Source organism: Cervus canadensis, chromosome 28 (assembly GCF_019320065.1).
Source record: "Cervus canadensis isolate Bull #8, Minnesota chromosome 28, ASM1932006v1, whole genome shotgun sequence".
In the NCBI taxonomy this organism is placed as follows: Eukaryota; Metazoa; Chordata; class Mammalia; order Artiodactyla; family Cervidae; genus Cervus; species Cervus canadensis.
In genome coordinates, this window is record NC_057413.1 from 638,030 (window position 1) to 707,567 (window position 69,538).

General features: G+C 56.0%; 3 protein-coding genes across 3 annotated transcripts; 2 read left to right on the top strand and 1 right to left on the bottom strand.

Annotated features, from left to right (window-relative positions):
* Positions 1–3,689: 3,689 nt before the first annotated feature.
* Positions 3,690–6,194, top strand: FOXQ1 (forkhead box Q1). The gene has a single exon (XM_043450864.1). It carries the CDS (start codon positions 4,261–4,263, stop codon positions 5,395–5,397), a length of 1,137 nt encoding a protein of 378 aa, XP_043306799.1. The 5' UTR covers positions 3,690–4,260; the 3' UTR covers positions 5,398–6,194.
* Positions 6,195–12,248: 6,054 nt separating this feature from the next.
* LOC122429955 lies at positions 12,249–52,074 on the bottom strand. Its single transcript, XM_043450672.1, has 5 exons — positions 52,051–52,074; positions 51,683–51,949; positions 22,598–22,745; positions 21,325–21,416; positions 12,249–13,605 (listed from the first exon to the last, which is right to left on the bottom strand). The coding sequence occupies exons 1-5, from the start codon at positions 52,072–52,074 to the stop codon at positions 13,462–13,464; spliced, it is 675 nt and encodes a 224-aa protein (XP_043306607.1). The 3' UTR covers positions 12,249–13,461.
* Positions 51,862–57,369, top strand: FOXF2 (forkhead box F2). The gene is made up of 2 exons (XM_043450728.1): positions 51,862–53,766; positions 56,539–57,369. Exons 1-2 carry the CDS (start codon positions 52,614–52,616, stop codon positions 56,703–56,705), a joined length of 1,320 nt encoding a protein of 439 aa, XP_043306663.1. The 5' UTR covers positions 51,862–52,613; the 3' UTR covers positions 56,706–57,369.
* The last annotated feature ends 12,169 nt before the right edge of the window (positions 57,370–69,538 follow it).

Consider the following 69,538-nt stretch of genomic DNA (forward strand, 5'->3'; position numbering starts at 1 on the left):
GGCCAGCGAGGCGGGCTCTGTGTCAGGGACGTGTGCCCCACCCTGCAGGCTCCCCCTGAGGGCCCCGCGTCATCACGAGCCAGCCAGACCAGCGAGGAGGCCTAGCCAGAGCCAAGGCTCCCCGCTTCCCGCCCTTTCACCATGAGCAAGGCGTGCCCAGAGAGCTGGGCCTGGGCCCTGAAGAGGCCGTCAGGCCCCAGCTTTCAGTCCAACCCCGCCCCACAAGTGATGGAGCTTGGATCTGAGCCACGCCTGTGGACTGGGGCCCCAACACGGCCGCTCTCACAGAGTCAGAGGCCTGGGACCCCAGGGCAGGCAACCGAAGTTCACCTTCTCTTCAGACCCAGAGGCCAAAGGTGGCTCCTGCTGAGGGAACCCAGCAAGAAGCTCGGGTGTCCGGGGGGGCAGGGGACAGTGAGAGAGGCGATTCCCTGGCTCCTTTGGGGCCAGGAGGCCGTGTGCACCTGGGCCAGCTCCGACGTCTCCAATGGAGTCAGGTCCGCCGAGTCCCTTCCATTTCAGGAATTGCACACTGTGGTTTAGGCATGGAGCAGTGAACATCAGGTTACAGTGAGTTCAAACCCCACCGAGGTTTTCCAGCTAAGTTAGTCCTTGTCTGGAGATGGACGCACATCCGTCCTTTGCCTAAAACCACTTCCAGGAGCCCCAGAAGAAAGAAAGTGAAGAAAGGGTTAGTCGCCGAGTTGTATCCGACTCTTTGCAACCCCATGGACTACAGCCTGCCAGACTCCTCTGTCCGTGGAATTCTCCAGGCAAGAATCCTGGAGCGGGTTGCCGTGCCCTCTTCCAGGTTCAAGGAACCCTGGCGATCACTGAGACGTGAGGTCACACTTGGCCAGGTTTACTTCCTCATCTCCACACAAGTTCAAGGGCCAGGGAATAAATGAAAAAATAGATGGGTCTTTCAAACCTACAAGTGTTTGGTCAGGTTCCACGTCCGGGCATTTACCATTAACCCATCAGTGCTGATCCCCGAGGGGTTGAAAGTTAGGGAGCAGATGTCTCCAAGCCTTTGTAGGGAACCTTCAAACAGCACACCGTGAAATGCCTGCAGGGTCTGCACTGGCTTGGAGGGCGCCATGCGCACGATGCAGAGGGAAGGGCAACCTCCATCCATCACCGTCCTCCTGTACCTGCAGAAGGGGAGGACTTCTCGGAGTAAGAGGGCGGTAAAGGCAACAAGGGAGAATGAAGAGCAGCGCAGCACGGCCTCAGGGGTGGCACAGTGAGACAGTGCTTGCGGCAAGGACTGGGGGCGCAGCGGGATGGAGAAGGAACTTCTGGCTTCCTGGGGCCTGCATTCCAGCACCTGGGGGTCTTTCCAACCTTCCGAGTGGCCTTCTGTCCACCACAGTCAGCGGGGTCTTCCTTTAGAAAGCTCACTCCGCATCTCCCAAAGCTCTCACCCTGAAAATAAAAAAGGTTTTCTCGGTGAGGGTCCCCCCACTTCCGTGCCCTTCTCTCCTCCCTCCCTTCCTCCCAAACCTGCAGCCCGCCCAGCGGCCCAGCCCTGAGGCAGGGAGAGCCTGCCCCACAGGATGGCTGGTCCTTCCCCCGCAGAATGGCGATGGTGGAGGAGACCCTGCTGCAGGGGGCAGGGTGGGGGGCTGCATCCCTGGCAGAACCAACACTCCTCTGGCCTGAAGGGGGGAGCTGGGGCGGGGGAGAGCAGCCACATGTCAATACACCCCCTCCTACCAGGCCAGGTTGGAGCAGGGATGAGAGGCAGGATCTCAGGGCTCTGGGAGTTCACCCAAAGGCCCAAGCACCCAGAGGTGGAAATGCAACGCCGTATATTCACCCCAGGAAAGGAGCGGTGCCAAAGGCAATGGGCACAGCAGTCCAGCTGGGCATCATTTTACACGTGCAGTGGGGGGGGACAGAGCCCAAGATGGCTGCTGTGAGTGTTGTGAGTGGCAACAGGGCCCAGTGTGGGGATCTCTTCTCTCCCGTCTGAACAAACCTCCATCGACAGGCCCAGCTCACTAGCACTTCCCAGACTAACCTTCCGGCTGGAGAACCGCTGGGGGCTGAGGGGGAAGCAGAGACAGAGACAGGAGGGGTTGGGGGGGCGGTAGGTGGGGAGCCTAGGAGGGGAACTGCTGGGAATCCATGCTCTGGGTGGCTTGAGGGCAGGGCTGCGGTGGTGGTCAGGTGAATGGGCCCGCAGGACTGCCTCCTAGGCGTCTCCAAGGTGGAACTGGGTCCCCGCGCACCTGGCCCTGGAGTGTCTCTTAGACTCCAGGCCTCCCTTAGACTCTGCAGCAGACGACTGGCCCACACCTCAAGCTCTGGCTTACCTGCCCCATAAAACGCCTTCGTCCCACATGCAGAGTTCACACCAGGATGGCATTCGATGAGCGCGCTGTCACCTGCTGCTCTCCTGTTCCAGCCCATCCCACCTCCAGGTCCTGGGGACCACAGACTCCTGGCCTGGAGCCGGGACCCCTCGGGCAGCTGCCTTCAGAAAAAAAAGCCATTCCTGCCAGCTCCCAGCTCTCGGCAGGCACACAATCCAGTCTAATCTCCAAAGCAGATCTTTTCCCCAAACACCAAAAACAACAGAGCTCTCCATGGCCCGTCATTTTTCAGACCCCATGCTGAATGCCTTTAAAACTGCATGAAAAAAGATGAGAGGGTTGTGTACATTTTCTGCACAAATGGTGGAAAGTAATAAAATAAACATCGACGGGGGTCCCACCTACTCGCAGCTCCGTCGCTTATTTGCAACAAAGGCCGGAAAAGGACGAAGCCTCAGCTTGGAAGGGCAGCTGGTTAGACGTGCGCCCTCGGGGATCATCCACGCCGCCGGGCGTCCCGCCGAGGTGAGAGGGCCCCCTTTTCCGACCGTCAGACGCCGGTACCGCGGAAACCACAGCGAACGTCCTGGAGCAGGAGGGCTGCCGGGCCGCCCGGGGGCGGGAGCCGCGCAGAGCCGGCAGGAGCCCCGCGGCTCCTCGCAAGAGCCCCCGCCCAGGTGAGGGAAGAGGCCACGGAAGACAAAGAAAGTCAGGCCAGTATGAGAGCGAGTCAAGGTCATCTCAGGTGTAGTCAATCTCAGAGTCCAGACTTTTATTCATTAGAGAAGAGAGAGACGGTCCTCAAGATGAGGTCCCGAGAAGGACACGCCGCGCGGCCCCGGTGGGAGGCCACCGCAGTGTGTCCTGCGCGTGCTCCGCTGCTCGTCCCTCGGCCGGGACGACGGGGGTCTGCGTGGGGGAGCAGCGCCGTTTTCCCTCGCAGAGAACCGCACACCAAGTGTGGGTTAGGGAGGCCGCGGGCCCCAGACGCGCCAGGCGTCGCGACAGGTGCCCCTGCCGCGCTCTCGTAACGCTTCCTTGAGCTCCGGGGCGCAGGGGTCCCTCCCGAGCGACCGCGCGCGGCCCCCGAACCGAGGCGCTCAGGCACGCGCGCAGCCGCGCGGACCTCAGCCGCGCGCACGCCTCCCATTGGCGGGAGGAGGAGGGCGGGGCCGGGCGGACCCAAAACAAACAACCTGCGGCCGCGCCGCCGCGTGGCCTCCGCCTAGCGCGCGCCCGCTCCGGAGCCGCGGCCACCTGGGCCACCTCGCTCCCCACCCCTCGTCGGCGCCCAGGCCCCGCCCTCGCGGGGCGCCGCGGGGTTATATTGGGCCGGGTCGAAGGTGGAGACGAGACGGGGCCGCGGCGGCAAGCGTGGAGATGCTGCTCCGGATGCCGGGGGCGGGAAGGCGGTTGCGGGCGCCACGGCCTCGGGGACTCGGCTCCGTGGGCGCTCGAGGGTGAAGGCTGGACCCTCGCCCCGGGGCGGCAGGCACGGCAGCCGGCACTGACTCGACCCGCGAGGACGCCTGAACGGGACCTGCGACTGCGGGAGAAGAAACCCCATCTTTGGAACGGGAAGCAGATGCGCACGCTTCCTCCTCCGGCAGGAACTCCAAGCCCCGCGCGCCCCGGCACCCGAGGCTGGAACCGCGGCTCTGCACGCCTTCCCCCAAGTCTCCGCTCCGCATCCTGAAGCCAGTACGCCCCCAGCTCCTCCCTCTTCGCCCCTGTCGGTTCACCCAATAAGCACAAGCACTCCAAAGAAGAACTCCAGCGGAAGGGGACTCCAATCCGGAAAGCGACTGTCTCACCCAGAGGAAGGCGAGCTCCGGGAGAGGCCAGGACCCCGGCCCCGATCGCCACCCCGCCCCGGGCGCCCGCTGTCCAGGACTGCGCGGAGGCAAAGGGTACGCGCCGGGCGGGGACGGGCGCGGGCATGAAGCTGGAGGTGTTCGGGCCCCGCGCGGGTCTCGGAGACAAGCCGGGGAGTGATCTGGAGGGTGCGGGCGGCAGCGACGCGCCGTCTCCGCTGTCGGCCGCGGGCGACGACTCCCTGGGCTCGGATGGGGACTGCGCGGCCAACAGCCCGGCGGCAGGCGGCGGCGAGCGGAGCGCGGGCGGCGGGCCGGGCGCTGAGGCGGCGGGCGCGGCTGGCGCTGCGGGGGCGGCGGCGGCGGCGGGGCCCGGAGCCGGGGACGCAGGGTCGGGGGGCGCGGGCGGCGGCGAGGGCGCGCGCGGCAAGCCGTACACGCGGCGGCCCAAGCCCCCGTATTCGTACATCGCGCTCATCGCCATGGCCATCCGCGACTCGGCGGGCGGGCGCCTGACGCTGGCCGAGATCAACGAGTACCTCATGGGCAGGTTCCCGTTCTTCCGCGGCAGCTACACGGGCTGGCGCAACTCGGTGCGCCACAACCTCTCGCTCAACGACTGCTTCGTCAAGGTGCTGCGCGACCCCTCGCGGCCCTGGGGCAAGGACAACTACTGGACGCTGAACCCCAACAGCGAGTACACCTTCGCCGACGGCGTCTTCCGCCGCCGCCGCAAGCGCCTCGGCCACCGCGCAGCGGCCCCGCCGCCCGCGCCCGCCGCCCCGGCCCCGGCTTCGCCCCGCGCGCACTCGCCCGCCCGCCCGGAGGGGCGCGCCAGCCCGGCGGGCAGATTCTGCGGCCCCTTCGCCATCGACAGCATCCTCAGCAAACCCTTCCGCAGCCGCCGCGCCGGGGACGCGGGCCCCGGGGCGCGCCCTCCGTGGGGCGCGGCGCCTTGCCCGCCGCCGCCGCCGCCGCCGCCCGCCTACCCGCCGCTGCTCCAGGCCGCGCCCGCCGGGGCCCTGCTGCCGCTCTGCGCGTTTGGAGCGGCCGAGCCGCCGGGGCTGCTAGCGCGCGGGGCCGAGGCGCCGCCCCTCCTCCTAGCGCCCCTGGCCTCCCCGGCCCCGGCCAAGCCGCTCCGAGGCCCGGCCGCCGGTGCGCACCTGTACTGCCCCGTGCGGCTACCCGACGCCCTGCTCGCGGCCTCGGCCCGCGCGCCCGGCCCGCACCTGCCTGGTCGGCCTGAGACGCTCCTGGCATGAGCGCGGCGGGGGACGCGGGCTCGGGGCCGGGCGCTTTCCGCCCGAGGACAGAGACGGTCACAGAACCATCACCCGACGTGCCTTACAGCGAACACCGGACAGAAGGGTCTCAACTGCATCCCGAACGTTTCCCTTCGTCCTTAATAACTCACGTTGCAGAGGAGCAAAGCAGGGCCTCCGACAGTTTCCATTCCTGAACCAAGCCTGTGCCCGTCCCTTCACAGAAACTTCTCGCGGCCCAGGCTCTGCCTTCTTCCTGCTGTTTTCGTTGCACCTTCCGGTGCTTTGTCCCTTACAAAGCGAAACAAAGCCTAAACAGCACATCGGGGAACCATTCCAGGTGATCCATGACGCGACTACTGCGGGGGGGTCCCGGGCCCCCTCCCTTTGTGCCTGTGGTGTTTACAGGTGCGGCTGAGCGGGAGGGGCCAGAGGCGCTTCAGTCATCTCTGCTATTGACCAGTTCCACTGTGCCAAAAGATGAAAAATATATATATTGTTGGGTTTTGTAATTAAATTATTTATATATTTTTGAAACCCGAATGGAAAATGTTGCAGGCAACGGTTGTGGCTTTACTGTCTGTTGGGTCATTTCTTAAGTGTGGTCTCTTTAGGCCAGGTGGCTTCTTCCAAGGAAAAGCTAACCGTTATGTTTGTGGGGTGCCAGGGTCACTGCCACTTGAAAGCAAGTGTGATTTTTATTTTTAATATTATTTGTCTATGTACATATTCATGTATAAATTTTATGAAACCCAGGCATAGTGCTTATTTTTTAATAAAACTGACAATTGACTTTAGCACTTCGTGGTGATGGGTTGAAGACAGAGTTTTGTACCCCCTTCCCAAATGATCTCAGGTTTGACTCTTAAGAAACTCCTTGTGTTGTTCAAACTGTTTTCCTGAATAATTCACCTTGTGGAGTTCAAACCGTTTTCCTGAATAATTCAGTAAAGGTAGATGCTGTGGATTTCATTACCTGACACATCGCTGTGAGATTCTGCAGGATCCAACTTCCATCAGTGGGGTTTCTTAAACGTCAAAGCAATGACCTCTAAGAATTCACTTAAGTTACCAGAACATGTGGGCCCGGCTTCCCCAAGAACCTCTGGGGACAAGTTCAGCTGTTAACCATCAGACATTATCAGGTAAACTGGTTCTGATCACACTCAAAAATGTGATCTTGGCAAGGGACGGTCTTAACACTGAAGATTTCCGCAGGGAAATTTTTTTCTTAATTATTTGATTGTGTCTTAGTTGTGGCATGTAGCATCTAGTCCCCTGACCAGGGGTTGAACCTGGGCCCCCTGCATTGGGAGCTTGAAGTCCTAGCCATGGACCCCCCCAGGGAAGTGCTTCAGGGCAGTTTTAAGAACATTTTGAAAGTCAGTGTTTTCTGTATCTAAACAAAACCACGCACCTATTTAGGAATGCAGAGGAGGTTTTGTCTGCTGGAGTCCCGGTGGCCTGGCTCCTTCTGACCTGCAGGGAAGAGCCACTGGTGACGTAGGAGGGAGGGTCCATCAGAGGACGAACCGGAAGTCAGCGTTCACGTCGGCTTCTTCAAAATCTCAGAGGCAGCCGAGCTCTAACAGTCCCTGGGCTGCAGTCTTGGAAAAGGAATGTAAAGAGTGAAGACTCAGAGGCTGTAAATTCAGGCCCCGATGCTGTTCCGGGGGTTGGGCAGGTGTCATCGTAACCAAGACAAGAGGGTGACGTGGGGGCTGGGTACGGTGAGTGGGGTTTACTTCAGGATGCTGTGTTTTGGCAAAAATAGGAGGGAAAAGCCCATCCCTAAGTCTAGTTAACGGGAAGCAAGTCCTGACTGATTCTGATTTGATCTACTTAGTGGTCATGAGGAAGGATAATAACAGGGTTGAATTAGGACAAAAGGCACCCATTTACATGGAGATTGCACCCACATGGCCAATAATTAGATGAGAAAATAAAACTGAAATGGGGGAGCCCAGGTTCACGGGGTAGAAGAGGGGACCATCGCTCAGTTCCTTGAGACCCTAAAGGCACCCGGGAAGCCAGGGGAGCGCCCTCCCGACCCCATCGCTGACTGCAGCCGACCAAGCCCTCCTCTCCGACTCTGCCGCCTTCAGAGGCCGGGTCCTAATACCGCCCCCTCGGGTTGGTAAAGCCAGTGTTTTCATGTCCAGTGGATACTCGAGGACGACTCTGCGAGTGGACAGAAACAGCGAGGGGAAAGGAGATGTCTTCTCAGTCTCAGCGCTTCCCGCTCCCCTCCAAGGTCAGTCCTCCCCGAGACACACTCCGGACGGACCCCGGTGAGTGAGGGGCCACCTTCGCCTCGCCGCCAGCGACCACCAGGTTCTCTACAGAAAGGCCAGAGTCAGGGGACCTGACAGACTCCCGCTGGCGCGAACCCTGCGCATCGCCCCGCTGGGCCGGACTGGAGGCGGCGGAGGGCGGAGGTCCCGCCGCGGCTGCAACCCACTCAGCCCTGGGAGCTTGGCATCCGTACGGCAGTTTCCCTGGGAGACTCCACCGAGGTCCAACCTTCCCGAGTCCGCCCAGAAAACCCCGTTCCTCCTGCGCTCCAGCGGGCAAAGGGCCGGGCCCGAGGGAGCCCCGCCCCGCCACTCCCTGCCCCTCCCTGCCCGTGACCCTCCCCAGCCCACCCCGGGGACCGACCCCAGCCCTAACCTGCCTCAGCCCTCCCCCAGCCCAAGCCACGGGGCCAAGGCCCACCTGTGCAAACAGCAGGCGAGGGCAGCTGACCCTTGCCCGATGCCGGAGCTCAGGACGGTGGGGTGGGGTTGGGGGTCTGTTTGGTTTGGGAAACGCCCTTTGATACCTGAGCGCCAGGGACTTGGGCTCGCTCCGCGTGCTTTGTGGTCCCCTCACCTGCCCACCCCCACCCAGAAGAACCCCCCAGGCCCAGGGCGCTGGATAGGGGGAGAGAAACCCATGACCCACGCCCTGTGCCTGGTCTCAGCCTGCAAGGCCAGCACTGCCCCAGTGCCCCAGGCCAGGCCCCTACAACCTGAGGTCAATCTGCTGATTTTGGTGGCAGAAAACCTGAACAGCCCAGCTGCTTCCTAAGACAGAGGATTCTCCCAAACACCAGAGGCTGAAGCAGGGCACTGTGCCCTGCCCCAACCCCACCAACCCCTGGCACGACCACCCCACGCCCTGGGCTCCCTCCAGAACTGACTCAACTTCTTAGTCCCTTGGACTCTCAAGAAAAGACGAAACAAAACGTTCCCCCCACCCCACGGGGGAAGAGGGGCTCATGGGGGCCCCCCAGGCCCACTCTGTCCCTGCCACTGTGTTACAAAGCAACATTGCCCTTTCTCAGGAAAATCACACACAAATAAAAGATAACTCCTTGACTCTCTTGGACAGACCCTAATCTTATGTCACCCTGCTTATTTAACTTATATGCAGAGTATCTCACGCAAAATGCTGGGCTGGATGAAGCACAAGCTGGAATCAAGATTGCTGGGAGAAATATCAATATACTCAGATACACAGATGACACCACTCTTATGGCAGAAAATGGAGAATTAAAGAGCCTTTTGATGAAAGTGAAAGAGGAGAGTGAAAATGTTGGATTAAAACCCAACATTCAACAAACAAAGATTGTGGCATCCAGTCCCATCACTTCATGACAAATAGATGGGGAAACAATGGAAACAGTGACACTTTATTTTGGGAGACTCCAAAATCACTGCAGATGGTGACTGCAGTCATGAAATTAAAAGGCAGGTGGGCTCCCTCCCACAGGCTCCTCCTTGCTCCTTGGAAGAAAAGCTATGACCAAAGTAGACAGCATATTGAAAAGCAGAGACATTACTTTGCCAAAAAAGGTCCGTCTAGTCAAAGCTATGGTTTTTCCAGTAGTCATGTATGGATGTGAGTGTTGGACTATAAAGAAAACTGAAAGCCGAACAATTGATGCTTTTAAACTGTGGTGTTGGAGAAGACTGTTGAGAGTCCTTGGACTGCAAGGAGATCCAACCAGTCCATCCTAAAGGAAATCAGTCCTGAATATTCATTGGAAGGACTGATGCTGAAGCTGAAACTCCAATACTTTGGCCACCTGATGCCAAGAGCTGACTCATTCGAAAAGACCCTGATGCTGGGAAAGATTGAGGGCAGAAGGAGAAGGGGATGACAGAGGATGAAATGGTTGGATGGCATCACCAACTCGATGGACATGAGTTTGAGCAAACTCTGGGAGTTGATGATGGACAGGGAAACCTGGCGTGCTGCAGTCCATGGGGTTGCAAAGATCCGGACTCGACTGAGCGACTGAACTGAACTGGATCTTATAGATGAGAAAACAGGCCAGAGGGTAGCTGAAACACTCCTCCCTGACCCAAGAGGAAACCAAGATTCACCTCTAGTTCAGAATTCTTCCCATTGTAACACAATTATTGGGATAATTCAGACCAAAACATACTGTGGCCTACACTTAGTTGAACTATTCAGACAACTGTCTCAGTTCACTCATTCACTGGTAGGCGAGCCTCCCAAACTGGGACGTGGTTTCTTTCCTTAGTGAGAGCTGGTGTCTGCCCAGGGGCAGCCTGGGCGTGGGGGTCGCAGCCTCACCGTCGAGGTTAGGTGGTGCCCCTGATGCTCTTTCTGTGCCTGCAGAGCCCCCTCCCTCCTGAGGGTGCAGCGGGATTCCGTGCCCAGAGGACCCCAGAAACCCTCTCCAGCCCTGCTCTCTGGTGACAGGGATGGGTGGACGCCCTCCCACAGGCCTCTCCTGCTCCCCCAAAACAACGGAAATGGCCTCTCGCCAGAAAGAAAGAACTTCCAGTAACCCACCTTCCATTTCCACCTCTAAAAAATGCCAACACAATGCAGTCACATGATCCACAACTTTCTTAGGTGTCAAGAGCTTTGTTGGCATCACATGTCCAAAAACATTGCCCCTCTGTTTTACTGTTCTTTCTTTCTCTACTCTGGGCTTCCCGGGAGGCTCAGCAGTGAAAGATCTGCCTGCAGTGTGAGAGATGTGGGTTTGATCCCTGGGTCAGGAAGATCCCCTGGAGGAGGGCATGGCAGCCTACTCCAGTATTCTTGCCTGGGGAATTCCATGGACAGAGGAACCTGGTGGGCTACAGTCCACAGGGTCGCAAAGAGTCAGACACAACTTAGCAACTAAACAACCACAAATTCTTTATATCATAACAGCTAAGTTTTGCCCGGTTCTAGAAGTTAGACCCCAAAGAGTCCAGTAAATATTTCCTGCTTTCTAACACCACAATAGTTCTAAGTAATAGACTTTACAGTTCCCTCATGAAACCATTAAAATCTTGTTATGCTTTGATGACATAACTTGTTAATTCTTAATGTTGTCAGCAAACGGCTCTAATAAGTGTCTTCTAAGATTGTGATCAAAAACATGAAAATACATCTTCCCCCTATTCCAGGTCCTTTTCAAACTGGCAGAGGCTCTGACGTCACACAGCGCTAGTGCAGACCTCTGTGTTCGGCTTTCAGACGGACGGCAGGTTAGAAGCAAGCGCCGTCCTGCCCTTCTCCAGCTTGCACACGGGCCTTACAGCTCCCTCCCGGGGCACTGCGGGCAAACACAGACGCTGCTACAGCGACACCGCCCTCAGCACCCCCGGAGCCTCTCTGCCACTCTTCTCAGGGAAAGTTTAGCCCAGAGGGTTTGCCACAACTTGGCCTTTCTATCACACCTGGAATCTGAGACAGCAAACGTATTCAACAGCCTTGACACGGATTTGCTGTTTCTGATCACCAAGGTCTAATGGTTAAGGGAAAAGGCAGAAAGGTTTGGCAACGTCTGGCTAGCTGTGCTCACTGCCATCAGAAGTCTGTAAGGCTCAGAACCACGGAGCCGGCCCATCCACAGGAGCGCTCAGGATGGGGCTCCAGGAAGATGAGCCAGAGCGACCCGGGCTCCAGGGCCCCTCAGAGGCCTGCCCTGTCAGCGGGGGCACCTCCGACCTCCTCAGGCTCTGCTCCCATGGTGGGGGCGCGGTGGGGCCCGTCCGTCTCCCCAGGGCTCCGGAGCTGGGGTGGGAGGGACTCCGTCCCAGACAGAGGGAGCTGACTTGTCCCTGGGCCCGGGAGGTGGCCCCTCAGTCTCGGCTGCGGGAGGCCTGGCTGCCTCCTCGAGGGAGGCCTCCCGAGCAGCCCTGTCTTGATCCCGTTGGTTCACCCACGTGTCGGTTGCCAGCGCCTCTGGTGCCAGGCTGTGGGCCAGCCCGGCACAGAGCCAGGCCTCTCCTGGGTGACCACTCACGCTGGCCGGCTGGGGACCCCACGGGGCCTGGCGGGAGGACGTGGGGACACGGGGCCGCGCCTCGCATGGTGGGCCTCAGGCCGGCAGTGCGGGCAGCTCTGCCTTCTCCTGCCCCGGCCCCGGAGACGAGAATGGGCACCGGGGGCCTGGCCCAGCCGACAGCCACCCAGCAAGAGGGCTGACCTCTGGCCAAGTCCACGCACAGCACGGGCTGACTGTTCCCTTGGTCTGGCCACCTGGCCGAGGATGGACAAGGACCAAGTGCCCAAGTGGAAGAGAAACAGCCCTGCTGCGGTCCCACCTGACGCCCGGGCAGCCCCAGAGCAGCTCCGGGGCTGCCGTCTGTCCAGCGTCCACAGCAAGACCCAGCACCCCTACAAGGAAAGGACGCCCCAAGGACCGGTGACAGAGCCGCATCCTGTCCACCACGCTCAGACCCGGCGGGAGGGACATCCTGTTCCCTGACCCCTGACCTCAGCCTGCACCCTGGCTCCGTAACCACAGGTGTCGAGGTGCCGGGGAGGTTGAGCAAACGGACATTCTTGACCCCGATGACAGTTACACAAGTCAGCACTCTGAACCGAGGTAATTATTAGTTATGTATTTATTAGCTGAACCCCTTTTGAGTAATAGCCTCTGGGGACATTTATAAATGCAATAAAAGGTGCATCATTGTTTACTGCAAAATGACGGGGCTCTTTCTGGATTCTGGCTGAAGCAAGCCCTCAGGCGGGCAGCCTGTCTGCCCAGATCCAGGAAAGGTTGAGGGCAGCCTCCGCCTCTGCTTCCTAGGACATCGAGTCACTCTAAGTCACGCGGCAGACACAGGACATTCTCCAGGGGGAAGATAGAGAAGATGGGCACAGGAAGACCACGCTGCGTCACAGACACCCCCTCCTCGTGCCATGACCGCGGGGCTGTGGACGGGCTCGCCGGCCTCAAGCGCTCACCGTCCACACCCAGAGACACCCGTCCACAGACCAACACGAACAGCAGAGTCTTCGGGAATATTCCTCAAGCTTTTATCTGTCACACGGCACTAGTGGAGATGCTCGGTATGAAAGAAACACCTCTGGAAAGTGGCTGCCAGTCCAGGGAACCCCCAGCCAGGTCCAGCAACCGGCAGCAAGTCCAGTCTGCAGATGAAGACGTCCCGCTGCCCGCAGGACACAGGGCTTTCCCCACGGGGCTGCCGCCTCCTTCGTGCAGGGATGTGAGTGATATGCTCAGCTGCATTATTCAAGCACACTGGAATAAATATGCTCTTGAATTCCTTCCACTATGAACTGTCCAAGTTAGAAAGCAAATGCAGGACCTAAAGCACATGCCCACAGTCAGCAGCCAGGCTCTGGGGGAGTGACTGGGCACCAGGGCCCGCTAGGAGCCCACGGCCCTGCTATCCCTCCGACCTGGCCCTCAGTCCAGATGCTGCCCGGAGGCCGTGGCCCCCCAACGGCCCCCTGAGCAGCGCCACTTTGCCCTTTGGGAGGAGGAGGCTGTGTTGAAGGCTCTGAGCATGCCCAGGGCAGAGGCTCTGGTCCTGGGGAGACAATTGCCTGAAGGATGTGCGGGTCACGTGACCACACATGGCCACCCCACCAGACCAGGGGACACACTAGTTCCAAGAGACCACTTGCCCACACGTCCTGCCCATGGTGTCTTATGCTGTCTCCCTGGGCAGCTGGTGAAGTGCTGAATTCCTCCTGGACCAAAAGCCAGGCTGCATGCACTCTGAGCCTGGCAGGCACATCTCTCTGCTCACCCATGAGGTAACAGCAAGCCACATCACTCCTTCCATCGAGGGGAAGTCAGCTGGACGTCTCTCGTCCTCCTGGAGAGGCAGACACTTCCTGGGCAGCGGGGGGGCAGGCAGGCAGCCGTGCACCCTCAGCCCCAGGGCCCCAGCGGAAGGGGGGCCACCGGGAAGCCGGCAACCAGCAGCAACAAAGTCTCTGAAACACAGGACAAAGGGCCGTGTGACTGTGGTTGTCCCCTCCCTAATACAGGTGAAGGGTGCCATTCTCAGCAGTCTTGGTAATTCCAACAACTTTTGCCCAATGGAAGTAAGTGTTTTGAGGAAAGAACACTTTTCGAATGTGCTCAAAGGCACCATCTGAGCCACTCCAACTGCACAGGGGCGGGGCAGACTCAGTAGGCAGCGGAGTCTGGTTCCCTGAGGGGCACCCCTTGTCTGAAATCCACGACAGACGGGGCTCGGGCGTGGTTGGGAACGGGCCACACAATTCCCACCACCGGAGGCATGAAGGCCTCATCCAGGGCATGCGAGATGACTTGGGTGGAAATCAGTTGAAAGACACAAAGTCAGCAAATTAAGCTCAAGTTAAAGATGGGGTGAGTGTCCTGAGCTGAGGGAGGGCCAGGGGAGCTGAGGTATGAGACGCACAAGGAGAAGCTGACGCAGGAGCCTAAGAAGGAGGGAAGGGGGAGAGAACGACTCACAAAAACCAGAAAAGCCGCGTTTCAGGAGGGGACGGGGCAGGCGCAGCAGAGGCGGCTTGGTGGACCAGGACCAACAGCAGTGATACTCCTTAGCCCCGAACGATGAACCCAAATCCTCATCAATCACCTTAGATCATCGTACAAATTACACAGTTTACTGTGAGGTGGGTACTTGGGGCGGCGGGGGGGAGAAGGAGTGCTTCAGTACCTTTTAACTAAATCACCTGGAGTCTGATCTACAGGATTATATGAATTATGCTGCAAATCAGAGTATGTAGGTCTTTGCCAACATGCATATCACATCACTCATGCCAACAAGTTGAAATTGCTGATGCTACTGATTGTGCAATTAACTTATTTGGTCTTTAAAGAGAAAATACCCCACCTACTTAGGAACTATGGGAGGAATCCTGAAAACCCAGGCTATAAATGTGACCTCTTGAACTTCCCACAAGATTTTTGATCTGTTCAACTAAGAAAACTCACTGCAGAGATACTGTTAAAATGAGAGTTGTATATCCCTTCTCTCTTTCTTGAGCAGAGTTGGGCAAACAAACGGCAAACAGAATTCATCTGCTTAGCTGTTTTTTTAGCCCAGGGATTCTGTTTATTGCTGTTGTTGTTCAGTCATTAAGTCACGTCCAACTCTTTGTGACCCCATGCACTGCAGCACGCCAGGCTCCTCTGTCCTCTACTATCTCCTGCAGTTTGCTCAAACTCATGTCCATCAAGTTGGTGATGCCATCCTACCATCTCTGTCATCCCCTTCTCCTCCTGCCCTCAATCTTTCTCATCATCAGGGTCTTTTCCAACGAGCTGGCTCTTCACATCAGGTGACCAAAGTACTGGCACTTCAGCTTCAGCATCAGCTCTGCCAATGAATATTCCGGGTTGATTTCCTTTAGGACTGACTGGTTTGATCTCCTTGCTGTCCAAGGGACTCTGCACTTGGTTAAAGTGAAATCTTAAGTGGCTTACGCACATAAGTGATTTAACCCTGTTAAGTTGGTGTTTTTCTTTTCCTACCAGAAGCCTCCATTTTCTGCTTTCCTCTCAATCATTCTTTTTTGCATTTACTCCTTGACGCTTCCTTCAAAAAAGGCCAGGGTTCCGGGAAGGGGCCAGATCTATCTAAGAAGAAGGGAAGGAGGCGCGTTCCTGTCTGGATCCACTGACTTCACAGGGAGCAGAAAGCCCCCTCCAGCCAGCAAGCTGATGAGCAAACTCCAAATAACTGACTGAATCCCTACCTCACCCCGCACACCAGAACACAGGCCAGAGTGTGCGGAAAGCAAGCCCAGGGCAGAGCGACAGGGGAGAGGGAGAGGTTAAGTCTTCTCTGTGCAGGCAGGGCTCCCTTGAGCCCGGCGGAAACTCTCAGTGCAGATCAATTCTCTCTGTAAATATTGTAAACTCCTCTGTGCCTAAATAGCAGGCACACGGGAAGATATTTGTGACCTAGCTGGCTAATGATAAATGAAAGCTGTTAGAAAGCCATTTTTAAAACAACTAAAAATAGAAATGAACCGTGGTCAAGGCTAGCATATTTCCACCCCAAACAGCAAAGGCAAATAGTCCATAAACACTCTTCATAATACAAATGCAAATTTAAGAAAAGAAACACTTGCTGCTTTCTGTCTATAGCAGAGACCTGCAAGTCTGACAGTATGCGGCTTGGCGAGGCTGTGAGGAGATGGCTGTGCACACAGTGTTATAATGGGGCTGTAAACTGGTGCACCTTTTCTGCGGGGCAGTTGAGCAATGCCTATTAAAATGTAAAATGCACGTAACTTTTGACCCAGCAAAACCACTGCTAGGAACTTATCCCAAGGGTGCACTATTTCAGCTGAGCACAAGGGCCCATGTTGGGGTGTGTAGGGCAGCCCTGCCTGTGGTCCCCCAAACTGGGGAGGATGTACATACACCAGCTCATGGGTCCAGTTTAAGTCGGCCGGGGCATAGCCTCACAGCGGACCGCCGGGCAGTCAGGACGGGAGTGTGGTGGAAAGCCGTGTGTTCCGCACGCTGACCGTGGTCCTGTGCTCAGGACAGGACTTCGTGTGCATCTTCGTCCACAGACGTGCTCACAGAGGAAATGGTCAGGAGGATTTTACCAAACACTCACGCTGTAGAGTTACCTGGGGGTAGCTGACGGGGCTGCAGAGATGCGGGCGTGGGGAAAGCCATTTATCTTTCATCTGATGCACTTTTATTCTGATTGGAAGAACTATTTTTTTTTTTTTTTTACTATTATTGTTCATTGCTTCACAATTTAAACAAGCCCAGTTCACTGAGAGGGAAGGAAAGCAAAGGAGGGAGGAAGGTGAGGTGGCAGGTGAGCCGGGGCAGGGACCTCATTCTTCTGAGAGGAGCCCTGGGCCGGTGAGGACAGAAGCCAGTGCATCGCAAACCTGAGCGATGTCCCCAGACTGCGCAGACGGACAACTTCGGGTTCTTCCACGAGTGAGGCAGGGAGTGCCGGATGCTGGCCTGGGCCCTGTCCCTGGTCCCGGCAAAGCCCCTGGGATGAAGTCCTTGGGGACTGAGACCCACAAGTCCTTCCAGGATGCAAAAACGGGAGGGTGTCCTGACGTCCGGCGCCAAGGCCCTGGAGCACAGAGTGGGGAGCTCGCGGGCTTCTGCAGAGAGGAGTCCACAGACAGGGGGGTCTCCAGGCCGGCTTGCTTTCTAAGGCCACGCCCTCCTGGAGGCAGAGGGGGCGGCTCCCTGGCAGCAGCGTCTCTGCCACACGTGCCCTCAAGCTTTCACCAGGTGAAATAGCTCTCTGTCTCCCCCCCGAGATTCTGGTAGCAGACAGGAAGCTAGACTAGTTTTTTTTTCACTTATTTCTCAAGGTTAAAGTTATACTTGAGGTCTATTTTTAGAAGATAATGGATTGGTGGAGAAAATTATTTATTTTTAAAGAACTTTTTTAAAAAACTCAAAGATTTTTAGAGAGCTTTAAAAATGACTTTTCTATGGAAAAGGGGGGGGCAGGAGGAACAGCATGTGGGCCCCCCCACCCCCGCCCCAGCCCCGCGCTGAGCCCTCTGCGGTGACGAAACAGCCTCCCACACCCGGAGGTTTAAACATTAATGAGCCTGTCGGGTGCTGGGCCCGGGAGCCCGGCCTGACGAGGAGCCAGCAAGCCTCGGCTGGACCCCTAATTACTTCTTGCGCAACTGCGGGCCGGGTGCCCAGATCACAGGCTCCGGGTCGGGGCGAGGGCCCAGCTCTGCCAGGTTGCATAAGCCTCCGCATAGCAGCATCGTTAGTCACAGTCTCAGAACAAAGGGCCATTCTGACCAGGGCGGGGTCTGCTCTCCTGGCTCTGGAACCGAGACCCACCTTCTCACTGTCAGGGGTCCCCTGCTTCCGGAGCAGGGGGGCTGGAGGGCTCTGTGGGGAGGGTCTGGTTCTTGCAGCTGTTGCCGCTGTTTAATCTCTCACCAGATCAAGACGCTTTGGTCCTGGGCCCTCCGCCTTGCTCACCAGCTGGGGCCGCACCCCCGAGGGGCTCCGAGCCTCCCCGGGTCCCAGCTCCTCCTGGCAGGCACCAGGCTGTCCTCAGGCCCCAGGGCCTTCATCCATCAGGACCAGCTCCTGTGAAACCAGGTTCCAAAGCGTAGCTGCCCTGGTGGCCACTCAGAGCACACACACAGAACCTGAAGCTCAGGGGCAGAGCACTGGCTTCAGCAACGACCCGGTCCAGTCCACTGGCGTCACAGACGGAGCGGCCGGGGCCAGGGCAGCCGGCAGACAGCCGGCTCTGCGCACGGCCGGGCTGATGAGGCCCCGCTGTTACCTGGGTTCCTGGGCTGCACGGGAACCTCACGAGCTCCCTCCTCCCTGTGACTTCAGTGTCTGCCTGCACCTCCTCCGCCCTCTGCTCACCTGGAAAGCCCGCCCCAGAGCTGAGGATAGTCATGGCAACACTGCAGCCTGCAGGTGAGTCTGAAGAAGACAGCCCTTCACTGGATGGAGCCCCCTGGGCAGCAGCGTGGGGCCGGGCCATTGGCCGCCTCCACCCTGCAGGGACACTGACCGTGGGCCGCTTGGGGTTTGGCTGGAGACGGTGGAGAACCAGGCATGCCTCCTATTCAGAAGCACCTTTGCCAAAGATTCCTGGGGAAAAATCTTGAATTTCCTATGATTTTGCCAAGAGACTCTGGTCTTTCCACCTGTGATTTTTCACTGAGGCCATGAGGATGGTCAATGCCAAGCTGCCCCTTCTCTCTCTCCACTCACAGCTCACTATGGCATCACGGCAACAAGGGGAAAACCTCCTTCACATTAAACTCACTTCTCTGATGTGAGAGTGGGACCAGCCGGGATCAGGGAAGAGCCACAGATGCTGAGAAATGCAGTCTAGATATTTCATCACAGAGCATGCCCGTAGATTCATCAGCTGTAACCCAAAGGTGCCAGCTCATGGATTAACATCAGCCCATAGGGAGGCTTCTGGTGACAGATCAAAGAATTCTTTTTCAGCCCGTTGCCCAGTGAATTTGACTGAAACATCTTCTGCTCAGATGTCGCGTTCTGTGAGGCTTTTCTCTGGCCACCCTTTACCTGTCTCTCGTCCTTGCTTTATTTTCCTCCCTGGCACTCAGCATCACCATAACATCCATGTAACTTATTTGTCCTTGTTTAGTGTCTGTCTTCCCCACTGGAATGACAGTCCAGGAGAACACAGATTCCTTTCTGTTTGGCTCACCATGGTGAACACCCCAGAGATGAGCGCACAGCCTTCAGAACACGGGGCTCTCAGGAGACAGCCACCAGGTGGAGGGAGGGAGGGACGGATAGGGGGATGGAGGGAAGAATCAATTGTGAAGATGAAATAACCCAGGAGAGTGAGGGAAAATGTTAGATGACAAAGTCAATAACCACAATTATCTCAGCAGGTGAGATGACAGTCTGAAGCCAGCAAATGGAACTTAACAGGCTGTGTAAGTCAATCCCACACTTAGACTCCAGGAAAAGAATTGCACAAGCATGAGATGGAAAGATAACGGGGCCGAAAAATAGCACGTGCAAGACTGACAGCATCGTGGAAGATGGCCAGCTTGACCTGAGTCCAGAGGACACCAGCCTGTCGGAACGCCTGGTCCCTGGGGTCCTCGACAGAATAATCACAGTTTCCGGTGTACAAGCATCCCATATGCTTCCCTTCATTCGAATTCACACCTTTTCAAACACACTTGCGATATTCATGTGAGCAAGTCTGCTCCTTGCATTTTGGCTTTAAGAACAAAGATTACAAAGAATCTAAAAAAGAATGAATATATGTAAATGCATAACTGTGTCACATGGCTGTACACTCGAAATTAACACAACATTGTAAATCAACTACACGCTAATAAAATTTAAATTATTTCTTAAAAGAACAAAGATGAGAAGCCACCTAAATGTCCACCACTAGGAACTGACATGCCATGGATACAAAACAGTCTTTAAATAAGAATGAAGACTCAAAATGTACTTATTTGGAGCATTATCTCAGGTAGGCAGGTTAAGTGGGGTGTGTGTGTGTGCGCGCGTGCTCAGTCGTGTCTGACTCTATGCGACCCCATGGACTGTAGCCCACCAGGTTCCTCTCTCCATGGGATTCTCCAGGCAAAAATACTGGGGTGGGTTGCCATTTCCTTCTCCAGGGGATCTTTCTGACCCAGGGATCGAACCCAGTTCTCCTGGATTGCAGGAAGATTCTTCACTATCTGAGCCACCAGAGAAGCCCTAAGTGGGGAGAGGGATCTAAGAAAAAAGAAAATAAATGCCAATTTTGCTTAGATTTCAGTAGAGCCTTGCTTTTTGGGTGACCTTTGGCCATTCACTTGGGCTTCATCCAAGTGCTCATTAGAAATGCAGAGCAGCCAGCCTGGCCCCAGACCCACTGACACACAGTCTGCACTGTCACAGATGCCCAAACGATTTCCACACTCAGCTGGTAATGAGTCTGCCTGCAATAAAGGAGACCCAGGTTCAATCCCTGGATCAGGAAGATCCCCTGGAGAAAGAAATGGCAACCCACTCTGGTATTCTTGCCTGAAGAATCCCATGAACAGAGGAACCTGGTGGGCTACAGTCCACAGGACTGCAAAGAGTCAGACACAACTGGTGACTAACACACACTAACCTCTAAGCAGTTCCATTTTAGAGAAGAGTTTCATCAGTCTTTCCACCTCATCCGCAGCCCAGGAGGGAGGCCTCCATTTCAGCCAACCTCCCTTCCCCAGCTGTTGTCCTGGGCGCCAGGGAGCCATGCATCCCGGTGGCCTTGGGTCCCCACCTGAAGGCTTGCAGGACCACCTATCAGCTCTGAGTTGCAGGCGGCTGAGCTGACACGAGAGGCTGGTGGCTCTGCCTCCCCGGGCGCTGGTAGGCAGACGTGACTGGCTCTGGTTGGGCGCCCTGCTCAGGTCAGGGCGCTGGCTGGTGGTCATATTCTGCTGTCACCCCCTAAGTTCAGCCTGGCTGCTGCAGTCCCAGCCTCAGCTGTGTGTTCTCCTCCAAGGATACACCACAGGCAAGGCTAACCTAAAGTCACCCAGGGGTTCCCTCCAAATCCAAGGTCACAGAGCCCAGCAGGACCGCCCCTTCACTGCCAGCACGAGGGAAGCATCAAGGCTTTGAGTGGGACTGACGTCACAGCAACCGTCTGTCCTGAGCCATCCATCCCCGAGGTCCTGCTCCTCTTCCCAGAACCCACGGCGTCATCGGGTGACTTCCTCCTCCGCCAGCCAGGCGGCCAGGCTCACCTGTCCTCCTTCTCGGCAGTGACGGGTGGCCCGTGGCCCTCACCCCATCAGGATCTCGGAGCCAGAAGCAAAGTGCAGGCTGGCATCATGCAGCCTGGAGCAGGGTGGGCTGGGTCCCTGCATCACCATCACGTTGAGAAGCAGGGTCCCATAACCGGGCAGCATCCTACACAACGTGTACCCCGCTGACCACAAACTGCGCGTTCCGGAAGTCAGACCAGTCCAGGAAGAAACATAAAGGCTTTTCTGATGCATTTCAGAAAGAATCCAGGTCTGTGAGACTGAGCTATGGGAAGAGCGCTGGCCTCGGGGCAGGGTCAGATCACCGGCTCGCACAACGCGGGGAGCCATGGGCAGACACCCCATCAGGAAGACGAGCAGCCTCACCGTCCAGCCCAAAGGGGGCTTCTCAAGCTCCTCTTCTCCCCCTGCTGCACGGAGGAGACTCACCTGCTGCAACACGGGGGAAACCCGAAGACTGTGTTCAGTGACGTCAGTCAGCCACACGGAAAGGTGCTGTGTATCTCCACCGTATGAAGGCCCTAGAGTCATCAAATTCAAAGGAACAGATTAGGAGGGTGGGTGTCAGGGGCTGAGGGAAAGAGCTGAGTCGGTTTTGTTGTTTAATGGGGACAGGGTTCCAGTTTTGTAAGACGAAGAAGTTCTGGAGATCGGGCGTACGACTAGCCTGTGGACGTAACAATGATTAAGGTGGTAAATTTTGTCCTGTGTGTGTCTTACCACAATTTAATATAATAAAGAAATAGGTAAATATTTGGCCTAAATTTGCTCACACACAGATTATTCCTAGGAGAAAACACAAAACTTGACAAGGTGGTCCCTTCAGGGCAGCAGGACCCAGGCACTGAACCAGGAAGATTTTTCATACGTTTTGAACTTTTAGCATTTTTTTTTTTTTACCATATACATTTCTCAACTTGTCAGTTTGAGAGAAAAAAGTCTGGCCAACAGCCCTCAGGCCCCTTTCTATGGAACCTGGTAGCTCAGGTTTGGGTTTTTCCCCCACATACAGCTGCAGGTTGTAAACGGAGGCTCTACATTTGCAGCTTCATTCTCTTAGTACTCACATCTCTGTAAGTGAAGGTTTCTCAAAGATCTGGGAAGGTTTTATTCACAGGACCCCAGATCTGCAGTCTCCGGCACCTAAAAGAACAAAATACGCGGAGGGACCTCATCGCTCCTGCTGCTTTCACAGCAGGGGTGGGTCTCGGACTTCACCCCCAGCCTGTCCAGCACCCCACGTTAGCGGGCAAGCTGGGCGTCAGCACAGGGCTGTTCTCACAGGCGTCCTCACTCAGGAGCCTGCGATCCTGGACTCGGCACCGCCCGCCTCCCCCTGGTACACGTAAGGGGCCTGCACAATACACGGCCGGTCACTTGTCCATGGTCTTGCAGCGGCTTGAGGAATTGATTTGGCACCAGCTCTGCCCTGTGGGTCCAAAGCCTGGGTGTTGGACCCCAGGCTGCCCGCCCCAGTCCGCCAGCCCCTTCCCTCGTGTGGCTTCTTGAACCTACACGGTACTGGGTGGGAGGGGCCCCTGCATTGGGCGGGGGGGCGGGCAGAGAGGACTTGGGGCATCTCAAGAGTGAAGAGCGGCTGTCCCGGGTCTTGGCGACTACAGATTCTGGAGCGGACACTTGGGGGCTGGGAACAGAACAAGGCTCCGAAAGACGGCCACGCCCATTGGACACGCCCCCTCACCTTTCACCGTGTCCCGAAGGTTCCAAGTGTCTGGCTGCTGGCACCGGCTCTGGGGGCCCTTTGCAGCAGTCTCGGGGGTAACCCTGAGTCGCTGGAAGCAAAGCTGGGAATTGGCTGGAGCATTAAGTGAATGGCTCCTCACCTGAGTCTAGAAAGCAAACATGGGGAGTCAGGGCAAAAGTAAAAAGTATTTACTGTTCTGAATGAGGCAGTTTTTTGTGTACATGAACAAGAACAATACACGTTTATCGATGCTATGACCCTAGAAATGTACTGTTGTGGATATAGAAAGTGGAGGAAAAAAGAGAGAACTTTACATGTAAAACCCTTCAGGACTGTAGAATGATGCATAGTTTTGTCCTCACAAATACTTCTTGAGATAACATCTTGAGAAATGGCAAATGTGAGACATGCCCCCCACAGTCTCTGAAGAACGCAAAGATGATAGACTGCGGAGCAGCCGCCACACGCCCCAGTCTCACTGCAGCCAGTCCTGACCCCCGTGTTACCCTGACACACCTGTCCCCTGAACAAAGAAAAACAGACACACACACAGGGACTCGGGTGGTCGTGCTTTCAGAAAAGTGGGAGATGAGTGGACACACTCCCCCCTCCAGCGTTTCTGATCTCACACATCATGAGACACAGTTCCTCCTCCCGAGTGGTTTCACAGCACCACACGATCCAGACGTTCCACGACACAGTGAACTCCGGCTGATGACCTGTCAGCTTGGTTTCGGGGGTTTGCTGTGGAGGCAGGGTAGGCATCACTGTGAATGGCAAGGACAGACCTCCAGAAACCCTCTCCTCCTTAAAGCAGCATCAGCACCGGCAGGAACGGTCGCCATCAACGCTCCTTGGCCGCTGGCAGTTCCGCAAGGCCGCAGGAACCCGTGAGCCTGCCCTCAGGAAAAACGACCTCCTCTCAGCAAGAACCTTGTCGCCCGAGACCCCTCTCCTCCGCCCTGTCTGCTCGGAATCTTGAAAGCAGGAGCCTGGGGGCCTCAGAAGGAGAGACCGGACTGGAACCTCCCCAGAGCATGCTCCTCCGTGGCTTCTAGGTGGTTCTATGAGAGACCCCACTGTATCTGACCCAACTCACATGAAAGGCGAAAAACCTTTCCCCCAGGACGCTTGTGAAAAACAGATCAGGGGCAGTTGTGTAACGTCGTGATTGCCTGAAACAGTGGTAAAAGCAGAGCAAAAATGGGGCTGAGTGGTGAGATGTCCACAGACGGCTTTGAGGAGCTCTGACGTGTCTGCAGGGCTCCAGGAGGCTGCACGAGTGTGCAAGGCTGTCACGTCCTGGGGAAGACCTGAGAGCTCACATGTCTCACCTCTGGCTGACCCGGAAGCTCTATGCCAGCAAGTGATGCCAAAGCAGCAAGGCCATCCTGCCCCACCAGGAGCTGAAGGTATTGCCCCGCATACATGAGGACCTCGGCAACATGGAAGACCTCCCGGCTGCAGACACTGAGGAAATGATTGAGCGGAGACTTCAGTGACCACGCGTGACCAAGAATCCAGACTTTACAGAATTAGTTCCATTTAAGAAAAGCCAGTAAACAAACAACAAAAGCAACAACGACAGACCCTGGGTGGAGGGAGAATTTAACAGAGTTGCCACATTATATTATTTAAAACATGCAATTTTCAAAACAATATTGCAAGACCCGCAAAGAAACAAGAAATTATGGCCGCCACACAGGTATGTTGTTTAGTTGCTCAGTTGTGTCTGACTCTTTGTGACCCCATGGACTGTAGCCTGCCAGGCTCCTCTGTCCGTGGAACTTCCCAGGCAAGAATACTGGAGTGGGTTGCTATTTCCTTTCCCAGGGGATCTTCCTGACCCAGGGATCGAACCCCTGTCTCCTGCATTGTAGGCAGATTCTTTAGGGATCAAACCTGCGTCTCCTGCATCTCTTCTATTGGCAGGAGGATTCTTTACCAATCATGCCACCTGGAAAACCCCACACACAGGCTGGACTAAGGCTTTAAATTGGCAATCTTGAACGTGTCCAAAGAACTAAAGGCGACAGTATCTAAATAGCTAAAGGAAGTGTGAGAAATGTTTCACCAAATACAGAATATCCATACAAGGATTTTTATTTCTCTAAAGACCAAATCACAAATCTAGAAAACAGTATTATGGGAGTTCCCTGGTGGTCCAGTAGTTTAAACCCCATGCTTCCAATGGAGGGGGCGCAGGTTCCATCCTTGGTCTGGGAAGCTCCATATGCCACAGGGTGTAGCAAACAAAAAATTACAAAAACTGAAATGAAACTTCACTAGAGCTCCACATCAGATCAGAGCAGGGAGAGGAAGAACTCTGAACTCTGTAAGACAGGTGAATAGAGGTGTCCAGTATGAGGGACAGAAAGAGACAAGAAGGAAGAACAGTGCCTCAGAGACCCCTGGAATCTGCTCAAGCAATTATACTTCCTCTGGACGTTCTTAAGGAACGGTGGGCTCTTCCCCGTGGGTGCGGCCATGGAGACGCAGTGACCCTGGTGCAAGTCAGCCCCCGTCCGTCCCCGTTTGTGATGAGACACCAGCAGTGCAGACGTCAGCACGGCTGTTCCAGGACAGACCGTGAGTCTCAGGAAAGGGGTTCATCACTTGGACTACATCACCCCACCTGTGCTCGTTACCCCGGGTCCCTGATCGACCCCGGATGGATACAGGCAAGGCAGGCCGAGCATCCTTTGTAGGTACAGGTGCAGGTCTGCAGACGAGATCTTCCTGCTTGCAGCTACAGCTGTTCCACAGCGGGTGACTGACGTGCTGCGAAGCGGCCGCACCATGACTCCTGACCTGGCTGGCCAGCCGGCAGACGTCCAACAAGGCGGGCGCCTGGCTCCACGTGTGCCCATGTGCTGGGTGCCCTTCTCCAGCAAGACCATCCTCGATCCCTAAGATGCTCCTGTGGCTTTTTTTTTTTTTTAATTTCTCATTTGAAAAGTAGTAACAAGCAATTTTTTGTTTTTAACAGAAAATTTAATGTCTAAAATGTCTAAAAAGAACTCATTGTGTTTCAAATATTATATTCCTTTTCCTTTAAATTCTGAATAAGTCCAAAGTTGATGGTCACAATTCAACTGGCACCTTAGTGTAATCTGATTCTTTTTCTGTTGCATTAAACACAAGAAGGTAAACTATTCATCTATAGAGCTAATCATCATATTTCTATGCTTTTACTTACAGCTCATCCAGTTTCCTTGGATTAGATGGCTCCTTTCGGGAGCAAGAGAATACCCTGCTGCATCCATTTAGCCTTCACAGCATCTTTCTACCCAGACAGTGCAGCTGTGGATGGAGAAAGCAAGCCTTCTAATCTCCCATTTGAAAGCTAATGACTCATCCTTAAATATGGGAAAATATGCCACAAATAAGTTTCATTCTATTTTAGAGTAAGTACTCAATTCTAAAAGAGTAACAGTTTTAGACAGAGTTATAAAATTTATAAAAGTTAAATTATAAAATGTTTTTCCATAAAGTTGAAATATTAACGGAAATAAGTCAAAAAAGCATGCTTACTTTTTGTTGTGTTTCTGCATAAGAAACTTGAAATTACTTTTTTTTTTTTTGCCAAATGTTACATTGTGTATTTGGAGAAGGAAATGGCAACCCACTCCAGTATTCTTGCCCAGAGAATCCCATGGATGGAGGAGCCTGGTAGGCTACAGTCCGCGGGGTTGCCAAAGTGACACTGAACACGTGTATGCATAGTTTTTCATATTTTCTCTTCAGTGATCTGCTTATTTACATAATTTGTTCCTTTAAAAAATAGGTTTTCTTTCTCTTAATAACATATAGAATTTTACCCTATTAAAATTAATACTGGACTTCCCAGGTGGCTCAGACAATAAAGAATCTGTCTGCAATGCAGGAGACAGGGATTTGATCTGAGTCAGGAAGATCCCCTGGAGAAGGAAACAGCTACCCACTCCAGTATTCTTGCTGGGAAATCTCATGAAGAGAGGAGCCTGGTGGGCTACAGTCCATGGGGTCACAAAGAGTAAGACATGACTTAGTGACTAAACAACAACAACATAATTTTTTTTTAGATTTTGTTCAGATTTTTTCCCTTCAAAGATGAAGCTTGTTAACATGTATATAATCAAATTAATGCATTTGTCCATCTTATGCTCATTCCACACTGTAGCGTCACAGTAAGTTCTAAGAATATGTACACATATAGTCCTGGTCACTGATTTTCATTATCAAAAATATCTTGTCAGATCTCATGCCTTCACTTTTCCATACAAATGTTAGACACATTTTTTCTAGTTGAAAAGAGCTAATGAGATTTTGCTTAAAACTGCATTAAAAGTATGTACTGATGTGGGAGGAATTACCACTTTCTTTATTCATTATTGCCTCATTAATCATTTTTACATTTTAGTTTTACATTCTGTTCTTTGATAAACTATTATTTTTTAAATATAGTTTACCTTGATTTGCTTATCCATAGGTATATTATAATGTTTGTTGCTGTAAATAAAAATTTCCCCTTATTTTTATACTAAAAGCCCTGCTGTTTAATGTTGAATCTTTTGGATTTTCTATGTACAGAAGCATTTCATTTGTAAATAAATAATTCTACTTTCTTTTTCCTTAGGACATGTTGCAAAATGCTGAACAGTAGAAATTACAAAAGTTAATTACTCAGTTGTGTCCAACTCTTTGCAACCCCGTGGACTGTAGCCCATCAGGCTCCTCTGTCCATGGAATTTTCCAGGCAAGAACACTGGAGTGGATTGCCATGCCCTTCTCCAGGGGATCTTCCCGACCCAGGGATCAAACTCAGGTCTCCCACACTGCAGGCAGACTCTTTACCATCTGAGCTCCCCTGGAAGCTCTAGAAATTACAAAAGCCATCCCTAATCCTTGACTCTGGGGAGACAGTCTTAGCATCTCATAACTGTGTGCTCAGCTGCTTCAGCCATGCCCAGCTCTTTGTGACCCTCCAGACTAGCTCGCCAGGCTCCTCTGTCCACGGGACTTTCCCGGGAAGAATACCAGAGTGGGTTGCCATGCCCTCCTCCAGGGAATCTTCCCGGTCCAGGGATGGAACTCAGGTCTCCTGCATCTCCTGCATTGCAAGCGGATTCTTTACCTCTGAGCTACCTGGGGAAGCCCACTTCATAACATAAATAAGTCTAATGATGGCCAAGGGAACTTAAGATTTGAAAAAAAAGTTTTATAGTGGGTATAACCGAAGATAACTAGTAGGGACACAGAAATATTTAAAGCGGTTAATCTCAGAAAATGCACACATATGCACCTCGACCCTCCTTATTAAGAACACTGGAGGGAACATAGAGATAGTGAGCTCGACTTCAACGGCAATGCCCTCTCCACGTGCCTCAGAGCCTCTGGAAAACCCTACTGCCTGAGTGCTGGAGAGGAAATGAAGACTATTATTATTATTATTAGGAAAGCAGTTTGGACCTTGAAGACCCTGAAAGAGTTCCAGTGACCCCAGGGGGCCACAGACCACAGTTTGAGAACTCCGCTATAGATGACTCCCTTCAGAAACTTCAGAGATGCTCGTCCTAAAGGCGGAGTCCAGGGCGAAGACCTCAAAGGCCACTGGGGCTTTCCCACAGCCTTTGGGGCTTCCAGCCCCAGCTTAGGAGGCTTCGTGCCTTGAAGAGGAAGAGCTTCATCAAGCTCCAGGCCTTCTCCGCAGCTGCAGGCTCCGACACAGAAAAGAGGCCGCGGGCAGCCCTGGCCAGTCCTGCTTCTCGGCACTCCTCCTCAGTTCCCAGGGATGTGCTGAACTGCACCATCAGTCTCACACACGTGCAGACCATTCTGGAGACGGTCGCAAACATGTGGACTACACTGACTCAGTAACGGGGACATTTTGGCTCCAGGCTGTGCTGAACTTTGCCCATTCCAGAAATATCCTGTAAGACATTCCCAAGGTTCTGAGTGATGCAAACCACATTTATCTACTTAACAGAGACAAAAATGAGGCCAAAGCAGGATGTCAGCTTCTTCCCGAGAAGAGAGATGCATGAACAGCAACCCTCCTAAGAAGCCGCCTCCCCCCAGCGCTCAGCACTCCCTCTCGGGCCTCGGACGCTTTGCAGTAACAACGCTAGGAGAGTGCTGGGGAGACAGCAGTGGGGCGTCCCCGCGTTGTCCTGGGCCTGCGGGCAGGCCGAGCCCTTCCTCAGCTCTTGCTGGGGGAACATTGCCACGTTCGCCCCAAAGGAGAGGAGCTGACGTGAGACCACTGTCCTGAAGCACCATCTGCCTCTCTGGCTCACGAGGGAGCTTCCTGGCTGTGTGGTCAGCTCTGGCAGCCCTGACCAAGGACCACAGACGGGACAGCTTAAGCCACACACGTTCATCCCTCATGGTCTGGAGGCCGGACATCCAGGAGCAAGGTGTTGCCAGGGCCTGGTTCCTCCTGAGGCTTCTCTCCTGGGCTTGGAGGCGCCATCTTCTCCGTGTGACCTCCTGCGGGCCTCCCCTGTGTGTGTCTGTGACCTCACTCCTCACAAGGACGCTGGTCCTGTGGGATCAGAGCCCGCCCTACTGACCGCCTTTTAACTTCACCATATCTGTAAAGGCCCCACCTCCAAACACAGTCACAGGATCCTGGGTGCCGAGATCCAGATGTGATTTTGGAAGTGTGTGATTCGGGCCCGAACACTGTCTCTTCTGTGACCCCCTTACACTCCCCCCAGCGTTTTCCATGTGGGTCAGGCAGCAAACACTCCGGCCCATTCACCTCTGACTCGACAGCACTTAGAAAGTTTCCTGGCCCGTGATGAGGGTTCCATATGCACTTGTTGAAAATATGAAAGTTCTGCAATATCCATCAGCATCACAAAGATGAAAAATAGTAAAACAGAATCCTGCTTCGCAGTGGCTCAGTAATAAAATTTCATAGCAGCAAATGACCATTTATTCTCACACAAAGTACCGCAAAGCATTAGATAGAAACGATTGTTACATGCTGGAATTATTACGCCTTAAATTATTTTCTTGGTGGTAACAAAATAATTCTGTGGATTTACTTAGTGTCTTTTCCTTATTTTAGAGATAAAGGAACTAAACAAACTTTTATAGCATCCTTTTCTGAACCAGATTTAGGGCCCGTTTACAAAGTTGCTCACTGAGTGGAGTGTGTTTTAAACTGTGCCCTCCTTGGAGGATTTTAAACCTGTCCCCTCAGAAGTGACAGCACTTACAGGATCCACAGCACATGCAGACCAAATGAAATGGGTTTCAGCCAAAATTTCCCCACACATGCTGTCACATGATTCAATTTCATAGGTAAATGAACGCTAAAGTACGAGTGTTTAAAGCAGGAAATTAGGCAACTCTGGTGGATTTTTCCTCTCTCTGAAGAGCAAAACAACAACAGGGCACCCAGCAAAGCCAGCACGCTTCTATCTCCTCCCCACGAACCGCAGACATCTGGACCTGTATCTGGAGGTACCAGGCTGCATCTCTGACTGCAAGTCAGTGCACCCTGGGTCTGGAAAATGATTCCTCCTGGAAAGCCAGGGGGAAAATGATCTCGAAAAACAAGGCAGTTCTGAACTCCACAAAACCGACCGGGAGCTTCGGAAGTCCAGGAGTTCTTGCTGCGGATTTGAGGGCTCTGGACACCACGGATCCGCGAGACCCCTGGGAGCAGCGGAAACAGAAGGGGCGGCTGTGCTGCTGCCTCCCAGCCGTCCTGTTTCACAGCCGCGGCAGACAATCTCTCTGCCACATTCAGGGCAAAGCACAATTTTAGGAAATGCAAACAACCCGGGTCCCACTGCCCTGCAGATAACCTGGTCTACAACAATGCAACCTGGAAAAAGACGTCACTCCGAGAAAGGGCACGGGAAAGGGAACTGTGAAAATAAAATGCTCCCCATTTCAGGAACCAAGTCAATGCAATCTGGAAGATCCCTGTCCAGGCGGTCCCCCCACCCCCCTCACCCCCACCCCCAGGAGCAGGAGCTCAGCTTCAGCTCGGAGGCCCCTCATCACCATCATCTGCTGAGTGGCCCTCACTGGAAAGGACACCAGGAAACCTGAGACACAGCTTCAGAGAAAGAGGACAGCACCACCCCCCAGGTTGGGGCCACGCCAGGCTGGGAGGCAGGCAGAGGGGCGGGCACTTCACAGGCCTTGCGTGAGTTCTCTTGGGGCCCCCTCCCCCACACCGGGGCAGGCCCATGGCCAGAGGACCATTTGTCGGAGTTTCATTCAAAACAGAAAGTATTTGAAAATCTTATTTTCAGGTTCAAATGGTGATAACCCAGAAAAGCAGGAAACCTTTGATTTTTTTGTTTGTTTGGATTTTCTTTTCTTTGTCCCCAGACAAAGGGAATTCTTTTAAGTGTAAGGAGTTTAGCAAACTTTCATCAAGCTATTAAAAACAAAACAAGGAGGGCAGTTCTGGGCCTCGGAATAACAGCCTTGAAGACCTGGTGTTCACTCAAAATCAAAATCAAAAAAATACACAAGCATGCTGAAATTAGGTGCTTCTGCCTGGGGGGATGCAAAGTAAAAACGAGGCCAGGAGAACACAGATCGTGCTGGACAAACGTCACAGCCATGTCATCAGCGGCCAGACAGGGCGGACAGAACTGGAGTGCTCCAGCTGGGGTGTCCCTCCTGCCTGACCCTCACCCCCACCGGGGGTCCGCCGCTAGAGGAGCAAAGTGGAGGCTGGGACCCTGCTCAGCAGCATTGAGCCCAGCGCTGGGGGGACCCCTCTACCCCCAGACTCTGAACCAGCCTCTGCCACCCACGCCTCTTTGAGCATACATTTTCCTATCTCAAAATGAAGACAAAAGACCATATTATAACCTAGGAATTGCAAAGCAGAGACTTTGGATAACATTTGAAATGAGAAAAGTCCCAAGTAGGATGGAGAAGAAAGGAGAATTTATGCCGATTCCTCAGTAAACCAAATCTACTTATATCCTACCTGGTTTCTAAGTACTAGCTGGATAAGTTGTGATCAGTACTTCATAAGACTCACTTTTATAAACTCCAACCATCATTCCAGCTCTTCACCGTGAGCTTGAGGTCCAGGGACGGGGAAGCCAGGCTGATGGCGGAAATAGATCACTTTGGCCCTCTCACTACCATCGGCTCTGAAATGAGGGCTTCTCCACTCACAGGAAAATTCTTAGTTTTCAATCCTCACCTCTTTGAAAATGTTTTGACTTCACCAAAAAAAGACCCATGAAGACTAAGAATTAATACTTCATCCCTAACTACCAGCCCTTCCTCCTTCACCTAGCTTTCAACTTACTCAAACACAAAACTCCAAAGTTTCACAGGTCCCAGGTTAGGACAAAGAGCAAGAGGAAAGGTAGAAGACATCCAGCTTTGTCACAGACCCGAGGAGCTGTCACCCTCTTAGATCAGGACGACACTGGGTTTCTAGAAAACTGAATGTTCATTGGAAAGACTTATTCTGAAGCTGAAACTCCAATACTTTGGCCACCTGATTCGAAGAGCTGACTCATTGGAAAAGACCCTGATGCTGGGAAAGACTGAAGGCGGGAGAAGGGGATGACAGAGGATGAGATGGTTGGATGGCATCACCGACTCAATGGACATGAGTCTGAGCAAGCTCCCAGAGTTGGTGATGGACAGGGAGGCCTGGTGTGCTACAGTCCATGGGGTCGCAAAGAGTTGGACACGACTGAGCTGAACTGTCCTAATCACAGCCAAGGTGGAAGACTCATGTCCACATCGCTGCATCAGGGCTATGTGACGGGACTGCATCTCACCCCGCGGTCCAGGGGGAGGGGGACGCGGGGGACGGTGTGGGCCCTGATGAAGCAGCCCCATGAGACACTGCGGTTCCAGACAGAATGTTGGGCTGGAAGGGCTGGCTATGCAGCCTCGGGGCAAGTCTCTAATAAAAGTGCTCGTGAGCTGATGCTTTCCGTGCCCAGACCTATGATGTCAGCATTCATTATGCACACTGGGGCTGCTTACCACCCCATAAGCTGGAAGATGGGGAGATTAGGGGTGAAAAAACAGTTTCCAGAGCTAAAATACAATTACTCACTTGCCAGCACCCTGAGGACTCCGTCTCCAAGTCCTCTCCAGGCGAAAGCACAGTCTTGTGTCCTAAGTGGCCGAAACCTCCCTGATTCCATCCTCGATTCTTATGCCCATCTGAGCCAGGGTTGGGCAGCCTGGGGATCTCTAGGGAACAGCTGCTCATCCATGTCCCAGTGCCCGGAGCCAAGGTGAGGAAAGAGCTGGGGGGGTGAGGGGAGGAGAGGAAGATGCCCACAGCTTCGAGACCCTTGGCAGGGGCATGCAGAGCCCACGTCAGAGCCAGCTCTTCACACCCCACCTCACACGAGCAGTATTAATCTGTCCCCATCCCCACCCCACCCCACCCCACCCCTGGGCTACATTTAGAGATGGGGAGCCCAGCTGCGCCCAACCTTTAAGGGGCACACTCAGAAAATGTGTGCTGACTCAGCAAGGCAGGTGCTCCCCACCCCACGCCCCTGCTTTTGCAGCCCACGGTAAAGGTGACAAACCCACGTGCTGCCCCGGGCAGAAAATGCATGTGTCTTCCCCCAGCCCAGGCAGGGGCTGTCTTATTACTCCAGGAACTCCAGGAAGGGAGCCCTGTCCATCAGACGCCTGATAAGCAGACACTGAACAGCCGCCTTTGTATGAGTCCCTCGTATTCAACATCCATCTCTGACTCTTTACCTTGGAATAAAGGTAATGAAGATGCTCTCTGTCTTAAACTCATTGGCAACACAATACTCAGTGATGAAATTCTGGAAACATTCTCATTAAATCAAAGGGAAAGGGCTGGGAATAGAATACCCACTCCCACCAATATCATTTACCGTTGTCTAGACGTTGCAGCCAATGCAATAAAACATAACACAGAAATACGAGGTACAGTGTTTGGCTGCATTTCCCAAACACGTTCCTTGGAACTCTACTCCTCTGAAACGTTAAACAAAGTTAAACAGTCTCTTTGCTTCAAGACTTCTGAGAGCCTTAAAAATCCTGACATTCACTATGAGTCTCCAAGAGGGGACCCATTATCCAGCATTTCCCAAAATTTTAAATACTGAGTTGTTTTTTCCTCTGAGAACTTGAGAAGTCTTGTGTTCTTTGGGACATTCTTTGGGAAGTTCTGACTACATTTGTTTCTAGTCCTCAGATATTTTAATTTATATATTTAGTCAAATATATCCATTTCTATGAACTAAAATGGCAGTTTAAAATAAGAGCTTTAGAGTAAGTAATAAGTAAAACCCTTTTTAGGTTTGAACCCTACAGCCTAGACTGACTGAGGAACTGAGGGAATGAATCTTCACCTCCCTGGAGCTTGTTTTCTCCTCTGTGAAGCAAAGATCAAGACATCTCCCTTACAAAACACTGTACCTATTAGATAATGTATGTAAAGTTGCTTACCCTCAGATATATTTTAAAATTCCAGTAAAAACAACCACAAGTTATCATCCTTGTTAAAATAATCAAAACTAGGAAACATGCAATGAGGTAGATCCTCTTTCATCATAGCAGGTGAGGCTATAAATTGTTGTAACTGTTAGAGAAAGAAATTAGCTTAATCAAGAGCCATAAAATTATTCATATATTTTAATTTAGTCACTTCATTTCTGGGATAAAAATTACAACGAAGATGTTTGTTGAAGCTTTTTTATAGTGATGACATTTTGTAAGGAATGTTGACGTCCATCAGTCGTGTCCAGCTTTTTGTGAGCCCATGGACTGTAGCCTACCAGGCTCCTCTGTCCACAGCATTTTCCAGGCAGGAATCTTGGAATGGGTTGCCATGTCCTCTAGCCATCAATACAGAACCAACAAAATAACTTGCACTGCAGGCACCACATGTTCCGCATTTGCTGGCTGCCCCTCTGCGATGCTTCTTACTCTGCACAGTCCTGTTGGGAGGAAATACTCGCCACGTGGAAATCCAGGAGCCAGAGACGCCTTTCTTCCCACACGCGGAGGGCCAGCATCTGAGTCAGACTCACACAGAGATCACCTCTCTCAGGACGCTGAATCCCAAGCCGATGAAGAATCATTCATTTATGAATGATAAATCCTCTAACTTCACTCTTTCCTGATATATTTTTGTGTATGTGGAACATTGATGTTTTTCTAAGTCTCATCAGAGATTTGTCCACATTATTATTCTTTTCCAAGAAACATCTTTTGGTCTGTAAATTATCTCAATACTGCAGAAGCAGGTTGTCCATTTTATTGATATTTGTCTGCCATGATCTTTACAATTTCCCTTCTTCTTGAATTCAGAAGGTATTGCCTTGCACCCTCCGACCCCATGTCTTTTGAATTTCCTCCATAATGAGTTCTGTCTCCCAAGGCGGAAGCCAGAAAGAAACTCGTCTTCCCAGCCCCCTGCACTGGGTTCACCCTGGGATTTACTCTGCCAGCCAGACCCCTCTGAGACAGAGCAGGTGGGGAAATGGGCACCAGGCCTGAGATGGAGACACCCCTCCCTGGCCAGGTCCCTCAGAGGCACTAGTCCGTCCAGGAGGCCCTGACGTCTGTGATCAGTGTCCGGGGCGCTGAGCGCGGCAGCCACGGTCGGGCGCCCTTCCTCAGCTGTCTGTGCTGCGATCTGGTGTCCTTCTGGTGATGCCGCTTCTGAAACAGACTCTGCAGCCCTCCCAAACCAGAGCCTCTAAGGATCCTCCACTAAATGCCCCTGAGTGGGCACTGTCGTTTCTCAGTAAAAATTCAGACTAATGAGTTGTTTCTTTGGATGGTTCTACCAGCCTCAATCTGGTTTCTTGGACTTGGCCATTAGCCTCTTTGCTCTTCGTCTTTTTTACGTGCATGTGCAAGCTCAGTCACATTCAACTCTTTGTGACCACATGGACTGTAGCCCACCAGGCCCCTCTGTCCTTGGGATTCTCCAGGCAAGAATAACGGATTGGGTTGCCTTTCCTACTCCGGGGCATCTTCCCAATCCAGGGATGGAACACATGTCTCTTGCATCTCCTGTATTGGCAGGTGGAGTCCTTACCACTACCACCACCTGGGAAGCCCTCCTCTTTCTAATTTCTGATAAATGGTTCCAAAGCTATAACTTTCTCTCTGAGTACTGCCTTAGCTGCACTTTCACATGGAGTGTCTTCTCTGTTGTCAGCTCTCGGCATTTCACAATTTCTCTTATGACAAGATTTGCAACTCAACCATTATTTCATAATTTGGGGGGATGCTCCCAAATACATTTTTAAGCTCTCTTTCTTATGTTCTTGTAAGATATATCTGAATCTGTTGCATTGTGGTGAGTGAACGTGATTCATATGATGTAAATTCTTTGAAATTTATTGAGACTTGCTTTGTGGCCCAGGACATGGTCAGCTTTTGTGAATGTTCCATATGTGCTCAAAAAAATGTGTATTCTGTACCCATTACCAGTGGTTTCCAAATGGAGTTCAGCTGACAAGCTGCATTAGATGCATATGAATCACTGTTTTAAAATGGAGTACCGCAGACCTCATCCTTAAATACTACATCTAAATCTCTTGAATCTGTGTGTTCACCAGCACCTTAGCTAATGTTGGTGATAGTTTTAGGGAGCACTGTCTTTTTCTCCTACCCCACTCTGCCCCCACATTCAGACAGGAACAGAGATTCAATTTCAGACAAATAGAATCTTACAATTTTGAAAAAAAAAACAGATCCCATATCCTCCCACACTACGTTTTCTTTGGCAGTCAAATCATCTACTTCAGGTTCTTCTTCCCTGGCAGCTCAGATGGTAAAGAATCTGCCTGCAATGCAGGAGACAGGGTTCGATCCCTGGGTCAGGAAGATCCCCTGGAAAAGGGAATGGCAGGCAACCCACTCCAGTCTTCTTGCCTGGAGAATTCCACAGACAGAGGAGCCTCATGGGCTGCAGTCCATGGGGTCGCAAAGAGTCAGACATGACTGAGTGACTAACAGGTTCACTTTTCACCCTAAAAGCCTCCTACATACTTTCCATCCTGCATGCATTTCCCCTCCTACCTTCTTACAGGACCTGGATTTCATTTCTTAATCCAATGAATTTAATCTTAATCCAATGAATCCATGTGATTTAGGGAAGACTGACCCCATTTCAGACCCCATAGAAGGAGTCTTAGTAGACCAGTCCACTGCATTTGCCCATGACTGGCTGGATCATCCATGAAAGATCTTCCATGGAGACTGCTGCCAGCACAAAGGGAAGTATAGGACCTAAACTAGCTCCAGAAGGGAGGAGAAGCTAACTTTCCTTCCACTGCTAGAGACTCTCCCCTTACAAGTCTTTCTGAATGTGAAGCATGGAGATCCAGACACAGCTCTCTTGTAGCCATGACATAAATGAGTTCTAGGACGCAGTGGATTCTGTGGCCAGCAGAGCAGAGAGACAGAACATCTGGGGTCTTGTTGACATCACTAAGCTGTTAACAGCGCCAGTTTCAAAGCCTGTCCTACACAAGATTCTTGAGTTAGTGTATGAGGAAGGGTTTCTGCCACAGCCTGGGTCATCCTTAGGGGTTTCTGGTTCCCTTTCACTGTAGGTTAAAAACTCAACAAACCACTTTTGATTTCCAAGCATGACTCTCCCACCTACTTAACAACCATAAAAAAGCTCCCTCGTCAGCTTCCTTAAGACCCTGTGCTCAACTCTCAGCTTCACACGACGGCGGTTGCCTCCATCCCTTAAAAGCAGAGTGGCCCCCTCTGCTCCTCCCCAGCAGCCTGAGTTCCAGATCTGCACATGCACCCACCACAGTCAGGAGAGCACTGAACTAAATGGGGTCTCCTCCAATCCCTCACTGACCCAGCTCAGTCGCAGGGCCAGACCTCAGTGTCTGCAGAGTTCAGGAATAATGTGCCTCTGTGACCAAAATGAGAAAAAAATCAGCGTATCTGCAAAACATACACCAGTAAAATATGAGTGCCTCGTGGAAAATGGGGAAAGATGACAGTCAAAAGTTCTGTAACCAGGGCTTCCCTGCTGGTCCAGTGGCCAAGACTCCATGCTCCCAACGCAGGGGGCCTGGGTCCTGTCTCTGGTCAGGAAATTAGATCCCATGTGCTGCAACTAAGAAAGAGCTCACATGCCATCAGTAAAAAATCTCACATGTCACAAGAAAAGTCAAAGATCCCACATGTCACAACTAAGATCCAGCACTGCCAAATAAATAATTAACTAAACATTTAAAATAAAGCTTTGTGACCCATTGAGCTATACTATAAAAAGTCTGGGGAATTCCCAGTGGTTAAGAATCCATGCTTCCACCACTGAGGGCTCGGGTTTAATCACTGCTCAGGGAGCTCAGATCCTGCAAGACGCAAGACGTGTGGCCAGAAAGGGAAGTTTGGTGACGTCATGTGACCTAGGAGAATAGTGAGCATTTGTGGAGGGAGGGCTGACAGCCTGAACAAAGAAGAGCCCAGAAGGCAGACGCGATGACCGCCCACCAGTGACGCCTCACTCATCACAAACGCCTGCCCCTGGTGGGGGCTCGTCAACCCAGGCACCCAGATCCTGGGTACCCTCAACACCCCGAGATCACACCTCAGGGCCTTGTCTCTGCCGCTCCATCTGCCCTATCTCCCCAGAGCTGTGTCTCTGGACCATCACATCCAGGTCAATGACACCCCCAGGTCCTCCATGGCTGACCCGTACCCAGCGTCCATTTCTGCACTGCGTCAGCCTGCTCTGTTATCACCTCCAGTACAGAATATGCTACCCCCCAGAATGATTTAGATTATCTGAGGAAAGGCAGACACAGGAGAAGCTCTGAAACCCTAGAAGCCCTCCGGAAGGATGCCCATATTTATGAGGGAAGCCTCTCTTTGTCCTGTACCCCTCTGCACCGGGCAGCCAACGGGGACTCACAGTCACAGGAGACACTCATCACCTGAGAAGGTGGGGACCAGCTCTGCATTGGGGACCACTTCCTTGTCCCTGAGCTCTTTCTGGGGACCCCCACCTCAACATCTTTCATTTTTAGCTGAAGATGGTGTCAAAGCTGAAGGCTTGGCCATTTCAGGGAGTGACTCTGTTTTCCTGGGTCTCTCCTGTGGACACAGACAGGTTGTTGAATTTATGTTTGCTTTTCTCTTCTTTTTTTTCTTTTTCCCTTGTTCAGTTGCTCAGTCGTGTCCGACTCTTTGTGATCCCATGGACTGCAGCACACCAGGCCTCCCTGTCTATCACCAACTCCCGGAACTTGCTCAAACTCATGTCCATTGAGTCAGTGATGCCATCCATCCATCTCATCCTCTGTCGTCCCCTTCTCCCACCTTCAGTCTTTCCCAGCATCAGGGTCTTTCCAATGAGTCAGTTCTTCGCATCAGGTGGCCAAAGTATTGGAGTTTCAGCTTTCTGTTGTTAATTTACCCTTTATTACAGGGGGTTTCAGCCACAGAACCTGGAAAGGGAAAGCCATTGCTCCTCTCCCACATTACATCAGAAAGTGTTCACGGTCTGTCTTCACTTTTCTCTTGTCTGAAAGGTTGTCTTGTACATAATTGTTTGTTGTCTGTTTCCTTGAACTTAAATTTTAAAAGCGGAGACCTTGGCTGTCCCCTCCCTGAATGTCCCCCAGCACAGCACCTAGAACCGTGCCTTGCACAGAGTGGTACTCGAAAATGGTCTGAGAACCAAGGAATGAAATGAGAGCTCCAGGGTGTGGCCAGCCCTCCAACAGTGTGGTCAGCACACCACTATCCTGCTCCTCTGCTTCCTCCTGGAGCCCGTGTCTACTGTGAGTGGGCTTCTGTCAAGCAGCTGGGGAGGTGACCAGATGGTCACGGAGCTCCAAGTGGCATCTCTGTTTATTACCTTTACTGAGCATCCCTGGAAGGGCTCCAGGTCCTGGAGGTTGACCCCACACCTGCACAGGGCCAACCACAGAGGATGAGTGACTGCCCCAGGCTAGCCCCCAGTGTGAGGGACGTGAGATGCTGTCACTAGCAGGGAGGAGGGGGGACAAGATGCTGGGCAAACAGAGAAATATATCTAGAAATCTCTAGATAACACAAACATTTTAAAGCACATTTTTTCCCACTGTTCAACGTCCTGCTCTCTTGAACCTCCCTGTTATCAATGAAGGTGTCGATCTGTTTGACCTCAGGGCTTACTCTCCTTGCAATGACTCCACTTTCCTTGTTTCAAGGGGTGAAGACAAGTTTACCTCTCTCCCTCTCTAAAGGATTAATGGGAGGTTAACAGACACGTGCTAAGTTGTTTTCTCTAGAAAAGACAAAATGAGTCACAAGGAAACACAATGCAAGCTATCACACAAAAGGAAAATTTAGAATCTCTTAAAGTCATTTAAATTTTCAAAATTTAAACCTTTTCTTTAAGGTTTTAACTTTTTCATGAAGGTGACTTTGATGATGCGACTGAGTTTCTCAAAATCATAAGTTAGAGAACTGACACCTCATCTGAGAATGAGAACCATAAAACTACAAATATTTTAGGCCAGGAACCTTCTGAAGGATGCTATCTACAATTACCAGTTCTGACCCTCACCTAGTAGAGATAGCCAAGCTTCAGACATCAACTGAACTGTGGCCTCCAAAACAATTTCCTGGTTAGAAAGGGATTGGGAATGCATTATAATGAAATCAAGAAACCTCAAATTACCTACCATTTTCACATTACTACAGACACACGTTTGCTAACATTGAAAAAACAAAAAACCCCTTATTTTCCAGTCATACTTACCTGCTAGACGCATCTACATTCTTTTCTTTTCCTTTTTCTTAAATCCCTATGTCCATAAAATACACAGCAAAGCTTTTCTGGTAAGCAACTCACAAACGCAAAGGTCTCCAGGCTCAGCCCTTTCCAGGAGCCCCCCCCACCCCCGCCGTGTTCACAGGTAGAAACCACAGGAGGGAAAGGCTGCTGTCCCATCCCCTCCACCGAGCTCAGAAGGGCCCTTCCCTCTGCCCGCCGCCAGGGCACACCCTCCACCAGACCAGCGGCTGCGGGGACCTCGGGCTGAGCCGCTTCCCCTGGAAAGGGCTCCCCAGGGAGGCCGCCAGCCCCGCCCCCTCCACATCGCCGCCCCGGACACCGGCCAGACCCCCAGCGCGGTCAGGCCGTGACTCAGAGGGGCTCCCTGTCCACCAGACCTGCAGAGGCCCCGCCTCCAGCCTCTACCCCAAACCCTGTCTGCCCAGGGTCCCTCTATCCGCCCAGACCCCAGCGCTGGCGGATTAGCTGTGAGTTTTCGGATCCCAAACGGTTTCCTTTCAGTGGGGGTGGGGCCGGCACTCAGAGCCCCTTTTGCTGAATGGAAAGTTGATGAAAGGAAACCGCTCACAGTTTTTTAAGATTCTCAGCATATTTTAACTCCAGAGACTTGAAGAAGGAATAAGTGACTCTGACTCGTCCAACGCGTCCCGCTTTCAAAGCCAATCTCCTTGGTCTTCTCTGCCCGGGGCCTCCAGCCGGCGCCCCACTCACACTCAGCTAAACACCAAACAAGAAGGGCATTTGCTTTTTCCAAAAATGCACTACCCTTCCAAAGGGAAAACAAAATTCTGAATGTATCCCGGGTCTGCATTAATGGGGAAAGTTTGGACTTCCGTGATGGCTCAAACGGTAAAGTGTCTGCCTACAATGCCAGAGAGGAAGGTTCGATCCCTGGGTCAGGAAGATCTAGAGAAGGAAATGGCAACCAGCTCCATTACTCTTGCCTGGAGAATCCCATGGATGGAGGGGTCTGGTGGGCTCCAGTCCATGGGGTCGCAGAGTCGGACAGGACTGAGCGACTTCACTCTCATGAGTTGTTCACACATGGCCAAGCGGTGTGAAACTGCAAAGCCTCCAACCTGGAGACGGAACAAGCAACGCAGAGGAGCCAAATGACGCCAGTGAAGAAAAGCGGCTCTGTGCCAGACTGCTTTAGGAGTCTACCTACGTGGTTTATTTCAGTGGCCCTTAAGCTGCGAAGGTGTTTCTACAGGTAAAACGCACTCTCCGACGAGGTGCCTTCGGTCGCCCGCAGAGAAGCCAGACACACCAGAGGCCAGAGTCTGAAAAGGCCTTTGACGCCTCAGGTGAATCCGCTGTCTCTCCACTTCCCCATCCTTCCGCTTTTCTTAAGACACAAGAGAATCTGCATTTGATGTGGTTCAACAGGAGACTTCCTCTCCTCCCTTCTGCGCCGCCGGGCCCGAGGTTCCGCGCGGACCCGCCGTGCCGCCCTCGCGGCGGAGGGGCCACGGCGGCCCCGAGCGCAGCCGACAGCCGAAGAGCGGCCGCGTCCGGTCGGCCTTTCCGGGCAGTATCCGGCGACGGCGCAGCGAAGCACCCGAGGCGGACACTCGGAAGGCGCGAAAACGAAATCTCTCCATCCCCGGCTGCCACACTCGCCGCCCTCTTTGCCCTGTGAGCGTGTGGCGCCCCCACCCAGGGGGGCACCTCGCCTCGGAGCCGCCGAGCGCTCTGGCTGCCCGGAGCGGCGGGTGTCGAGGCCGAGGCGGGGACAGGCTGTGCCCCGAGAGCCCGACGCGCCAGCGGCCCCGGATCGGCCGTGGAGCTGGGCCCGCCGCACCTGCTCCGCGCGCCGGGCTCCGGCCTGGCGCCCGCAGGTCCCGCGCCAGCCTCTACGTCCTCCGGGCTGCGTTTCTAAGTCTTCATTCTGACTAAATGCGAAAACTAACAGGAAGCACCGAGCTTGAGGTGGCGCTGGGATAGGCGCGGGGGCCCAGTCGTCCCTAGCTGCCCCCCGGGCCCCGGCTCCGGGCCTCGACGGAGGCCGCCGGGAAAGCAGCCGGCCCGCGCCCACCCCGGCCCGAGGGCAGCGGGTCCGCGCCGCCCACCCCACCCCAAGGTTTGCGGCGCTCCCTCCGCGAGGCACGCTGTTGGTTCTAGGAGCTCGACTGTCTGAACTCGCTGTTATTACGATCCCGGTGAGAGAAGTGACAAAGCGAAGTCCATAAACAGCAACTTGCTCGTGGTCCCACAACTACTAATGGCACGGCGCACGGTCGGGGACACAGAAATAAATGAACTATATAGCGTGTGCGACCCTAGTGTATATTCAATGTTAGCTTCTCAAACTGCACGTTACATTTTCCGATCAGAGCTTCGGGAGCCCAGCGGGGTGGCCTGGCGCTGGGCTAGACCGGAGGAGGGTTCTCCGCCTGCCTCGCCGCCCGCGCGGCACCGCCCAGAGCCTGCGCCTCTCGCAAAGGAGAGACGAGGCGGGATGGAGGAAAGTCCACTGTGAGACCGCGAACGCGAACGTGGGCCGCCGCTTGGTGGGAGACCACCGCCGGCGAGGACCCCTTGTCGCCCCGGCACAGCCCGCAGCTTCGCTTTCTGTCCGCACTTGGCGGGCTTCCCCCGGGGCTCGCGGTGCAGAGCCGCTGTCGGAGGTTCCACCGGCCCCTGGGGAGCGAGCCCACGCGCCACACCCGGGCCTCCGGCGCGCCGGGCATCGTACGCGGGCGTTTCGCTTTTCTGCGGGCACACTATCAGGACGACTGGCGCTCTGCCCTCCTCGATCTAGTGGGTCCTCAGCCAGAGCGCGCGCGCGCGCGCACACACACACACACACACACACACACACACACGCACGCACGCACGCACGCCGCGCCCAGCTGTCCGCCTGCGCCAGCCCCCGGGCTGCAAGCGTGCCGCCATCCCGGGTGCTGCGAAAGAGTCTGCTCACTCCAGGAGCAGCGAGATCTGGTGCAGGGAAGCCTCCTGCCACCGGGGAGCCCTCGGCGGTGGAGCTACGGAGCCCGCACACACCCTAAGAGCCGAGACCCCAGCCCGCAAAGGCGGGCTTAAACTTGCAGACAAAGGGCCCATCTTTTCCTTATTAAGAATCCAACCAAAAGTGCACGAAAGAGATTGATGAGAGAAGGGGCGCTCCCAGGGACGTGAGGCTTCAGAGAACCTTATAACCAAACAGCACTTTTCTGGGTGGGGACAAAAATAACTATACATGGATACATTTCAAAATGTTAATTTTTTCACAATGTTTATTTCATCTTTATAGTCACTGTGGGAGGCGGCACTTAAATTTTTTATTCCCATTTTACACACATGGAAAAAAAGAAATTGAAGCTCACAGACTTAACCAAGAGCTCACCGTCACCAGGAGCAGGTGCAATTGTCAAAGGCCACCTACGACGTCACATCTGTCCCCACCTGCTCTGGCTGCTTTAAGTGGGAGGCTGAGAACAAAGATACCAGGTATGGCTAGGCGGACTGGGAGAAAATCAGACAAATCGACCAACATCAGAGTCCTGATACATGCTGGGCTTTGGGGATATGGGTCAACCAGGGCCTTCTGGTCTACCCCCTGCCCCTCATGGCCCCCTCACCCCAGCTTCCACAGGTGCTTCTGAACAATATGGAAAGAAAAAAATTTTTCAGCTGGCCACTGTAAACAATTGGAAAGCACTGTATGGTCCACACACACATACATTGCACCCTTATAAAGTGAAAGGACACTTTATACGTCTTTATACATACGTGATCTTGCAAGAGAGTGAATTCTGTATGTATGATCTGGTGCATGTGTGTAGAGGCAGTGTGGGGTAACTCTGGGGACTGCACAAATGAGTGCCCCTGAAGCTTACTGCTAAGGCACCCACCAGTGATGGGAAGGGCTGTCACCCCTCACCAGCTCAGCAGGCTGGGAAAGCCCAGAAACTTCGGGCTGGAAGTCACTGGGGGAGAGGGCAGCAGGAGAGAGAGTTCTGCTTTTAAAACGCACATCTCAGCCTGTCTCCAAGTCCCCAAAGGAAGGTGCCTGTCTGCCCCAAAATGCAATTTTAGGTACAAGAGAGCCAGAGCTGGAGGGCATGGAGAGGACTAATAAGGGGGATTTTAAAAATATGGTGTCTGTATTTGCCCTGAAATATCTTCGCAAGAAATGAAAATCAAGATGATGGGTGTTGAGGGATAGCTCCACTTCTGAAACTTTTAGTAAGAAAAAATATAATAAAACACAACCTCTTCATTTAAACGGGTGTGTTTTATTTTGTGCATGAAAGTCGCTCAGTAGTGTCCGACTCTTTGTGACCCCATGGGCATACAGTCCATGGAATTCTCTAGACTAGAACACTGGAGTGGGTAGCCTTTCCCTTCTCCAGGGGATCTTCCCAACCCAGGGACCCGAACCCAGGTCTCCCGCATTGCAGGCGGATTCTTTACACGCTGAGCCACAAGGGAAGCCCTTATTTTGTGTAAGGTATACCTGAATAAAGTTAACTTTGAGGAGTTTGAAAATAAAAGTCAGACTAGATGGAGAAAGCCTTCTTATCTCCTAAAATGTGAAGCTCGGCCGCCGCCGCCCCACCCCCCACGCGGTGTCACAGAGGCCGGCCGGTGGTGACAGCGTGGAGCAGCAGTCCTGGCCTTTTGACTCCCAGGCCCACCACTGCCCTGCCTGTTACCTCCCACCCCACGTATGCAGCCTGCCCCGAAGGACCCGCAAAACTCCCTTCTGCGTTTTGCCAAGACAAATGTGGGGTGCTTTCCTTTGTAAAAAGAAATAATAAAAGCAAACTTCTCTTCCTGTCACTTAGACCCAGACGACAAGAGACGGTCTTGCAGTCTCTCGCCGCTGTCGAGTGCTCAAAGCGCTTTCCCGGGCGCGGGGACTAAGCGACTGGCTTGTCCAGTGTCCGGCCGGTGGTCGGTCTGTCGCTTGTTTTGTGCTAGACCTCTGTGGCCGGAGCTCCAGGCGGGCCGTCCCGGCCCCTTCCTGGCGGCGGGAAAGCAGAGAGGCCAAACCGAAGCCTGACTTTCTTCTGCAGACCAACTGGTTCGCAAGGCAGAGCGCGTTTCCATGGAGGGTCCCGAGCATCTGACGGGCCGTCTTCTGCCTTAACGCCTGAGGGGTCTGGACCTAAAGTGGCCACCGAGTCCGAGGGGGCGAGCGCCGGACTCAGTCGCCTGGGCCCGGCGGGTCCAGGGTGGCGGGGTGGGGGCGGCGGGTCGTGGGCGTCGGAGGTGGCCAGCCGGGGGCGGCGGGAGCGGCGGGGGCGGCCGCCCGGCCGGGCGGGGTCGGGGCGCAGCGGGCCCCGCGATTCCCGAGGGCCTGGCGCCACCCGGCGGGAGCGAGAGGAACTTGCGCTCACCTGGGGGAGGGGCGGCAGCCCGCGACCCCGAGACACCCGGGGCCCCTCTCTCTCGGGGGATGGCACTCAGTGACGGCTCCAGAAAACCGTGCCTGCCCTCTGCCGCCCACCTTTCTCATCAGCAAGGACACCGTGACCGACAGGCCGGGCTCTCCTTTTGCCCTGAACCCCGAGATGGAAAGCGTTTCCCCTAATTTTCGAACCGCCCCGCGGAGACGCGCGCGCGTGGACGCGCCGCGCGCTGGCCTCGCGCTGCCCGCACAAGGAGGGTCCACGGTCTGGGGCTGGGACCACCGGGCCGCGTAAATCATCCGGAGGGATGTTTGGCCCAAGTCCCTGTTTCCGAAAGGCTGTGGGAGGGTTTGGACGTTGATTTTCTAGCTGTCCTTTTTCAAGTCCGCGCCCCGCCCCATCGCAGCCCGTCTGGTGTGCGAGGATTGTTTGAAAGGGAGGAAGCATTCTTGAAGTGGCGGGTGATGGATCGTCTAAACCCTTCTGGGGCGTTTCGGGCGGGAGTTTCGAGGCAGCTCATCAATAAAGACCCCCCTGGAGAAGGGGGGCTGGAGAACAGCTCCCATCACGCAGCCCGGAGGCCTCCCGGCCAAGGCGGAGGCGGGGAGGGCCCAGGCAGGTGGAGACTCCTTGCCTGGACCAGCGCCTTCAGGCTGTACCTTGTGGGCACTGCAGGGTGATTTACTGGGGCGGGGGGGGGGGGGCAGCAGAAAGGTTGGTGGGCTCCCAGCACCAGGATGTCAGGGACACAGGCCAACCTGGGATGTCCTGTTACTTCTCGGGGCACCTACCCAGCGCCCTGCTGTCCTATGCTTTCCTCGGTATAGATTTCTTTTGGAAGCCCTAACCAAGAATCTGACACCTCTCCTAAATCGGGAAGGGGGAAGGTGAGGTTGACGCGGGTCCAACCATTCGAGGTTGGACGGGCTGGGAACCCCTGGGACCAAGCCGCGGAGAGGCCGCAGTTCTCGGAGATGTCGGTCTCCAGGCCCTCTGGGCCTGCCTGGAAGAGGCGGCGGCCCTCGGGGTGGGAACCGCGCTGGGGAGCCAGTGGCCGCTCCCTTCTAGGAAGACTCCCCGAAGGCCAGGTGGGCCTGGGGAGGCGGCCTTGGGGCTTGTCTAGCACTCAAGGCCTCGGGTGCGTTCCCAGGCCCCTGTCCCAGCACCAGCGAGCACTCCCTTCCCCTCCAGCAGGCTTCCCGAGTCACCGAGGTCAGGCCGCCTCTGGAAGGGGACCCTCTGCCAGGCTGGGGCGGGGGAGGGCGGGAATGGGGGGAACGTCGGAGGGAAGGCTCCTGAAAGGCAGCTCCTAGGACCTAGACGGCGTCTGGGCGCCCAGAGGTCCCGAGTCTGCGCTGGGCGCCGAGCACGCTTTATTTATCCGTGCAGAGGATGCTGGAGGACAAAAGAAATATTTGGACGTCAGAGCTGATTTATATTTTTGGAAGAGCTACGTTTCCTTTTTTGAAGAGAAGTGAGCGCGCCCCATATCCTGAGCGCAGCGGGGAGACAGAAGGGCGGTTTTGATGCTCCAGGAAGTTGATCCATCGCGAAGCAGCACGGGGGGTTCGCTGCCCGGGGAGATATTTATTTACTGGGGGAAAGGAGGGCAGGAGGGGAGGGCACGAGCCAGACGAGAGAAGAAACCCTGATTCGAGCGGGGCTGGGACCTCCACGGCGCCCCCAGGCCCGCGGCCTCTCCCGAGCGGTCTTGTGACCTCCCAGCGCGAACGCCTTTGCTCCTGCCTCCGCAGCCCTGGGCGCACACCCTCCTTCCTTCTGGGCCCGCCCCGCCCGCCAGCCCGCGCCTCCCAGCTTGCCTGCTGCCTCCCCTTCTCCAACCCCCACCCCCACCCCCGAGCCTGGGGACGCAGAAGCAGGGTGCGAGGGGCCCAGCAGGGTGGGTTCGGGAAAAGATGCAGGGCGTTCATGGCGCCCTCTGTCCGCTCCCCAGACACAGCCCGGCTCCAGGTCTTCATCTCATCAGCGGGGCTCCCTCCCAGCCCCCAAGCCGACCCTCAAGGATCTCGCTCAAGGGCTCCAGCACCCACACTGGTTCTGCCTGTTTTCTCCCAAGACTGGAAATGCCTGGGACAAGTTTCTCTAATGTTCCTTCACCACTGTAAGCGTACTGGTTCCTGCCCTCTTAGGAGACAGACACCTAGTATCTGTTCCAGCATTGCCCTTCCTCTCCTTTGAGGGCGTCAGAGCTCCCATCCCTGGGAGGGATGACCACCCCTGCCAGGGGAACACTGCTCAAGTCCTGCCCGACCCCCAGTGAACACAGCAGGCCGTTGGGGAGAGACCCAAGGCTGGTTCACCGTGGAGCTGCAGCAAGCTGGGGCTGGTGGGCAGCCAGCCGGGCCAGCTCCCGGAAGCACCCCAGAGATGCGCTTCCCAGCGTAGGGGGGCCTAGAAGCACAAGCATTGCAGGGATGTAAGATGCGGGACCCCTGCCCTCCTCCCAGGCACCACTTATCCACTAACAGGGTGACCAAGTCTGCCCCCCACCCACTGCCAGGCCCGGGGATCTGGGGCCCACCCGTGGATTCAGGAAGGTGGCTGTAAAAGAGTCCTGCCCGCCGGGACATGAGCTTTGGAGAGCAGAAGAATATCTAAATAAACATTGGGAATTGGGTGACTGGCTTTCAAGCCCGGAGGTCTGGCGCTCTGGGCCGGGGAAGGCCAGCAGACAGGGGCGTAAAGTTCCCACTGTTGCCGCTCAGACCCAGGTGCCTCTCCAAGCCCAGCCGGCGCCTCCTCCTGGCCTCGGGGCCAGACTTTCTATTGTAAATCAGAGCTTTTAGATGGGCCTCTGGGACGCTCCCTCACACAGGCTCATCCCCTGGGCCGACCTGCCCTCTGGAGCGGCCACCTTAGCTGTGCACCAAAGCACAGGCTGGGCGGGGTGGTCGCTTTCTGTTGGAATCAGGCAGTGGTGACTCCCTAGGCGGGGAAGGGAGGGCAGGCCTAGGGCCAGGGTGCTGGTGATGGAGGTCTCAGAGGGCCGCTAGCAGGGCGGTACCTGTGAGTCTCCGGTGGGTAGCTGGTTTAGTCTAAGCCATCTCATGTAAAACCCACGCAGCTGAGAAGCATGCTAAGAACATAAAACTTAAACCGCAATAATGAAGAGATTTCCTAGAATAAAATGCCGATTATAGAACAGAATCAGAGAAACACAGGCTTCCCGAAGTTTACATTCCCCTGCGCTGGGGCAGGGGGCGGGACCTTGGGGTTTGCAGCAGAAAGGAACCCACAGCCCAGATGGAGACAGTCAACCAGAGAGGGGTCAGCTCCGGGGATGCGGAGGGGACCCAGGGCACCCCGCTATTTCTGGTTAACTGAGGAGTGCCTGATCGGATCTGTACTCATTTTAAGGAACCATACCTTTCCTTCCCCTAAGAAAGAAGTCGACTTTTGCTGTTTATGAGACGGTGAAAGGCTATCAGGAAGAGCTCGGAAGCATGGAAGCCTCCTGAGCAAGGCTATTTCAGAAACAAGCACAGCTTTCCTTTTCAACCACCTGCCACACAGAAATTCAGGTAGTCCTATGGGGACAGAGAGTTTGACATAATTGGTATTGCATGCATGCCCACCCAGGAGACGTGTACGAAACAGTAATTCAAACAAAGTTCCCGGAGGCTTTGCTGCCCAGCAGCGGTAGCGGCAGCAGCGCTGGGCTGAGACCCCGGACCTGAGCTCCGCTGGGTCTGTCACTTGTCCACGTGTGACTGATTATCTGACCTCTGGGCCCGCAGTTTCCTTATCTCTAAAGGGGAAGGTAGGGGACCACCTGGCGGTCACATGAGATGAATGCAGTGAAACCTACAAGGAACACAGGGACCTGCTTCCAAAGGCAGAAGGGAGGTCTCTAGGAAAGAGGTTGGACAAGGAGCCCCTTGCTGCTCAGATAACTACCAGCGGCCCCAACCTCCGGAAGATCCTGGAGCACAGAGCGCTGAGACCCTGGGGAGGGGGCCCCAGGTCTGCAGACCTGCTGCCCAAAGCCTCCTGCCTCCCCAGCATCTGCCTGGCCTTCTAGGACTCTCCCCAGACAGCAGGTGGGCGTATCTCGCAAGTTCAGAGGGTTTAGGTAAAATGGGAAGCACCATCACTTGGATGGTAAAGGAGTTTTTTAAAATTGTTGATGACTTACAGCAGGTAAGTTGGTAGAAGCCAAAAAATGTATATATATATATATATATATTTTTGAGTATCCGTGGACCCTCTAAAATCCTAGGCAAATTGAGTATTTTTTCTGGAAGAAGGCTCCATAGCTTCCATCATATTCTCAAAAAAGACTCCCAAACTGGGAACTACTGGTGTGCTAGGTTAACACTAACTTCGTCCTGGTTTTAGGGTTGGTGCTTTTTTTTTTTTCCTTTATTCTGTGGATCCTAAAAGCTTTTAGGACCTGAGATCCAAGGTGCCCAGAATTCCAGGTGCAGAAATCAGAGAGGGTTGAGAGCCAGTGACACGTCTGCTTGCTGAATTTTCCCCAAATCCACTGCCTACCACTCCCAGCTCCAAAGGAGATGACTGCCTTCCTTGTCCTTGTGCTTCTCAGCTGTGCCAGTTGCCACACACACAGGGGAGCGCCTTTCAGATATTCTTTTCTCACTCCAGTTTCTACTGTATTTCATTATTTTTCAGACATTTAAAGCACTGATTTAGTAAACACACTATTTATTGAATACCTCCACTTTTAGTTATAATTATTCCCTGTAAAATGACAAAAGGGGTAAAAGAAAAAATACCGTGAAATTAATGGGCCCCTATCAAAAAAAAAAAAGAGAAGCTCACCAGTCACTCAGAAAGGAATTCTTAGAAGTGGAAACAACTGCAAAGCCCCTTCCCCATCTCAACCAAAACATCCCATCCGGAAAGGAGCGGCTTGTTTCTTTTTTCTGTTGGAAATGAGCGGTAAACTGAGTTCATTTGGGCCGTGTTTTCTTAGCTGACTCTCGGCTACAATCAAGCCCTTTTCGGACACATTCCCATGTAGGTACCAGGGGTGCTCTGGAGGAAGCTGTCGACGCCTGTTCAGCTAATTTAGGTTTTCTTTGTCTAATTACAGTGGAGCTTAGGGAAAAGGAGCCGGGCTCAGGGCAGTAAACTGACACTCGGCCTCTGTGTGTGGTATCCAGGCAGGGTTTGATGGAAAAAGCCTGCTTCCACTCAACTTCAGGTCACTGTCTGGGGCCAGCCCAGCCCAGCCCCCAGCCTCCCCTCCCGCCCTCCGTCTCCCCCCTCCAGCCCCACCGGCGCGCTCAGCCGGGAGCAGCCCGGGGCTCAGGGCCGCCCGCGGACCAGGGGCAGCCCCAGGGCCTGCCTCGGGCCTGTTCCAGCCGGGCGGCTCTGGCCGCCACGTTCTCGGGACCCTGCACCACCTCTTTCTCCCCGCCCCGCTGAGCCGTCCCTTCTGAGCAGCCCTGCCTCCCCTGCGGTCCGCGGTCTGCAGCACCCGCTCCGGGCGCCCCCATCAGCCCTCTGCGGCCCCAGCGGCTCCCAGGCCTCCGTTCCCCGCCACCCTGTTCCAGCCCAGACCCTGCACGTGTAATCCAGAAACTAACGGTGCAGTCTCACTGGGAGTGAGTCCCGGCCTGCCTCTTGCTTAGCTGGAGAGGACCGGCCACGCTGGGTGGAGCTCTGTCCCTGGAGGGCAGCTTCGAGGGGCCTCTCGGACCGGCGGGGGCGGCGCGGGTGCCGGGGGTGTCAGGCCGGTGACAGCAGCCACCCCGCTTCAACACAGAGAACAAACCCGGCCACCTCACTCCTCACTACGCGGGGCCTTCTTCCTGCATTTTGTACAAACTCTCAAGTGGGAACGAAAGGAAGTGGAGACAGATGCAAACAGGCGTCCTCTCCGACCTGAAAGGAGAGTCTCCACGGGGCCCAGCCTCGGCCTCTGCCGCCGCTGCGGGGGCTGCAAGCCGGGCCGGAGCGGGGACGGCGCGTTACCTCTGGGCGTCGGGCGCCCGGCGCGCGGCGGGGGCTCAGCAGCGTCTGATCGCGGCGGGCGGACGGCGTCGGCGCGGGCGCGGGGGCAGCGGCTACGGAGGTCCGGCGGCCGCACACTCGGTCGAGGACCGGCCCGGGGAGGGGGGAAGTGGGGGGAGGGGGAGGGAAGGGGAGGAGCCGGGTGGGCCGCGCCGCCGGGGGCGCTTGGCTCCTGGATGGGCGACAGGGGTGCAATCGGGGGCAGAGAGAAAGGAGGTTCCCTAAAGTCTAGGTGGTCGGGCTCTGTGGGGCGGGGGCGGCGGTGTCTTCCGAGGCAAATGTGAGCTGGGCTGCGATCCCTAGGCTTGCAAGCCGGTGGGTGGGGGGACAGGGAGAGAGCCCCGGAGAGGCATTAAAAGGCCAAGGGGGACCCCTGAGAGCCAGGAGCGAGATAAGCGAGGGAGCGGCGGCGGCGGCGGCGGCGGGGGGAGGAGGAGTGAGCGCCGGCCCCGCGCGCCCTCCGGGGGGGCGGGGAGGAGGGGGCGGGCGGTGGGGGGACGGGGGAGGCGCGGGAGGAGGAAGTCCGAGAGACAGAGCGAGCCGCGCTCCTGAGGGGAGACGTCGGGCTCGTCCCCGGGGTCCCGGCCGCGGTCCCCGCTCGCGCGCGCAGCCGCCCAGCCACTCCGGCTCCGCGGCCCGGAGGCCGCTGCGCAGGCCGGGCCCGAGGCCCGGGGAGGGATGTGCCGGGTGCCGCTGGCGGCCCGCGGCTTCGGCCAGAAGCGCCGGCAGGGCTGAGGGAGGCGACGGCGAGGCACTGGCTCGCAGCGGCCGCGGCTGCAGCCCGGGCGGAGGGCTAGGGCGCTCGCCGGGCCTCTGGGCCGCCCGCGCTCCCGCGCCCCCGCGCCCGGCCCCGGGCCCGCCCCCGCCGCCCGGCCCCGCTCCCGGGCGCCCGATGACCTCCGAGGGCGGGCCGCCGCCGCCCCCGCCGCGCCCGCCGCCGGCCCCGCTCCGCCGCGCCCGCAGCCCGGGCCCCGGCGCGCTGCAGGCCGCCCTGATGAGCCCGCCGCCCGCCGCCGCCGCCGCCCTGGAGGCCGCCTCGTCGTCCTCGTCCTCATCCTCGGCCGCCTCCTCGGCCGGCGCGGCCCCGAACGCCTGCAAGAGCGCGGGCGCGGGCGCGGGCGGCGGCGGCGCCAAGAAGGCGAGCGCGGGGCTGCGGCGGCCGGAGAAGCCGCCCTTCTCGTACATCGCGCTCATCGTCATGGCCATCCAGAGCTCGCCCGCCAAGCGCCTGACGCTCAGCGAGATCTACCAGTTCCTGCAGGCGCGCTTCCCCTTCTTCCGCGGCGCCTACCAGGGCTGGAAGAACTCGGTGCGCCACAACCTCTCGCTCAACGAGTGCTTCATCAAGCTGCCCAAGGGCCTCGGGCGGCCGGGCAAGGGCCACTACTGGACCATCGACCCGGCCAGCGAGTTCATGTTCGAGGAGGGCTCCTTCCGCCGCCGGCCGCGCGGCTTCAGGCGGAAGTGCCAGGCGCTCAAGCCCATGTACCACCGCGTGGTGAGCGGCCTGGGCTTCGGGGCCTCGCTGCTGCCGCAGGGCTTCGACTTCCAGGCGCCCCCGTCGGCGCCGCTCGCCTGCCACGGGCAGGGCGGCTACGGCGGCCTCGACATGATGCCGGCGGGCTACGACGCGGGCGCCGGCGCCCCGGGCCACGCGCACCCGCACCACCACCATCACCACCACGTCCCGCACATGTCGCCCAACCCGGGCTCCACCTACATGGCCAGCTGCCCGGTGCCCGCCGGGCCCGGGGCCGTCGGCGCGGCCGGGGGCGGCGGCGGCGGCGGCGGGGACTACGGCCCGGACAGCAGCAGCAGCCCCGTGCCCTCGTCCCCGGCCGTGGCGAGCGCCATCGAGTGCCACTCGCCCTACACCAGCCCCGCGGCGCACTGGAGCTCGCCCGGCGCCTCGCCTTACCTCAAGCAGCCGCCCGCCCTGACGCCAGGCAGCACAGCCGCGGCCCCCGCCGGCCTGCATAACAGCATGCCCTCCTACTCGCTGGAGCAGAGCTACCTGCACCAAAACGCCCGCGAGGACCTCCCAGGTAACGTGCGGCCCGGCCGCGGGCCGTCGCCTCTGGCCTCCCTGCTCGGGCGGCCGAGGCCTAGGCGACGCTGGAGCCCTTTTGGAGAGGGTGGGGTGACAGGGCCTCCTCCGCACCCTTGGCCCCCGCAGGGCCTCCGGAATTTCCACCCCTCGAGGAGGGTGGGAAGCGCCCGGGTCCAGCGTCTCCGCGGGCTGCAGGGCTCAGAGCTCAGGCCTGGCTTAGCTGAGGGAGAAGGCTCGCTCCTTAGGGGACCTTGGAAGGGGACCTTGGCTGCTTTCGTCTTTTAAAGTTGGTTTTGCTCTGTCCCCTGGAGTGCACGGGGTGGGGTGCACGGGGTGGGCTGCACTGGGCCGTTGCTGAGAGGCGTTGGGAGCAGGGAGACAGGGCCTCCAGGAACAGAGGGGTCGGAGGACCCTCACAGGAAGGACGTGTGGCCAGGGAGGAGGGGTGCCCCGGCCTTCCCTCAGTGGGACCAAGTCGATGGCACCCGGGTGCCACCTAGGCCCGCAGGCCCCAAGTCCGAGGGGGCTCCCCTGAGAAAGGCCTGCCCTTGGGCCCGGCTTGCAGTGTTGCTGGTGTAAACTGTGTTGGTTGCAGATTATGAAAATTTATTGACTTGCCTAAGGCGGTGGGAGGGATCAGACCGGGGTGGAGGAAGGAATTTGAATATTTAGCCAGGTTTATGGGGACGATGGAGATAAACATATTAACCCCTCTGCGGTGGGCTGGTGTGCTGGGCAAGCGGGGCTGGAGCGGACCCTCACCCACCCCAAGTGGAAGAGGGTTTCCAGGCTGATACGCCTGCATTGTACGTTCGCGCATCGGCGTGGGAGCAGAGCGTCAGGGAGAGAGGAAGCCCAGAAATGGGCAAAAGATGTCGGTTCCCTGGACGGTGAAGTTTCCCGAATAGGCCTTTTAACTGCGGGTCTCAGAGGTTAACTAAACAAAGACCGTCTGGGCGGACCACACCGGAGAGGATTCCAGCCTGACTCAACCCACTGAGAGCCGAGTCTTGTTCAGTTTTATGGGAATTTCAACAAGTAACCAACACAGCCGACCCTCCGCTCTTATTTTCTTTAACCCCCTCGGACTGGCTGTCAATCAGCGCCGGCGCGCGGCGCGCTCTGCGCTCTCCCGCCCAGCGGTTCTCTTGGCGGGCGCTGCGGCCTCTCCTCCCGGCTCCCTGCTCTGGCTGCCCGCTCGGCCACCACCTGGACCCCGAGGTTTCATGGTTGCTGTGAAACACTTCCCTAGACTTTCAAAATCGCGCAGGAAGAGCTTTCTGGTCATTCTGAGAGGCCACCCTCGCCCCGCCCTGCACACCAGGCGCGCCCAGGTCCCAGAAGCGCGGAGACCGGCGGCACGGCTCGTCTAGCGGAGAAGGGACACCGCCTCCCAAACCGCGGGGACTCGCGCGGCCTCCGGGCCTAGTCTGCGGCCTGAGGAGGCCCTGGCCCGCCTGGGCGCTGTGCTTCTCCCTCCTCACCCCCACCGCCCCTCCAGTGCTCTGACCCCCGCCTCCGCCAACGCTCTTCCCCGCGGCCTGGCAGGCGTCTCCCGGGCCAGGCCCCTCAGCAACCCGGGGCTGCGAGTGGACCGGAGAGGCCGAGAAAGGGTCCGGAGCGCGCACCCAGCTCGACCCCGGGAGGCCCAGGCCCGCGTGCTCGCGGAGGCCTCTGGCCTCTTCAAAGCGCCACACGGGGCCGCGGACTAGAGCCGCGAGCAGCGGCGCCGCCTGCTGCTTTAGCTCCCGGCGGGCGCACCTGCGCGGCGCAGGGACTGGCGTCGGGGCGCGCGGTGGGCCGCAGGCGGCGCCGCCCAACGCCGAACGCGCGCCGAGCTCCTGGCTAACGGGGCTGCCGGGCGGCTCCGCAAGCGCAGGGCGACCGGGCGAGGCGCCGGGCCGCGGGGTAGGGTGTGCGGGCGGAGAACCGCCCGCCGGATACCGGCGAGGGCTGCCGATTCCCCAGCGCGGGAGGCTGGAGAGGCCTCGGGGAGCAGGCCTAGCCCAGCGGGGCCTGAGAGGCCTGAGCCGCTGGACCCCCAGCCAACTGCGGCCCCCGGGCTGGAGGCGCCGAGAAAGCAAAAGCAAAACTTGGCGACAGGAGGCCGGCCTCAGGCCTGGGGAGAGGCTGCGGGCCGGCCCGGAGTTCCAGGGGCTCCCGGCGCGGCGGAGGAGCCGCGGCCGAGCCCTCGTCCAAGGGCAGGCCCTGTTCTCGGGGTCTCCCTTGTCTAGAGGCGCGACCCCCGGAGACGGGCGCCTTCTCCCCGGCCCCCTCCAGCCGCCAGTGTTTTCCGCCCCCGCCCTCCTCCCGCTGCTGCCAGGCGATCGGTTAGTTGGATCCAGGGTGGGGGGCTAGAACCAGAGGCGAGGGAGCCCGAGGTGGAGGTTCTGGGGCGGGAGCCCGAGGTGGCGGTTCTGGGGCGCCCAGGGCCTGGGCCGGAGCCGTTAGAGCCCCTCCGGCCCCCAGGAGTAACAGGAACGCAGGAAGCGAGAGCCTGGCTTCTGGGTGAGCGGCCTGCGCTCCGTGCTTGTGGGCCGCTCAGAACCAAACACCAAAGCAGAATCCCAGAGTCATCCGGGGCCAAAGCTGGCGGCTCTGGGACACTTCTGGGGCTGGGTTTCCCCTCCCAGGTTTTCAGCAATAGAAAGGCCCACCCTCTTGGAGTCAAAATGAGATGCATGTTAAAGGACAACTTTAAGCGTCACAGGCCGTGCCCTGAGTGGGACAAACGTTTCTGAAGGGCGTTTCTCTTCTCTCCCTCCAGTGGGGCTCCCTCGATACCAGCACCACCCCACGCCTGTGTGCGACAGGAAGGACTTCGTCCTCAACTTCAGCGGCGTCTCCTCCTTCCACCCCTCCGCCAGCGGCCCTTACTACCACCACCACCACCACCAGAGCGTCTGCCAGGACATTAAGCCGTGTGTCATGTGAGCGCAGGGCAGGGGCGATGGCCGAGGTGGACTCCCAGTGTGGCCACGCCAGTCACTTGGAGACCCCAGGTGAGCGTCAGGCACTGATGTTTGTCACCGTTGGTCAGAGGACAACCCCTGGCGAGGTGACGCCCCAAACACACGCAGGCTCCCAGTGACGGGAGGTGGTGAAACTTACCACGCAGAAAACACAAACGTGGAACTCTGGGATCTTCATTGCCGTCAGTAATCAGGGTCTGAAACACGCAGACGGGCTGTGTGTGTGTGTGTTTCTTTGTCTATGGAAAATGTGTGTGCTTTTTTAAAAAAAAAGGCAGTGCCCGGCACAAGATTCCAAGAGAGCCTCATCTTGTTGCCTGGCTCAGTGGGAGAGCTGTGTTTTGCCAAACGCTACCTTTGGATACAGGTGCCAAAGAACATTATCAAGAAAGTATTTAGCAACGATGTGTCTAGTTTAAGAAACGTGGTCTCCAGTATTGTGACAATACAACGTTTTTACAAGGTTGTTTTCTACCACCATAGTTTAAAGATATTTTTATGATCTTCGTGTATACTCACACTTTGCTTGTATTTTTAAAGGAGGATATATTTGCACTTATGTATACTTTTACAGTTTGCCAAACTATTTTGATGTACAATTTTTTCAATAAAATGTATATAACAAATAGTTGCCAGGGGGACCTCTCTCCTCCACGGGCATCTGATCGCCAGGACGATGCAACTCTACACTGGGCAGGATTTTTTTTTCTAAGCTGTGTAATTGGCATGGTGTGGGGTCTGAGCCTTGAGTAACGCAGGCCAGGTTCTGATTGTGGGTCTTCTCGGGAGAGAAAGGGAAGGAGAAACGTTTTCTGTTATTTCTTTGCTTCACCCTCCCTCTTTCTGGCTAAACCGAAACCAGAAGGCGAAAGGAGCTTAAAGGAAAACCAGGCGAGATAAGGCCTGAGGAGCCTCTGCCCTTCGCTGTCCTTCTCGAGTGCACCGGGCCTCTGCATCTGGAGCTTTCCTTTCCCCACCGGCAGAGTAGAGGGCAGGCACCCAGGACATAGGCCCTGGTTCCTTGGATGGCCGTCAGATCCCCGTGCCCAGAGGGGAAGGTGAGGAGGGTGTGGGCAGTCCCGGCATCGGAGACAGAAGCAGGACCAGGCATGTGTCCACCCCCAATTCGGGGCACAGAGGTCGACCCCCACGTGCCTCCCCGGTCTGCCTCTCTGCTCCCATCCGTCCTTCTCCAGGGAGCTGTGGTTTCCCTTGAGAGTCCCTCTTGGCCATTTCCTTTCTTGCTTGGTTTCCAAGCCTTCCCAGTCACAGATGCTGAAGGCCGGGCTGAGAACTTCTGGACCAGCCTGGGCAGAGGGCCTGGTGCCGTCCTGCCCGAGGTCCGGGCAGCCTGCAGACCCCTGAGCGAGGCAGAGCTTCTCCAGGTGCTGAGTCTGAGTTGAGGGCTCGTCTTGCATTCTCACTTCCTGCAAGCTGTCCCCAGTCGGTCACCAGGCCCCAGATACCCCCAAGGGGACATCTCCCACCCAGGGACGTTTGCATGCCGAGCGAGTTTTCAATCCAAAGACGACCTCAGTTAAACATCTTGTTTTACAAAGTCCTAACTGTCTGCCTAATCCTGAGGCTTCCTTTCTATATTTTCCAAAATTTCGCTGTGATTTACACTTTTTTTTTTCTGTCTGCTTTATCATATGTGTAGTTAAATAGGGATTTTTTCCCCCCTTTTATTCTGAGCTACTCGGGGGCCTGCTATAAATTATGAAGTCAGTTTCAGAGTCTGCTCCGACCACAGTGCTGTGTTTACATTCCTTCCGAGGCAGCCGGCATGGTCGTAATTTATCTCCTAAACACTCGCACGTAACTTGTTTATACAGAGAATGACAGGACCTGCTAGGAGGGCTGCGGCCGGCCGGCGAGCCCAGCGCGCCCCCTAGTGGTGAGAGCTGGCGGGAGCCCGGGGTGCCCCAAGAGGCCTGCTCGGGTGCTTTTCCTGGACTCCTCCGACGTGAGGACGCCGGTCCTGTCGCAGATCCGCACAAGCAGACCTCGGAGATACAGTGGGCTCGGCTTAATAAAGTGAATCTTGCAATACAGTGAGTCACGTAAACGTTTAGTTTCCCAGGGCAGGTAAAAGTATGTGTACACTCTGCTGGAGCCTGTCAAGAGGGCAATAGCATTGTGTCCGAAAAGCAGTGTGCAGACCTCAATTTTTAAACAGCTTATCACTAAAAATGCTCCACCCCGGCTCTTCCCTTTGGCCCAGTGGTTGAGAATCTGCCTGCGGATGCAGAGGACGGGAGTTTGATCCCTGGTCCGGGAGGATCCCACGGGCCGTGGGGCAGTGCGATCATGTGCGGCAACCACTGAAGCCACATGCAGCAAGGAAGACGCAGCACAGTCCAAAACAAGTGCAAGTGAATAATTGTTAAAAACGCTAAACCTCCTCTGAGCCTTCAGTGAGCCATAGTGTTATAGGGACATCAAAGACCACTCATCACAGACCACCATAATACACATAAGAATAATAAATACTAACACTGAAGTTTCACATACCGTAAGAATTACTGAAATATGACAGAGACACTAAGTGAGCAGATGTCATTGGGAAAATGACACCTTTGGCATGGCTGTATGCAGGGGTGCCACTTTGCAAAAAAAGGCTGACTCTGGGAAGCCCAGTGACAATAGTGTCACTGACGAGACTCCTTTGTTTGGCATTGCAGACGCGGGTGAGATGGCCACATTGGTCAATCGGGGCTGACGGAGCACAGGCCGCTGTGCCCACCCCGACTCCGATAAGTCCGACGCGCCCTGATCAGCTCCCGGGTGATGCTGACAGTGTGGGTCCAGGAGGGCAGTCTGAGTTACAGATATTTCACAAGTTCAGATGGGTGGGTGTTAAGGCTCATATGTTTATTAGTTAGGCAAAGATCTGAGAAGGTTTTTTGAAAACAGGTGGCACACAGAAATATCTCTGATGGATTATTGGCCCCTGGGAAATGTAAAGCGTAACTTTGAGCTGAGCCCTGGACAAGGAAGTAGAAATTCCTATTTTATCCAAAGCCATGATACATCTTGTTCCATTCTAGTGACCTTTGCAAAGAGAAGTCAGGTGGAAGCTCCGGGGTCTCTCTACCTCAGTACCGGGAGTCTGGGTGAGCCCACAGTGACGTCACAGCTCTCCAGTCGGACAGCAGTGCCGATTAAAGCAGGCGGGAAAAGAATTTCTTTGTTGGTGATAAAAATGTTTAGAGGATAGAACAGAGAGAAGGCAAAGGTCCCCTCAGTGACCCCCAGACACAGATGGGTCAGGTGGTACCAGCGGCGGGGGCGGGAGAGACGGAGGGAGGGAGCGGTCTGCAGAGGGGGCTCTGTCTCGCGGGAGCCCCCGTCCCGGCAGGAGCGGAGCAGCCCTGAGGTGGGGCACAGGCATCGCTGTGAAGCCCACGTTCTTCTGCTTTCCGTGACTTCTGCCAGGATTCTGGGCATGTAAGCAGATTGATTCTCTTGTTGTTCATGCTCAGGGCTTCTCAACTGCTGCAGCAACGGCCACAGCATTTGGGCAGAATCATCTTGACTTACCTTTTAAAAGTGGAAGTCTGATTTCCAGGGAAATGTTCAGGTATTAGATGGAATTAGCACCTCCTTCCCTAAAGAAAACCTCCCTTGTAGATTCCTATCTACCTAGTCACCTAGTGACTGAGCATAATGGTGATTAATTCAGAACAGGCAGCAGCTTATTGAGCATGGAAATGTATTTTAATATATTTTATCAGAGCGGAAATACATTTTACCAAACCTGCCTCCACGAAATCCTATCTGAGCAAGAAAAACACCCCAGATGCAGCCACCGGGCCAGGCCGGGTGACAGCTTATGGATGTCAAGCTCATTTGGGAAAAAATGAAAGTGCTAGAAGTTCTTTCAGAGTTCAGAGCACCCTGAGTGTGTGGCTACTGACTGGTGCGTGTTCAGGGCTCCAGTCTTGGGGGTCTCAGCCTGAGTGCGTGCGAGCGAGGAGGGGTTCGGGGAGGGGGTGCTGAGGGGAGGTGCCTCCAGCATCCCCTCCAGAAGGGCCCCCTTCAGCCCAGGAACTACTGTCAGGTGTGGGGGCCCTGACCCCCACAGCTCAGCACCGCCCGGGTCGGGCAGAGCTCCCCAGAGTCACAAGCTGCTCCCCCTTTGTTGAACCTGGGGGCCTCCTTCTGCCATAGCCCTCATTCATGTGACTGGGACGTGGCCCGGGACCCCCACTCCATTTCCCACACTCTTCCCCACAGTGCCCCCCAGGCCCGTGCCTGTCACCGCATGTTGTCCATCACGGGAGGGGGACTCAGGACACAGGTACGGGGGTGGGGGGGCCCAAGCTCCCGCAGGTGGTGTCTGTTCCCTGGGGCTCCCCTCCCCTGTGTGACTGCAGTTTCCTCACTCCATCCACCCCAGCACTGACAGGTAGAAAGTGTTAGTCGCTCAGTCGTGTTGACTCTTTGCAACCCCTTGGACTGCAGCCTGCAGGCTCCTCTGTCCGCGGGATTCTCCAGGCAGCAATACTGGAGTGGGTTGCCATTTCCTTCTCCAGGGGATCTTCCCGACCCAGGGATCAAACCTGGGTCTCCTGCATTGCAGGCGGATTCTGTACCATCTGAACCACCAGGAGAGTCGGGGGGGTGAGTGGCTGAACCACTGGACAACCCCCACTCATGGCTGTTCTTCAAGGAGAAGAACCTCCATCAGGAACTGCTTGCTCTCCTGGGTTGAAATTCACGGTGACCAGGCTGGAACGAGTCGGTGCTGTTACTCGGTGACTTGTCCACCACGGTGGCAGGTCACAGCCTTGGCTCCTGGTGGAGACCCGAGGAGCTCTGAGCACCACCCGTGTCACCCCTGGCCAGGGAAGTTGGCTCCCCGGGGGGCCTGGCCCCGGCGGTCCTCAGATGGCCCCCAGCTGCCTCTGCGGCTTGGGCAGGATTGACAACCGCTAACGAACACGATCTTGTTTATGTTTTACAGAAATCCTTTAAGGAAGGCCTTATCGTCACGGGCTGCAGACGAGAGGCGGCCCTCCAGCTGTGTTTAGCTGGTGTCCACACCAGTGCCCCGTCTGCCCCCTGGCAGCTTCGGCTGGGGGGCGTGGGGGCCCCACCCCCGGCCACGCCGAATCACAGGCCGGGGGTGGGGAGGCTCTGGCCCCAGCTCCACAGGGAAGGGGGCACCACCGCGTGCCCGCTCACAGGAACCGCACAGGAATCCGTGATCCTGGTTTCTCCTGAGCAGGGGTGGGGGAGGCGCAGACCGGGGGACAGGAGGGACGCAGGGCCCCCAGGCCCTATACGCTGACAATACGCAATCCATCAGGGCCAAGTGGGGGACCCAGGCCAATGCCAGAGCCCCTGCTTAAGACACACACATGCACGTACATGTAGGTGGACAGACAGACACGGCCACACATACACAGATGCGCCCACAGACACACACGGAGACGTGTGGACACAACACTCACACACCACCATCTGTTCAGCGTGCTTCCAGCCCAAGAGCTGAAGCCCGACCCTCTATGACACCTGCCATCTTTCCAAGTCTCCGAATTGAGCACAACAGTTTAACAACTGCCTTCTGAGGTTCCCCTCCCTAAAGACAGGAACTTCCCCCTCCTCTGATTCTAGAAGCATGAAAACAGCTTCTTCTCAATTGTTACTTTTGTTCTCGAAGGCTAAACCGACCCACTGCCAGAAGCAAGGTCAGGGCTTGGAACCAGGGCAGGACCCACAGTTGCCCAAGACACACAGGGCCCTTGGGGTGGGGGCAGAGGCCGCTCCTCGAAAGGCCGAGGTCCCCGTGGGCTGTGCACCGCCCGCCTCTGAGCGCTGGGCACTCCCTGCAGGGGTGAGAGCAGGTCTGGGAGCGGGCCTGTTGGGCTGACCCTCTGCACATCAGGACCCAAGCTCCAAGAGGCAACAGGCGTGGCCTAGATTCCATCTGGGTCAGAATCGACCCAGCAACACCAGTGAAAGGTGCTGCCCCAGCCTCCAGGGTCACGGTGGGTGGCCGGCCTGCAGACTGTCGGTCTGCTCCAGGCCACAGGGAGAAGCCCGGTGCCTTTACTTCCCCAGAAAGCGCCTGCGGAGAAAGCTCACCTGCTAAGGAAGACATGCCCCTGAACGTCTTCAGACAGCCTCTCCTCTCTGCATCCCTGCCCCCCGAGCAAAGGCAGGCAGAAGGGGCCGCTGGGCCCAGGCAGCAGCACTGGGGTGGTTTGGGCCTCAGTGTCCTGAACGGGGCAGCGGGCACAGGTCCATGGCCCGGGGAGGCGGGGGGATTGCAGGGGCCTCAGCCAGTTCCCGCACACGGTGGGCGGATGACAGACAGACACCTGGCCTGGTGAGCTGCAGGGGGCCCTACTATCCCCGGAGCAGGACACAGGGTGGCCAGGTCTGGGGCCCGCAGAGGGCTGGTTGGAAGGCTGCTGCCTTCGTCTGCGGGGGCAGTGGTGACAGCCACAGATCAGGGGGCCTTGTCAAGAGGTACTAATTTTCTCAGCGTCCTGGGCCAGAAGCCCCAAAGCCAGGTATTCCCAGGGGCTGATTCCTCCCAAAGCTCCCCACCCCGGCGGGTAGACGCTGCCTCCTCCCTGCGTGTTCACGACACCGTCCTTCTGTCTGTCTCTGGGCCCAGGCGTCCCAGGGCTTCGGGGCCCTGGTCTTGTTGGATCGGGGCCTCCTCTGGGACCTCTCTGTGGTTCTCTGACCTCTGTAGCTACCCCACCTCCCAGTCAGTCACCGAGGGTGAGGACTTTAGGGGACAGGATTCATCCCGGAACGACTGTAAACCAAGTTCACGGCTGAACAGAAGTTTGACTTCCTACGGCCCCCGCCGCCGCTCGCCTGCAGGCCAGCCACGCGGATGACCCTGGTGCAGCCGGGCCGCGCGTCTCCACCCGCCCGTCTGCATCCGCCTCTTGGTGACCAGGAGGGAGGTTCGTGATCCTTTGGGAGCCCCAGTCCCCCCGGCCCACGCTCCAAGCTAGGACCCCATAACTCCCTGGGGAGACGGGGAGGGGCCTACAGCCCCTGAGGCTGGAGCATCAGACAGGCCCTACATGGAGGAGCGCACGTCCTGGGAGACCCGGGAAAAGGTCCTAGAAGGGGGTCCTTTCCCGGGCTGAACGTGGGAAGAGTGGGAGTTACCCGCACAGTGTCACGAAGGTCGAGTGCTGAGGAAATCTGGGCCCAGACTGGTCCTCCGGGAGCTAGGAGGGCCAGCCCCCACCCCGGGCGCCCTCAGCTCCACACACTGAAGCCGGCAAAGAATGTGTGTGTGGGGGGCACAGCCTCCAGGGAGGGAGCTCCCTGAGGGGTCTCTGGCCATCCGTGAGGGGCCCACGCATGTCCGGCTGTGGGTCCAAGGAGCCTCGGGACGCAGCCCAGCCTGTGGGGACACCCCATTCTCATCGCACAAGGAGTGGACCCCCAAAGGCTGGCAAAGGCAGGGGGGCCTTAGGGCTTCCTCCTGCCTGCTCCTGCCCTAAGGTCCCAGAAAGACCGGCACTCTGCCAGCCCCAAACCTCCCACCCCAGCGGGACAGCTCCCTGGCCTGAGAGCAGAGTAGGTTCCGACCCGCCCTCTGGCCAGCTCCTCGCCCGGGTGTAGACAGGAACCCAGTCCTGGCGGGAGGCGGGTGGGAGCTGGCCGCCCTTCTGGGGTCTGGCCCAGGCTCCCTTGTAAGGACTCAAACTCTGCTCCCACATTTCCTCTGAGAGCGGAAACACCCCCATGTGTTGGGAACAAGGCCCCCCTTGGGGGGACCCGTGGGAGGGGGCCGGTCGGCTGCCCCCCAGGACTGAGTCCTCTGCTCCCCATCCTTAGCACAAGCCCCCGGCCACCCTGCCAGCCTCCCAGGACCAGAGCGGAGGCTGAGTCACTGAGGGGTTTAATTTGGAAAACAAGATCACAAAACCAAGAAAGAAACCACAACTCTATTAGCAATTACATGCAGAACGAGGTCACAGTTATAACTTTCATTTTTCTTCCCCAGATTCCATGCTGGCGTTGGAGGAACTTTTTCCGAATTCCCAGGGGAAGGGCCGGAGCTTTGTTCTGGGACGTTGCTCCCTGCACCGGCTGAGTCCAGATGAAAACGTTAGATCAGATCTAACTGCTGCAGACTAGACAGGCTTTTTAGGACAAATTAGGGCGCAGGAGGGCTCCCTGAGGACCGCAGGGCAGGAGAGCCGGAAGGAGGCGGGGCCTGGTGGGAAGGAGCCGAAGGCAGAGGCGAAACCCGCAAGGCCCTCCGTCAGGCGACCTGGGCCAGGGGCAGGGGCTGGGACCCTCGGAGCCGCGCCTGGGGGGCCACCCGGTCTTGGCCCCCGCGGTTTAGAGCAGCCCCGCACCCAGGCAGGAGCCCCTCATGGCTGGCTTTGTTGTCCTGCCCGCCTACCCAGCCCCAGCCGCTTCCGCGAGGCGCCTCTTCTCCGCCTTGTTTGATATTTTCAGATCCGGCCCGAGGCAGGCGGCGGGCCGCAGGAGGATGCTTCAGGGTGTCTTGTTTGGTTTGGAAATATTTAAATGTCTGCTGCATTTCCTCCGAGAGGGGACTCGTCAGGGCCGGTGGGAGAGCCGTGCCCTCTGGCCTCAGCCTTGCAGGGACTCTGCCTCCCTGCCTGCCACCCCCCACCCTCGATGCCGGGGAGAGGGGACCCACGACCCACTTACAGGAAGGGACGGCTCCTCGCTGTCTTTACGCCAGCCTAGCTGAGGATTGCTCAAACTGCAGGCTCCTGAAAGCCTCACCCACACAGCGTGAGGCTCCGTGGGGAGACGCATGCTTTCCATAGATCTAGACGCTAGTGGCCACCACAGAGGACCAGAGCCTCTGAGAAGGAACAGCGTGTAACGCAGACAGCCTCTCCTGCTTTGTAATAGGACATGAAGCCGTAAGTGGCCAGAAGGATGAGGGTGGTCCCTCTTGCCCTGTGTGAGCGCCCGCTCACGAGGGGACCCCCAGGACTCCGTGACCACCTCCTTGTCACAGCCGGGTGCTCGCCTCGCCCCACCCCTAAGATTAACAGGAAGCCCCCCGCCCCCTCCACCCCCACCCCCCCAGCCTAAGCTGGGCTGGACAGACAGGCGGACGGGGTGGAGGGTCTGAGGCTGATGAAGCGAGATGGGGTGAAGCAGACTGAGGCCAGGGCTGGTGGTGAAGCGGGCCTGATGGTGAGCATCCCGGGCACTGTCCACCTCCTGCCTGGGCACAGGCCTGACCGTGAGCATCCCGGCCACTGTCCACCACCTGCCTGGGCACAGGCCTGACGGTGAGCATCCCGGCCACTGTCCACCGCCTGCCTGGACGCAGGCCTGACGGTGAGCATCCCGGGCACTGTCCACCGCCTGCCTGGGCACAGGCCTGACGGTGAGCATCCCGGGCACTGTCCACCACCTGCCTGGACTCAGGCCTGACCGTGAGCATCCCGGGCACTGTCCACCGCCTGCCTGGACTCAGGCCTGACCGTGAGCATCCCGGGCACTGTCCACCGCCTGCCTGGGCACAGGCCTGACCGTGAGCATCCCGGGCACTGTCCACCGCCTGCCTGGGCACAGGCCTGACGGTGAGCATCCCGGCCACTGTCCACCGCCTGCCTGGACGCAGGCCTGACCGTGAGCATCCCGGGCACTGTCCACCGCCTGCCTGGGCACAGGCCTGACGGTGAGCATCCCGGGCACTGTCCACCACCTGCCTGGACTCAGGCCTGACCGTGAGCATCCCGGGCACTGTCCACCGCCTGCCTGGACTCAGGCCTGACCGTGAGCATCCCGGGCACTGTCCACCGCCTGCCTGGGTACAGGCCTGACCGTGAGCATCCCGGGCACTGTCCACCGCCTGCCTGGGCACAGGCCTGACGGTGAGCATCCCGGCCACTGTCCACCGCCTGCCTGGACGCAGGCCTGACCGTGAGCATCCCGGGCACTGTCCACCGCCTGCCTGGGCGCAGGCCTGCCTTTGGGGCAGGCTGGGGGAAGCACAGCATGGTTTTCTCCTGCTCCGTTTCCCGAGGCCTGCCTCCAAGAGGGAACCACTTTTCCCTCTGTGCCCCTCACTCCCCGCTTTCCCCAGCAGAGAGTCCACGCCAGCGGTGACTGGATGCCAGGTCCCTGGCCCGTCCCCTGGCGGGCTGTGCCGAGTCCCTGCCGAGGTCCCTGCCAGAGAAGCTCGTCTTCAGGCAAGGACACTGAGGAAAGACTTCTGGGTATGGCTCATCTCCGCGCATTTCCCCCTCCCCGGCCAGCCCGCCCAGGGCCGAGGGCCTGGGAAAGCCGCATCCACACGCCAGGAGTCGCCTCGCCAAGTGGTGCATGGGCTGGAATGGCCGGAAGGGACTGAGGGGATGACCGTGAGAGCCCCCCACCCCATGCTTGTGGGGGGACGCTGGGAAGGATGGGACTCGACCCCCCACCGGGCAGCCTGCCAGCGCTGCTGGGCTGTGAGCCCCTGGGCCTGGGGCCGCACGAGGGGTGGGCACTTCCAGCTCCAGCCACTGGAAGACCCCCCGCCCCTCCTCCCCGCCCACCACCCCATCCTGGGCCTGGTCACAGGCCCTGCGGTCCACCCCTGCCCTTTCTCTCTCCTGTTAAGTTTACCTCCACAAGCGGCCCTGACCTTCCTTTCTTTGTTTTTTCCTCCTTATCTTGGAACACTTCTGTTTTAATTTTTAGCTTTTTGATTTATCGTAGGTTTTAAATAATTGTTTTCCGTTTCTTGATGGACACACGCACATTGCAGATGGGAGGGGAGGGTCCATTGTACCGTCTTGTAGCTCTGGGTGTTCGTACAAGAATCAGAAAGTAAATTTTCTGTGTCTTCGAGTGAAAGGTGTGTTCCTGTTAGGTGCCATCAAGGGAGAGCTTACTGCCAGTTAAACGTGTTCTCAATAAAATCTGCCTACAGGAATGGCCCTGCTTTGCTAGGATTTGTGCAGCGAGAGAGGGAGGCTTCACACCAACACAAAGGCCAAGGGAAGGCTCTGAACCAGCATGACAAGGAAGGACTCCGTCAGTGCTCCCCCAGGAGCGGGCGCTCCAGGTGCGACCAGCGTCTGACTCAGGATGTGCAGGAACCTCAGACGATGGTGGCCCTGGGGACTCCGCAGGAGACGAAACCCGGGGTCCCCGGCTGAACGGATGCTGACGCCCCGTCTCCACCCCATCTCCACGGCAGCCAGTCTGTCCTCATCCCGCACCTGCTGGCACCTGGGCAGGCCCGCGGGGACAGGAGAGGAGGCCGCTCTGTGCTCGCTGATCCTCACCGCTGTCCCCGGACAGCACGGCCTCTGCAAGGCCAGGGCTTCAGGGCCGAGAAGGAGGAGAGCAGGAGGGATGCTGCTGCCTCTCCTCAGCTCCTCGCTTTTCTGATCTAAAATGTTCACTGCTTCTGGGAGTCCCATGTGACTAAGAAAGATACACACAGATGAATTCTTAAGCCCATAACTTAAACCTCTTAAAAGCTATTGTTTCCATTTATCATGACAACATTTTTTTTAAACATTAGTTGCAATTTGAAAAAAAAGAAAACAAATCACATAGAATCTCACTTTCAGGGATTTGAACAGCAGGCAGACAAGGAGCGAGAAAGGCTGGCGTGACTCAGCAGAGCCCTGCCCATGGCAGCCAGCGTGGGCCGGCCACAAATCCAAGTTATTATGTAAAATCTCCTTCTTAAACTTTGACCCATATAATTTTTTAAAACGCCATACCAGCTCAATAAAACACATCTGCTGGTTGAATTCAAATAGCAGTCCGTCTGTCTGCAAACTTTGGTACAGATTTTGCATCCACACAAAGGATGAACAGAAGAAATTGGTGATTAATAATGGGAACATATTTGAAGAAATACTCTTTGTAATATGGATGAGTCTTAGATCTCTGAACTTATAAAGAGGATACTGAAATATGAGGCATCTAAAGAAAAGATGTGGGTGAAGCTCCTCATTTTACATTGTTACAGGAAAACACCATCATCCCATGCATATAACTTAGAACTCATGTTACCAAGAGACGTACTAGCAACTTAAGTGCACGTGGATGGAGGGCGAAACTGAGACAATCTTGGACAAACAATGGAATCACAGAGACAACACAGGCCAGGGCTCCTGGGGCCCACCAACTAGAAGGGCACTCTGAAGGGTTATTCAGTTATTAGGAATAAGGAAAAAATCCTGTTTCCATGCTGGAGGCGAAATAATTAAGTTGAGGCTCATCTCATACGTGAATGTTACTGAGCAGCGTCGCAAGGAGTCTGTCTTGATCCTGAGGGGGTGCTGGCTGTCCAGGCGCAGGGGGCAGAGGGACAGAGACTGTGGAGTTAGCATATTCACAAGTCAAGTCCACTCAGGTGCTCGAGTCTACCTGTTCATGACTCCGTGAGCACCGTAGACCCTGGGCTTGAGATGGGGGGGATTGACTGAGGGGGGTCCCCCCCTCACAGAGCACGCGGCCTGCTGGAAAGCATGAAATAAACCCAGAGTCCAAAAGCCTGCAGAACTGTAAAAGAAGGGCTGAGCGCAACGCAGGCATTGAGCAGCCCCCGGAAACTGAGTGGCTGCCGGTCCTGCCTGAAAACCAGCGGGAAGAGGCATGAGAACCAACCACGGGGGGCCACCTGCACCCCATCCGCCCCAGGACGCGCACCTGAGGCCATCAGGGCACAGCAGCTTCAGGGCAAAGCCAAGCTGGAGGTGGGAGGACTGTGAATGTTTAGATAATGCCGGTAAAAAGCAACTGTTGCCGTTCAGCTGCTGTCTGCAACCCCACAGGCTGCAGCCCGCCAGGCTCCTCTGTCCATGG

Excerpts from the sequence above, each read along its gene's own strand:
- FOXQ1 (XM_043450864.1), top strand. The coding sequence starts at position 4,261 with ATGAAGCTGGAGGTGTTCGGGCCCCGCGCGGGTCTCGGAGACAAGCCG.
- LOC122429955 (XM_043450672.1), bottom strand. The coding sequence starts at position 52,074 with ATGCCTCTCCGGGGCTCTCTCCCT. Across the intron at positions 21,417-22,597 it reads CCTTCGGGACACGGTGAAAG|GGCCTTCATACGGTGGAGAT; the intron begins GTGAGGGGGCGT and ends TGATGACTCTAG. Across the intron at positions 13,606-21,324 it reads TTTCCCCCGTGTTGCAGCAG|AGACTTTGTTGCTGCTGGTT; the intron begins GTGAGTCTCCTC and ends CCTGTGTTTCAG.
- FOXF2 (XM_043450728.1), top strand. The coding sequence starts at position 52,614 with ATGACCTCCGAGGGCGGGCCGCCGCCGCCCCCGCCGCGCCCGCCGCCG. Across the intron at positions 53,767-56,538 it reads CGCCCGCGAGGACCTCCCAG|TGGGGCTCCCTCGATACCAG; the intron begins GTAACGTGCGGC and ends CTCTCCCTCCAG.